Source organism: Coenobita brevimanus, chromosome 38 (assembly GCF_032717465.1).
Source record: "Coenobita brevimanus isolate Jiangsu-jjx chromosome 38, ASM3271746v2, whole genome shotgun sequence".
NCBI lineage: Eukaryota > Metazoa > Arthropoda > Malacostraca > Decapoda > Coenobitidae > Coenobita > Coenobita brevimanus.
The window spans coordinates 47,945,512-48,017,600 of NC_136991.1; the positions used below are offsets into that span (position 1 = coordinate 47,945,512).

Here is a 72,089-nt window from a genome sequence, read left to right on the forward strand (position 1 = left end):
CATTGTATGCTTTCTTCTTTTGTGCCACAGCCTGTCTCACCTCTTCATTCCACCATGCTGTTCCTTGCACCCCCTTCCGTCTTCTCTTCACCCCACACACCACATCACATGCTGCACATATTTCTTCTGTGAATGTCTTGCACTCACCTTCCACGTCCCCCATCTGCTCCAATTCATATCTACCCAATCGTTCCTCCACTTAGCTTGTACAGTATTCTGCCTTTTTCTCATCCTCTTGTAACCTTTCCACTCTCCTTACATCTACTCCTTCCTCCCGTCCTTCCCTTCTTCTATTTCTCCGTCTTACTTGGATCTTGATTCTGGCCACCACCAAGTAGTGGTCAGAAAGTCCACTCCCCCAGCCTCTATAAGTTCTTGCATCCATTACACATCTTCGCATCCTTTCGTATACACACACATAATCAATCACTGTCTTCCTTTCATTCAGTTCACCACCCATGCACCATTCTCATCACTCGCCATGTATACCTGTGGATCATTTTGTGCCTGAAGAGGGTACCGGTATTGGCTATCACCAACCCCCTCCCAGCACAAATGTCCACTAACGCACTGCCATTCTCAAATGTCTCAGCAGGCACATCCCACTCACCAACTATTCCATCCACCTTCACATTCCCTACTTTACCATTCATATCACCGATCAAAAACACTCTCATTCCTTCCAAACTTTTCCATTCACACTTCCACATATGTCCAGAACTCTTCTCTCGCTCTGCTTGCACGATGTTGTGTTGGCGCATAACCTACACGCACACAATCGCCCACATTTGTATTCCAGCTTTCAATCTTACCCACACGATCCTTGAGCCAACTGATCCATACTCTCTTATGTTCTTCTTCCATCTTTTACTCACAACAATACACACTCCTTCTTTTGCCCTCTCCTTCTCACCTACTCTACACTTGTGATGGTAAAATAATTTCAGTACGATACCACTTACAACTAATGATAAGTTACAGTAGCACAATAATCGCAATACAGTAATGTTACAGATCACTTTGCGGACGTGGGTGTGCCGGTGTGTGTGGAAGGAGTGCAAAGGGAGGTGTGTTCACCGCAGATAAGCGCAGAACAACACGTCTCCTTGGTCCCAGGCGGGTCACATTGGGAAGTTGGCCGAAACACATGCCCACGTCCTGTACCCTCTGATCCCCCCCCCTTTCTCTCTCTCTCTCTCTCTCTCTCCAACGCTTACTGCACTCAGCATTAGCACAGTATTTATTGTCTCATGCAGCCCATCGTCAGTTGGCCTCTTCTTCTTCTAATGGACGGAACCAAAATACCACTTCCTTGGAAATATGGAATGGGGAGTAAGAAGATTGCTCATCACATGTGGCCACACCCACGAATGTACTGTACAATCACTAACTGTATGTAACTGTACTGGCCGAAGAAGATGTGGCAAGATCCAACACTTTCTTTTGTTGAATAAGCACGTACTTTTACAACGATAAACATTTCAAAAAATCTTGTAGTGCTCCACCTTCTAGACTTATGACAGACATTTATTTGTCTAATATGCTCATCATACACTGTCCTCTTAAATTCTCAAAACAGGACAGGGGACAGACACTACAGCCTCCTGAAGTCGCCTCAGGTTTTATTGACAGTGGAAGAATTTTATTGACCTCTTCCATAGTCCCCCATTCGGTAGTCATCGTCTCTGTTGGAGTAAAGATTGGTCCTATACATACTAGTACCGTACTTATGAACAAATCCCTGTCGCAACTGTGATGTGTTTTATCTGGAAGGAAAAGGAAAATAGGGTACACAAATTTGGCACTGGCATATATCTTGAACTTGCAAAACAAAACCACACGACAGGGAGTTCGTCATAAGATGAGAGAGAGAGAGAGAGAGAGAGAGAGAGAGAGAGAGAGTGTGTGTGTGTGTGTGTGTGTGTGTAATTCACCGGGTCGGTCATTATCACTTGATGGTCGTGATCGTCAGCTTTTACCCTCCCGGAAGGGAGCTGAGAGCTCATATAGTCCGAGCTAAGGGCAAGGCTGTGACCTTCACACACGCACACACCCGTCCCCTTGCTCAAGGGGGACAGTAACCACCCACTTCGTCAGTGAAACTTTTCGCAACCTGAGCGAGGCGCGAACTCCCGTCTACCAGATGGCAAGCGAGAAAGTTACCACTGCACCAGCGAGCGGTGTGCACCAGCGAGCGGTGTGTGTGTGTGTGTGTGTGTGTGTGTGTGTGTGTGTCGTGTAGGATTTTTTTTTTTTTTTTTTTTGGCCATAATGGACCGACCCCACATGACCCAGTGATGAGGCGGTGCGATGGCATCATTCCAGGCTATGGCAATTACGTGCTGCGATGGTTGCGCCTCTATACTGCTCTAGTGCTAAACCTCCTTCCTGTATGTGATATATCTTATGAATTCCTTTACATTGTATTACCCTTGTCACATGCACCAAGTTCCTGCATGCACAAAACATTTAATCAATTACCATACAGTAGGCTATTCAAGATAGTATAATGTTGTCGATAAGTGAACAGTCGAATACTGAATATCATCATCATCATCATCCGGAACTCCTTTCCCACCCTAGGGCAGAGTGAAGAGTAGCAATGTCAAGATAGCCCAAATTTGCCCAATCCAATGGGACACGTTTCCATTCACTCATTATTCAAGCCCCCGGCATCCTGGCTCTAGCGGATATGCCAAAAACATTCACCACGTTGTGTAGCTTCACATAAACGTATCCGGTAGAGTCAATCCGGACGCTGCCATGTTAAAAAGGGGTGCCAAATCCCTGATCATGCACTTACCACATTCAACCAGCCAGCTCGATCTCTTTTCAATTCCCTAGCCTCACCGACTTCTAAACCTCTCTTCCTCACACGCTCATCCACCATATCCCTCCACCTTCACCTTGGCGTACCTCGCCTCCTCCCTCCTTCAAATTCGCTCAGATATACCTTTTTCATCACTCTATTGTTATCCATTCTCTCCCCATGACCATACCATCTCAGTACGCTCTCTTCGATTCTGGTGTCCACAGACTTCATCACTCCACGTCTTTCACGAATCACATTATTTCGTATTCCATCCACCCTCTGTACTCTACATATACTCCTCAGCAGTCCCATCTCCACTGCTCTTACTCTTGACTCTTCATTTTCATGCCACACCATAGTCTCACATCCATATGTTAAAGTTGGCACTAACGCTCCTTCATGTAAGCCTCGTGCAGCTGAAACACTCAAGTCTCTGTTTCTTATCAAGGCCTTCATTGCACCAACTACTTTTCTTCCCTATGTCACTTTACTTTCAACTTCTTTTGCACATTTTCCTTTCTTTTCTATCATTGTACCCAGGTATTTGAATTCTCTCACCAATTCCAGTCTCTCTCCATTCACTGTAACGTCGCACTGGGAGTCACCTTCTCTCTCAGTAACCATCACTTTTTACTCTTTCTACATTTACTCTCAAGGCACGATGCTTACAGACATCAGCAAAACTCTGCACTTGCCTACCAAGTTCTTGTCCGGTCTTTGCAAGCAATACTGCATCATCAGTATACAACAACTTTGAAATATTCCATCCATCACCAACGCCATCCCCCTCTCCATTACCCGCGTTTTGAGTTCTCTCATCACCCCATTCATGTATATATTGAACAGCCATGGGGACATCACACAACCCTGTCGCACGCCCACACCGATCATGAACCATTTACTTAGATCCCCATTAACCCTTACACATGCATCAGTATCATCATAAAATCTCATGACGGCACCTAGCAGCTTACCATGTACACCGTACATGCGCAAAACTTTCCACAGTCCTTCTCTGTCCACTTTGTCGTATGCTGTTTCCAGATATGATCATCTTTGAATGCCATAAACACCTTATGGTCCTTCTCACAAGCCTTCTCTGCCATCTGTCTCACTGCAAACATTTGATCCACACATCCTCTGCCACTCCTAAAGCCACCCTGTTCATCACTCACTAGTACTTCTGATATCTCTCTAACTTTCTCAATAATAATTCATCCATATACCATCCCTACCACACTCAATAAACGTACGCCACGATAATTCTTGCACTTACTTCGCTCACCTTTATTTTTGTACAGGGGTACAATCACAGCTCTTTTCCACTCTGCTGGCACAGTTTCACTCATCCATGCCTTCTTACATATCTCCAACAAGCACTTCATTCCACTACACTGAAACATCTCCGCATACACCTCATCAATCCCAGCTGCTTTCCCATTTTTCAGCCGCTTCACAGCACTCCTCACCTGTACTTGTGTCACGCACTGAGCACTTCTCCTGGCACCGCATTGCTTCTTTGCACGCCCCCCAAACCAATAATGTTTACAGCCGCTGTGCTCTATCTATTCCCATTCATCAGGTTTTCCCATAAATAAGAATAAAATGGCAGAGCAGCCAAGATATGGGAACGCTACTGAGCAAGACAGCAAATTAAATACAATAGTTGCCCCTGTCACGTTCTCTTTTAGCAGTCGATTGACTGATTGAAATATTTATTGCTATAAGGTATAGAGTGCAAAAAGACTCTTCACAATACCTCGTTAAAAAAAAATCCTATATAATTTTATAATCAATGTCTGATTGATTGAAATGTTTATTGCAAGGGTATAGTAATAAACATTTCAGTCAAACCCAAAGGAAAGAGTGAAATTTATTACAAAAAAAATAAAGTTGCATTAATACCATTACATTTGACCCACCACATCCCTTTTGTGGTATATAATAATAAAGCCGCAGCCAACAGCATCCGAAATTCCGAACAGGCAGTAATCAGTATCCGAACACAATATGTAAACAAAACGTTTGTTTATTTGTTATTTCGATGGGAGTGGCCACCCACTCGAGTTGCAGTAGTAAGTTGTGGTTGCGTGAAATTCAGTGATCAATAGTTATAAGGCAGGGATGAGATCTCATGGTTACTCACTTTATTCGTGCTTTGTTTACTCATAACAATAAACATTTCAGTTCAGTTTAAAAATCACGGCCATTTACTGACCCCGCCTGAGTGTAAAAACTTAGTCGCTTTGTTTTCATCAGTCAGAACAGGGCTGCTTATACAGTATGACTTGAATAGCACGTCGTGGTCACATGAAATGATATTATTCTTGGTTATGATGTAGGAATGAGTCTCCTTGGTTGCTAGACAAATCAACCCTTCAGTCTGAACACACATGGTCATCAACTGAGCTAAAAGGGGTTAGGGATCTTTGTCAGGTAAGCACATTATAACTCAGCAATTTTTTTTTTTTTTTTTTTTTTTACCAGTGACATGGTGCATCACCCTGCATTATACTATACCATGAATGTTAGAAACTGCCTGCAAAAAATTTAAGGCGGCATCACACTAGGCCAAAAGTGGCTAACATGGGAGCAGATTTTGTGAGGCAAAATGGCTAGCAAAGTCAAGTTGCCGTCACGCGTGCGTTTTTGTGAGCCGAAACGACTAGCAGTGTTGTCTGCCTTGGTGCCTCGTGGTCATTTGTAAACAAACCACTATGGCGCACCCACTCCCTTATCCTCAGTTTTTGCAACCGCTTCACGTATTTCAGCAATTCCAGAGCCACAAGGCAGTCTACTAGAGTTTTTGGTCAAACTATAGTATCAGTCCCACAGAAAACTCGTTCTTATTCTACCCATCAGGCTATGCACATCATTTTGCTGTACTCACCAGGATGTGTCGTTGCTCTCGGAAATGAACGGTTTACGAGAATACTGATTTTTTCCTTCAGTACAGAAAGAGCCCATATCGTGCTGCCATACAGCCATGTTTACCAAACAGTAACAGCAGCAGTCCATCTTACATTGTTGTCAGTTTTTTAATACATTTTAAACCATTATGTATGCATTTTATGATGTTTTACACCGATTTGACAGTGTTAGAGTCACGTGACCTATGAAAGCCAATCACAGCTATCCCTCCCTCTTCATCAACCAATCACATGTAATTTTATTCCGCCAATGAGCAAATTTTCCTGCACTCTGCCAGATTCAGAAGTCAGTCCCATCATGTCTCTCCCGTATAGTGGGTGTGCTCTGAAGCCTTGGGAGATTTTCAAGGCTTTTTACCAAGAACCTAAGGTTTCCGTCAATTTTCTGCATAGGCACGGCATCCTTCCAAGTCAGGTGGAGGGTCCTCACTGTCACGTACGACTTCAGTTGCGACAAGAAAAGCATCTCTGGGTGTGCCGCCAGTGGAGTCTGACCCACCATCTCCAGAGTAAGGTAAGTTAGACCTTGTTAGGGGGGTTTATGTTAGGTTAGCTCGGTTAGGTTAGATTGAGTTAGGTTAGGTTAGGATTATTTTACTTCAAATCCTGCCCCATTTCCAGGGCTTCAGTATCGAAACGATATCCAACATGAGTGTTTCCAGTGGTTTTTGGTGTGAGTACTGATGATTTTGACTTAAATTTCTGTCAGAAACCGGTAGAGTAGTTTCTGTGATGACAAAAAATGGGTCACATCTCAGAAACTATTGATTTCTGATAGAAATGAAAGTCAAATTCGAACTACTCACACCAAAAACCATTGGAAACACCCAGGTTGGATGAAAAAATCATCGTGGGACCGATACTATAAATTGACCGAGTATTCCTTGCTGCAGGATCCATATCGAATATTGGTCACAGTCTGATTTCCAATTGTTGTTTGGAAACAAAACAGACAGCCTCCTCTACTGGTCACCCGAGTGTCCGAATATTTAGTTCATGTCACAAGAAGATAATGTAAATGAATAAAAGACACAAGACTTAAATTATATTTACTTAACAATTTTAGTCAAAGTTTCCTTCTGTGAATAACAATATTTTCGCACCAGTTACAAAATTAATATAAGCTCACTTGAGATCTGATCCCACCAACAAGCTGCAAATGAAAATTGTTATCCATTTTGCCTCGCAGGCAAAATCATGCTTACTGTGGGTCAGTTTGGCTAGCGGCTTACAAAGCTGGCCTGCATGTTAGCCACTATTGTCCCAGTGTGATGTCGTGTTTGGGGGAGGCATGGCTGAATCGGTAGAGAGGCGGCCTGCAGTCCTAATGGACCCAGGATCGAATCCCGGCTGGGGCAGGGAACAGTTTAAGGATTTGAATTTCCTAAAAAAGCAGACTTTCCTGATCTACTAGATGACCCGCCGACATGTCGTAAAAACACCCCCGCTAATACCAGTACACTAGTCCTGTATGAGACAGCCCTAGCATGTATTCAATATGGACGGTGGGTGTTAGCGCCGAAGTGGTGACATGTGGAGGTGTAGGAGGACTACTGGGCCTTGGGATGGGCCACTGCCCCCAAGAAATAGGCCTTGAGCCTTTGCCCAGAGTCGGACACGTAAAAAAAAAAAAAAAAAAAAAAAAGATGCCAGTCACTGTTCATTGTAACATTCTGTTAAAGAAAATACAAGCTACTTCTCCCCATAACACCACTAAAAGAGCCCCAGATTATAGCATGGTTTCATAATTTTCCTGGTGCACTTATAGTCATACCTGCTGATTTACTGGTTGCTCTCGTCACACCACATGACCTGCCTGCTGCTCTGATGTCCAGGGGCAATATTTATGGCCAAATTCAAGATGAGTCTTGCAAATTTTTTCTGGCCTCATAACAATAGGAAAATTTATTTCCTTTTAGAGATGATATTAAATAATGTGATGTGATGAATTTTCAGTGGTTTCTTTCTAACACTTCTTTTGCCATGCTAAGGGTCTTGAATACTTCTCACTGCAGAAGAGTATCTGTAACATTGGAAGTCTTGTGTGGTCAACCAGAACACAAATTTATTGGCAGAAGTTGAAAAGCCAGCAGGTCACTTATTGCAGTCATCAGTGTGCAGTGTTCCACTTACAATCTGGCAGTTCCTTTAACAAGGGCCTTTTCTTCTTGTAAAGTAAAGATTCTGACCATTTCCTAATGTGTCTTGCTCTTCCCAGGCATCTTGAGTAACGATTAGGAAAAACCAGGAAGTCACAGAAAAATAATTATAATAATAAAAGAAAAACCTAGTGGACATGGCTGAAAACAGTGCACATGCATGTTTCTGTGATGGGAGCTCCATGAGCACTGAAGGCTTGTGGCAAGCTGGACATGACAGTGAATCTAGGAGCGTCACCAAGTACAGTACAGTCAAACATAGGTGAATTTCAGAGGCAGGGATATGCAAAAACTCATTCATAACTTTGACTGTATCTCAGAAAAATGTGTGTTGCAAGATGTTTTGCAGTGGATATACCAGTATCACTTCCGTATACAGGTATATTGCTGTTGATATTGGTGAAACTTTTTTTTTTTTTTTTTTTTTTTTTTTTTTAATAGCGACCATCTAGCAGCAGTTAACCAAATATGGCATAAAGAATACTGATGATTATTTTAAGTTGTGTTGTATTGCAAGGAAATGTTTAAAGCTAAAACCATAAAAGAAATGGGAGCAGCTCATATGGGAACTGATTTTTTTTTTTTTCTCTCTTGTTTCAGCTTCCAGTTATGTCCAGTGATAAATTTGACCGACCTGCAATCAAGTTACACACAGGAGACGTTTTGACATTGCAGAATATAGGTAATGGATTTTTGTTATGTGCTTATGTATGCTTGTGTTACTGTTTGGCTGTATAAATTGTACAGCACCAAACCACTTTTACATCATCATCATCATTATATCATCACAACCATATTTCCCCTGTACTAGCCTGTGCACATTAGATAGAGAAATGTAGACTTTTTTTTATTTTTTTTTTTATACAATTATAATACTACTTGGCCAGTACATGCCACATCTTTAAAGCAATGCAAGAAGAGGGGTTTTCATCTCCTTGCTCCCATTCTCTTTATTTGCCGTTTAGCCTATAGCACGTAGAAAGTACATGAGTATTCTTAAAATATACATTACTTATGGAAGAAATCAGAAGTACAGTATATGAAGTGTTCTGCTGTCTGTTGTAATATAGTGTATTAACTTCTGAATCCAGCAGTGTAATTTTTAGTTCATTCTTGCATCCTCCAAATAATTATATTCATTTTACAAGATTTCTCAGACTAGAGGGGTTGAACATGACCTTTATTTACCCATTCAGTGCTAGAAGTCTTTACTGGTAGTTCCCCCCCCAAAAAAAAATATATATATATATATATATCATCATCATCATCATCATCATCATCATCATCTGTAGCCTACAGTAGCTGGAATAAAACGAAAATACCGGGACATCAAGGGAGTGAAGTTTTTAATCTACAGCATCCATGTTCTGTACTGTAAATGCTGTGTTGCTTACAGGGGGACAGTGGAAGAAGCATGAGAGTGGACCAGATCTGTCACTGGTTTGGATACAGGGAGAGGTTGTTTCTTGCACGGATGACCTCGATCAGGTAGGCTACACCTAGCACTTTCTCTATGTGATATTTTTAGCCATTTAAATTTGGTGAGAATGGAGAATCAGAGATTGACTAGGAGTGTATGTACAGTAAGTGTAGTGCTCCCTACTTTTCCTTCACCTTTATCATTCGCTTTCTGTGTTTGCCTTCCTATCTTCCTATTTCTTCCATCTTTCCTGTCAATGTTTATTACTCTTCTTTCCTCTTCAGGTGACTTTACATTGATTGACAAGCCTAATGGTTTCCTGTAAGCCAGGAAACCATTTACAGTGCTGGGTGGTAACCATATAACCAAACCACATGTGTTGCCTACTTGTCAACAAGTGAGTTGGCAAAGAGCTAGTGCCTCTCCCCATAAAACAAGTAACTTGAAGTTAAAGGGCCACTCCTTATGGGCTTATGGCATCTGGCTATAGATGGATACTGTAGATAGAAATTTGGTGAGAATGGAGAATGAGAGACTGACTAGACGAGTGTATGTACAGTAAGTGAGGTGCAGGAGGGGAGAGGGAGGGGGTAGACTGAGGATGAAGTGGAGGGTTGGGGTGAAAGGATATATGAGAGAGGAGGGGGTATGAGCTGGAAAGAGGGCAGCCTGATGGCTGAGGATGGGGTGACATGTAAGAGATTCAGTTGTTCCCACTCCTTCTGGGATGAAGATATCTGGATGTTGATAGATAGATGTAACCTGGTGACATGTTATTTTGGTGGAGTCAGGATTCTGGGAGCTTGAGTGGTGAGTGAATGAGTGTGTGGCCCATTTCGCAAAGCATGCTATTAATCAGTTCTCCTTCTGTCATGCCTTTTCTCTTTCTTTGATTTCTAAATCCTGCCTCACCCTATTCTTAGGTGGAAATATAAGAGATTGAGATGATAAATGGGTATAACACCAGTTTTCCGACACCCTTGGTTCCAGAGTCTTGCCAGATGAACAGTTTTGCTAGACAAACCGAGGCCACAAATGTCACATTTGATAAATTCAGCAGGGACCAACAGAGGTCATGTATAATTATTCAACAATACACCTCTGCCCCACTATCCTTCAGCGTAATTACACTCGTGTTCTAACTTAAGTTCTTTATGGAACAACTGAGCCTGGTTCGTTATCAAGCTACCTAACAAGTCCACTTCATCCGACACTATTGAAACCATTATTTTCATCATCACTCAATCATGCTTAGTACTCTTATCAGCTTTCATAGTTTTTCTAATGTTCATATGCTTTCTTGAATTACTGCCTGCATAAAGTTTCAGTGGCCCATTGAATTAAGCAAACTTTGGCTGTCCAGACGTTGATACTCCTCACCCTGCCCTAGGGTGGGAAAGGAGGTCCGGATGATGATGATGTTGATTAATACACCATTGTGACCTGGTGGGTGAGTGAAAATATACATCAAAGTACAAGTGGCCAGTGTGGTAGGTCACTGGGTAACTCTGTAACAGTTACTGTGATACCGAAGTGCCTTGTGGTGACTGGCTTCCATATGCACACAACCCTAAAATGTAATAACTCTTTATACACTGCATACTCACTTACAAAGTGCCAGAGTAGATACCAGTGATGAAAATAACCTTTTGAACTGACTGTGTTAGTAATTAAGAATCAACTGAAGTGGCAATATGTATAGTATTTAGAGTAAATTTGACTAAAACAGCGAGAAATTTGATAAGTGTCGTATTTGCAATAACAGAAATTCGTGGTAAGGAAAACCGGTAGTTAATCTTTAATTTCATATTCACAGACGAAATACATTGGCTATTTGGCTCACAAAGTTAGTCAGGAGAAATATGGGTGAAAAGGGTCTTCAGGTCCACAATCAAGAGCAGCAGAATTGGTGTAAACACTGCTGGTTCAGTCCCTCCAGTCTTTCATGGGTCATTAGTTAGGTCTATCTATCTATCTGTCTGTCTGTCTGTCTGTCTGTCTATCTATTGCCAGATTCCTCAATCCCATATGGGGTGGCCACAAACAAATCGCCTCCATGTCACCCTGTCCCCCGCCATTTCACTGCCCTGCTCCCAACTCACACCCCTCTCTCTCATATACCTCTCCACCCCATCCCTCCATCTCATCCTCAGCCCCCCCCTCCCTCTCCCCCCCTTCACCTCACTCACATACACTCTCCTCGTCAGTCTCTCATCCTCCATCCTCTCCACATGGCCAAACCACTTCAGTGTGTTCCTCCTAACGCTTCCTGTCACATCCACATCACAACGCTACTTTATATCCTCATTTGTCAGCCTGTCTGTCCATGTAACTCCAGAGGCTCCTCTTAAATAACTCATTTCCACTGCTCTCACTCTTGACTTGTGTCCTTCCAACATTGTCCAAGCTTCACTTCCATACGTTAGAGTTGGTATCACAATACTGTCATGTAGTAACTTTTTCACTTTCATGCTCACTTCCCTGTTACTTATCTTTGCTTTCAAGGAACCAGCAACCTTTCTTCCTTGTTGTACCCTTTCAAGCACTTCACCCTCCAAACTTCTATCCTTACTCATCACACTACCCAAGTACTTAAACGTACTCACATTTTCCAATTCCTCACCATCCAGCCTCACTGTACATTCACTGACTTCACCTCTCTCAAAAACCATAACTTTACTCTTCCCTACATTCACCTTTAAATTCCGTTTCTTACACACTCTCCCAAACTCATCCACCAAGCCTTGCAGCTCCCCTTCGTCTTCACTCAACAACACAGTTTCATCTGCAAACAACAGTACAGGGAGTTTCCAAACACTACCCTCTCTCATTAGGGCCACTCCAACATCCACTACCCTACCTTGTACCTCTTTTATTACCCCATCCATGTACAGATTGAACAACCATGGAGACATGACACATCCCTGTTTCAACCCAACCTTCAAAGAGAATAATTCACTCAGTTCACCATCCACACGCACTGCAGCCTTAGCACCATCGTACATACTCTTCACAGCATTCAACAACTTCCCATCTACTCCATATATTCTTAATACTTTCCACAATCCTTGTCTATCCACCCTATCATATCTATCTATCTATCTATCTATAGCCCGATGCCCTAATCCCGCAAAGGGTGGCCGCAGACAAAACGCCTCCAAGTCGCTCTGTCACCCACCATTTGACTACCCTCCCCCTCAACTCACCCCCCCTCCCTCATATACCTCTCAACTCCATCCCTTCACCTCATCCTCGGTCTGCCCCCTCCCTCTCCCTCCCTCCACCTCACCTACATACACCCTTTTAGTCAGTCTTTCATTCTCCATTTTCTCCACATGTCCAAACCACCTCAGTGTATTTCTCCTAATCTTCACAACCACATCCACATCCACCCCACAACGTTCCTTCACTTCTTCATTCATCAACCTGTCCCTCCATGTCACTCCACATGCTCCTCTCAGGTAACTCATTTCCACTGCTCTCACTCTTGACTTGTTCCCCTCTTGCAAGGTCCACGCCTCGCTTCCATACGTCAGGGTAGGGATCACAATACTATCATGCAGTGACTTCTTAACTTCCATACTCACTTCCCTATTTCTCATCGCTGCTTTCAGTGAACCAACAATCTTCCTTCCCTGCTGTATCCTTTCACGCATTTCATCTCCCAAAGTTTCATCCTTATTCATCACACTACCCAAGTACTTGAATGCACTCACACTCTCCATATCCTCACCATCCAACCTCACTGTACATTCTGTGACTTCTATCCTCTCAGACACCATAACTTTACTTTTCTTTACATTAACTTTCAGCGTCCTCCTCCTACACACTGTTCCAAATTCATTCACCAAACCTTGCAACTCCCATTCATCTTCACTCAACAATACTGTATCATCAGCAAACAGCACCAGCGGAATCTTCCAAGTCTCACCCTCATTCATTAGAGCCACCCCCACATCCACTGCCCTACCCTGCATCTCCTTTACAACCCCATCCATGTATGTATTAAGCAGCCATGGAGACATCACACAACCCTGTTTCAGTCCCACATTGAGATAAAAAAACTCACTCAGCTCACCATCCACTCGCACCGTAGCCCTAGCTCCTTCATACATACTCTTCACAGCTTTCATCAATTTCCCATCCACTCCATTTATTCTTAATACCTTCCACATACCTTGCCTGTCTATTCTGTCATAAGCTTTCTCCAAGTCCATGAAGGCAGCATGCACTTTCTTTCCCTTCTCTAGATACTTTTCCACTAAACATCTTAGAACAAATATCTGATCTACACATCCTTTTCCCTTCCTAAATCACCCTTGTTCTTCTCCATCTAGCTCCTCTGTCATATGCCTAACCCTATCAATGAGTATTCTGCCATATATTGTACCAGTCACACTAAGAAGACAAATACCTACCTCTATGGTTACCACATACTTCTCTCTCCCCGTTTCCTTTATATAAAGGAACAGTTATACCTGATTTCCAGTCCTCTGGAACCCTTCCCTCTTCCCAAGCCAATCTACACAACTTCCATATCCACTCCTCAACAATCTCACCCCCATACCTCAGCATTTCACCACAGACTTCATCAATTCCTGGGGCCTTTCCCAACTTGATCTTCGTCATTGCTTCCATTACTTCCGTCCTGCTGATCTCTTCCTCCCTCCTCTCATCTCTTCTTCTTCTTCCAGCCCTTCCCCAACCACTTATACTCGCACTGCTGTCACTCTCTACATTCAACAAATCCTCAAAGTGCTCCTCCAATCAATCATTTCCTGTGGCACCCTCGGGGATGCATAGGGCCTCGATGAACTCACACCACCACATTCTATCTTGTGCTAACTCCTCAAGATCTCCCCAACACTCATCTCCAGCTTCCCGTCTCATTGTCCTCACCCACGTCTCTTTTGGCCTTCCTCTACCTCTCCTACCAAGTGCCACCCACCCTGGTGTACCTCGTACTATTCCCTGTCTCCTATACACATGTCCTAGCCACTTCCATCGTGAGAATCTAACATATTCATCGATCGGCTGCACTCCCGTTATTTCTCTAATTCTACTATTTGGTATCATTTCCCACCACTTAACTCCTAATACTCTTCTAAGTGCTTTATTTTCAAACACCAAGAATTTATTTTCCATAGTCACTGTGCTGTACCAAGACTCATGTCCATAAATTAAGATACTCCTAACCATTACCTTATAAAGTTTGATTTTTGTATGCACAGAAAAATTGTTATTATTCCAAATATTTTTAAGCATTCCCATTGCCTGATTAGCCTTCTTTAACCTTTCCTCGAATTCAAAGTTCAAAGAACCATCCTTGGCTAAATAAGTACCTAAATATTTAAACCTATCAACTTGCTTTACAACCATACCTCCAATTACACATTCCTGCGCATTTTCCGTATGCATATTGATTATTTCAGCTTTTCCACAATTAATAACCAAACCCACCTTGCGACCTTCACTCACCAAACAGTCCAACACTCTCTGCATCTCTTCTGGCCCATCACAAATCAAAACTATATCATCTGCATAATCTAAATCCAAAAGTTTCCTGTTCTCTCCCCAAAGTATACTTGCACCGGTTTCTGTTCCAACGCGTTTCATAATGTAATCAATGACCAATATAAATAGTAAAGGCGATAGAACACCACCTTGAATTACTCCGGACTTGACTTCAAACGAATCACTCAGACAACCATCAACCATCACTTTACAAAATGTGTCCTCATGCATGTTCATAATGACCCTCACAAACTCCTCTGGTATTCCATAATGTCTCATGATCTTCCCCATAGTCTCTCTCGATACACTATCAAAAGCCTTTTCAAAATCAACAAAACAAAGACTTAACAGTACTCTCATTTCATTAACTTGCTGCATCAAATGCCTAACTATAAAGATCTGATCATTGTAACCACGCCCTTTTCTAAAACCAGCCTGTTCATCCCTCAGAATACCCTCAACCACCGGCTCCAACCTATTTAACAACACTCTACTGAAAACTTTCAAAGCTATCGGTGACAAAGAGATTCCCCTCCAATTACCACATTCACTCAGGTCTCCCTTCTTCGGAACTTTAACAATTACACCATTCTTCCAAACTGATGGTAGTAACCCCGTCACCCATATCTTATTGAATAGCTTGGTCAAGATCTGTGTGCTCCTCCCATCTCCTCAATATCTCTCTCTTCTCCACCAATAATCTATTATTCCTATCTTTCACTCCCCCACTATTTCCCCTTTCACACTGCCTTACTTTCTTTACCTCCTTCCAAAACAGTTTCTTACTCTCCTTCCATTTCACACTCAGATTCCTCCCAAACTCCAAATCCATGAAAGCCACTTACAACTTCTTTCCCTTCTCTAGAAACTTTTCCATTAAAGATCTAAGAATGAATATCTGATCTGCACAACCTCTTCCCTTCCTAAAGCTTCCCTGTTCTTTTCCAGTTAATTCCTCTGCTCTTTCCCTAACTCTGTCAATAAGTATTCTACCATGCACTTTTCCTATTACACTAAGAAGTCAAATGCCCCTATGATTACCACACACTTCTTTTTCCCCTTTCCCTTTGTACAAGGGAATAATTATACCTGACTTCCAATCCTCCAGGGCTTTACCTTCCTCCCAGGCCAAACTGCACATCTTCCACATCCATTCTACTACTATCTATCCCCCATGCTTCAGCATTACACCACACACTCCATCAATTCCTGGGGTTTTCCCCAATTTGACTTTTTTCATTGCATCCACAACTTCTATCCTACTGATTTCTTCCTGTCTTCTTACCTCCCTCCTTCTCCCAGCCATTCCCCAGCCACTTATACTCACATTACTTCCATCCTCTATGTTCAACAATTCTTTAAAATGTTCTTTCCATCTGCTCACTTTTTCTCCCTTTTCCACCAGTAATCTACCATTTTTATCTTTCACTCCCCTGCTAACTTCACTGCCACCCTGTCTGACTCTCTTCACCTCTTTCCAGAACATTTTCTTACAGTCCCTCCACTTTACACTCCAATTCCTTCCAAATTCCTCATCCACTCTCTTCTTACTCTCTGTTACTAATCTTTTCACCTCTCTCTTCCTTTCTACATATAACTATCTTCCGTCTCTCAACTTCTTCCATGCCGCTATTTCTCATCCATTCATTGTATGCTTTCTTCTTTTGTGCCACAGCCTGTCTCATGTATTCATTCCACCAACCTGTTCCTTGCACCCTTCTCCATCTTCTCTTCACCCCACACACCACATCACATGCTGCACATATTTCTTCTGTGAGTATCCTGCACACACCTTCCATGTCCCCCATCTGCTCCAATTCATATTTACACAGTCGTTCCTCCACTTCTCTCTTATATTCTGCCTTTTTCTCATCCTCTTGTAACCTTTCCACTCTCCTTACATCTACTCCTTCTTCCCATCCTTCCCTTCTTCTATTTCTTCATCTTACTTGGAACTTGATTCTGGCCACCACCAAGTAGTGGTCGGAAAGTCCACTCCCCCAACCTCTATAAGCTCTTGCATCCATTACACATCTTCGCATCCTTTCATCCACACACACATAATAGATCATTGCCTTCCTTTCATTCATTTCACCACCCACCCTTCTCATCACTCGCCATGTATACCTGTGGATCATTTTGTGCCTGAGGAGTGTATTGGCTGTCACCAACCCCCTCCTGGCACAAATGTCCACTAACGCACTGCCATTCTCATCTGTCTCAGCAGACACACCCCACTCACCAACTACTCCATCCACCTTCACATTCCCTACTTTGCCATTCATATCACCGATCAAAAACACTCTCTTCTTCCTTCTTTTCCTCATTTTCCATGTAGACTTCCACATTTGTCCAGAACTCTTCGCTCACTCTGCTTGCATGATCTTGCGTTGGCGCATACACAAACACAATTGCCCACATTTGTATTCCAACTTTCAATCTTACCCACACAATCCTTGAGCCAACTGATCCATACTCTCTTATGTTCTTCTTCCATCTTTACTCACAATAATACACACGCCTTCTTTTGCCCTCTCATTCGCACCTACTCCTGCATATACTGTATACCCCATCCATACTCCCATTCTCTCACTCTCTCACCTCTCCATTTAGTTTCAGTTACTTCACATACATCCACTTTCACACCCTCAAGCACCTGGACAATCTCTCTCTTTCACCTCATCATTCGCACCCCTTACATTCCATGTTGCGATCTGTACCATGTCCTTTGTCTGGTCCTTGGTCGTCATCTTTTGGTCAGTCCTTGTCCGAGGCTTCTTGTTCGTCCTTTTAGTTTGTTGTTTTCTGGGGAGGGGCATTAACCCTCCGCCAACCCTTTTAGTCGCCTCGTATGACAAGCAGGGATATTGGGGAGTATTCTTGATAAAAAAAACTACCCCTAGGGGATAGGACAAAAATGAGAGTGTAAACTTGTAGGCCCTGAACATTTGGTTATTGAAGGGGTTTTGCCATTGCAAACCACAATTAAGGAAGTTTGACTATTGAACTAAACTGGTGTTTATGCTTGACACCACCACTTACACTTGCATCATTCTTAGAGGCTCTAGCTAGGGTTATACATAAGTAAAACGAGATAAACATAAGACAAAATACAGGGATCACTGCCAAGACAGGCACTGTAAGCAATCCAAGTGATCACTCACTGCACTCAACACCATCTGTGGCCGCCCAGTAAACTAGTCTGGCAGGTACGGGAATTTAAGTGCCCTCTCACTATTTTGTCCAAGCTAAAAGGTGCCGGACCATTTGATGCCGGAAAATTGGTGTTATACCTGTACTTGCTGCAACTAGCCAATTTTATTCATTATAAGGGAGTTCTCTTGTGAATAGGGTAATGAATGCTATACATTCTATGACTCCTCTAGTTTGAAAAGTCTCTCCTGAGCTAAACAGAATTGTCTGGATATACGTTTGTGTGAAGCTGCAGAATGTGGTGAATGTTTTTGGCGTATCCCGTAGAGCCAGGATTCCAGGGGCTTGAATGATGAGTGAATGGAAGCGTGGCCAATTGGATTGGGCAAGTTTTGTACTGTCTGGACATTGCTTCTCCTCACCCTGCCCTTGGGTGGGAAAGGAGGTCCAGATGATGATTATGATCATGATGATGGCTGTATGTTGCTGGGAGTTACAATACTGTATCATAATGTAAACTGCAATAACAGAGATGAAGTAATACTCGTTGTAATATACTTACATTATTTTATTGATTATGATGGGGGTGCCCGTCATCCACACACTTAGTGTAGCGTTACCCCGTTTTTAGGGTAGCTCTACCTTGAGTGACAAGCCAAGTGACTTCCTGTAAACCAGGAAATCATTTACTACGCTGGGTGGTAACCTTATAACCAACCAACACGTGTCTCCTATGTGACAGCAAGTGGGTTGGCGGAGGGTTAGTGCCCCTCCCTGGAAAACGACTAACTGAAACTAAGAACAAGAATCCTCGGACCAGGACTGACGAAAAGATGATGACTAAGGTCCATACAAAGGACATGATACGGATGGCGACCTGGAATGTAAGGGGTGCAAATGATGAGGTGAAAGAGAGAGAGATTGTCCAGGTGCTTGAGGGTGCAAAAGTGGATGTATGTGGATTAACTGAAACTAAATGGAGAGATGAGAATGTGAGAGAATGGGAGTATGGATGGGGGATATGTGCAGGAGTAGGTGAGAATGAGAGGGCAAAAGAAGGAGTGTATATTGTTGTAAGTAACAGATGGAAAGAGAATATAAGAGTGTATGGATCAGTTGGCTCAAGGATTGTGTGGGTAAGACTGAAATTTTAACTACAAATGTGGGCGATTGTGTGCGTGTGTGCGCCAATGAAAGATCGTGCAAGCAGAGTGAGAGAAGAGTTCTGGTCAAATGTGGAAGTGTGCATGGAAAACCTTAAAGGAATGAGAGAGTGTTTTTGATTGGTGTTACGAATGGTAAAGTAGGGAATGTGAAGGTGAATGGAGTAGTTGGTGAGTGGGGTGTGCCTGCTGAGATAGATGAGAATGGCAGTGCTTTAGTGGACATTTGTGCTGGGAGGGGGTTGGTGATAGCCAATACCCTCTTCAGGCACAAGATGATCCACAGGTATACATGGCAAGTGATGACAAAGATGGGTGGTGAACTGAATGAAAGGAAGGCGGTGATTGATTATGTGTGTGTGGATGAAAGGATGCGAAGATGTGTAATGGATGCAAGAGCATACAGAGGTTGGGGGAGTGGACTTTCTGACCACCACCAAGTGGTGGTCAGAATCAAGATCCAAGTAAAATGGAGAAATAGGAGAGGGAAGAACGGGAGGAAGGAGTAGATGTAAGGAGAGTGGAAAGGTTACAAGAGGATGAGAAAAAAAAAAAAAGGCAGAATATAAGAGAGAAGTGGAGGAACGATTGGGTAAATATGAATTGGAGCAGATGGGGGACGTGGAAGGTGTGTGCAGGATATTCACAGAAGGAATATGTGCAGCATGTGATGTGGTGTGTGGGGTGAAGAGAAGATGGAGGGGGGTGCAAGGAACAGCATGGTGGAATGAATACGTGAGACAGGCTGTGGCACAAAAGATGAAAGCATATAATGAATGGATGAGAAATAGGGACGTGGAAGAAGTTGAGAGACGGAAGAGAGAGTTATATGTAGAAAGGAAGAGAGAGGTGAAGAGATTAATGAGAGGGAGTAAGAAGAGAGCAGATGAGGAATTTGGAAGGAATTGGAGTGTAAAGTGGAGGGACTGTAAGAAAATGTTCTGGAAAGAGGTGAAGAGAGTCAGACAGGGTGGCAGTGAAGTTAGTAGGGGAGTGAGAGATAAAAACGGTAGATTACTAGTTGAGAAGGGAGAAAAAGTGAGCAGATGGCGAGAACACTTTAAGGAATTGTTGAACACAGAGAATGAAAGTAATGTGAGTATAAATGGCTGGGGAATGGCTGGGAAAAGGAGGGAGGTGAGAAGACAGGAAGAAATCAGTAGGATGGAAGTTGTGGAATCATTGAAGAAAGTCAAAATGGGGAAAGCCTCAGGAATTGATGGAGTGTGTTGTGAAATGCTGAAGCTTGGGGGAGAGATAGTAGTGGAATGGATATGGAAGATGTGCAAGTTGGCCTGGGAGGAAGGTAAAGTCCTGGATGATTGGAATTCAGGTATAATTATTCCCTTGTACAAAGGGAAAGGGGAAAAAGACGTGTGTGGTAATTATAAGGGCATTTGTCTTCTTAGTGTTATAGGAAAAGTGTATGGTAGGATACTTGTTGACAGAGTTAGGGAGATAACAGAGGAATTAGTTGGAGAAGGACAGGGAGGCTTTAGGAAGGGAAGAGGTTGTGTAGATCCGATATTCATTCTTAGATCTTTAGTGGAAAAGTGTTTAGAGAAGGGAAAGAAGTTGTATGCAGCCTTCATGGATTTAGAGAAAGCATGTGATAGGGTGGATATACAAGGATTGTGGAAAGTATTAAGAATATATGGAGTAGGTGGGAAGTTATTGAATGCTGTGAAGAGTATGTATGATGGTTCTAAGGCTGCAGTGCATGTGGACAGTGAACTGAGTGACTTTTTCTATTTGAAGGTTGGGTTGAAACAGGGATGTGTCATGTCTCCATGGTTGTTCAGTCTGTATATGGATGGGTTTATAAAAGAGGTACAAGGTAGGGCAGTGGATGTTGGAGTGGCTCTAATGAGAGAGGGCAGTGTTTGGAAACTTCCTGTATGTTATTTGCAGACGAAACCGTGTTGTTGAGTGAAGACGGAGGGGAGCTGCAAGGCTTGGTGGATGAGTTTGGGAGGAGTGTGTAAGAAACGGAATCTAAATGTGAATGTAGGGAAGAGTAAAATTATGGTCTTTGAGAGAGGTGAAATCAGTGAATGTACAGTGAGGTTGGATGATGAGGAAATGGAAAATGTGAGTACGTTTAAGTACTTGAGTAGTGTGATGAATAAGGATGGAGGTTTGGAGGGTGAAGTGCTTGAAAGGGTACATCAAGGAAGAAAGGTTGCTGGTTCCTTGAAAGCAGTGATAAGAAATAGGGAAGTGAGCATGGAAGTGAAAAAGTTGTTACATGACAGTATTGTGATACCGACTCTGACGTATTATGGAAGTGAAGCTTGGACGTTGTTGGAGGGACACAAGTCAAGAGTGAGAGCAGTGAAAATGAGTTATTTGAGAGGAGCCTGTGGAGTCACATGGAGAGACAGGCTGACAAATGAGGATGTGAAGGAGTGTTGTGGTGTGGATGTGGATGTGATAGGAAGCATTAGGAGAAACACATTGAGGTGGTTTGGCCATGTTGAGAGGATGGAGAGTGAGAGACTGATGAGAGTGTGTGTGAGTGAGGTGGAAGAGGAGAGAGGGAGGGGGGGGCCAAGGATGAGATGGAGGGATGGAGTGGAGAGGTATATGAGAGAGGGGTGTGTGAATTGAGAGCAGGGCAGTGAAATGGCAGGGAACAGGGTGACTTAGAAGCAATTTGTTTGGGGCTACCCCGTATAAGGGATTAAGGCGTCTGGCAATAGATAGATAGATAGATATTTATTACTGTATTGTCAAGGCACTAAAATATCATAACACACTACAAAACAGTTAGAGACATTAATATGCCCTTAATATGTAATACAGAGGTTTGAGGAATGCCGTGCTCCCTACCCCTGCCTTTTCCACCATGCCTCTTCTCTCTCTCTCTTATTGCATCCCAACCCCTTCTGCCCAGTCTCTCCAGTTTCCCCCATATATGACTGGTTGGTTCATGTGTGTGGGCACATGTATGAGTGTGGTGATTTCCATCAGGTGTGTGGTGTGACTTTCCATGATGTCACATTGTGATGTGTGCAACATTCCTTAGCTAGAATTTCCACTGCTGTTTCCTCCAGCTTTCTCAGATTTAGGCATGACTTTCATCAAACCTCTATATTACATATTAACATTATATTAATGTCTCTAACCGTTGTGTAGTGTTATGATATTTTAGTGCCTTGACAGTATTACTTCGCTCTAACCCTAAATACCTAGACTGAGTAGGCTAGCCCCAGGCCCCTACATTCCTAATGGGGCAGTACTGGACTGGATTATCAGGTACAATTGTTGAAATGTCAAAACTGCTGTATATACTTCCACAGTTTGATTGGTTGTATTTGGTTGTCCTGATGTAGTAATATATGAATGCATTTATGAATTCTGCTTCTGACTTGGTGATATGTACAGTCGTCAGCACAAATTTGCTGCAAGCCTGCTCGTGTGATGTGGGTCGATTTGTCTGGCAACGGTATATGGGAACTAGTTGCCACTCAGGCATTTATACGCTTTAAAGACATGTTTGTAAGAATTAGTACTATAAATCACCCAGAATACAATATTCTTTATATCTGGTTAGCGTAAAAATGTGCAAAAGACGACAGATGAATGTTGTCGCGTGGTGAAACTCCTGTTCTCTCCCTCATATCCATCCCTTGTCCCTCCCCACCCTCCCCTCCTCCTTCCCTCTCCCGCTATCCTTCATCTCCACTCCTCTCTCTCTCCGCCCTGTCTACCTTATACAGTATCACCCACAGCGCTAATCTACGTAATAAACCGCAATCTTCTCCATTTCTTGTCTATTCCTGTAACCTTTTTGCTCCTCAACATTTGAGAGTTTCATGCCATGCAACAGTCTCTTTCTCCCACTCATTACTCCACACATGACGCAGCAGTTCGAACCTTTAGTGTTTCTGATACTGCTTCGTGATTCAGTGAACAGTATGAGGAGATTGGGAACATTTTCCTAGGGAAGAGAGAGGGCGAGAAGTAGGAGGAGTGGACACAAAAGTTTGTTTAATTTTGCCTACTGATATAATAGGCACAGACTTCCAGGCTCACTCAAACAAATACTAACAAGGAATACATCACAAGAACAAGACCTCAATGTTCCTTTATCTCCTGGCTGTTGGTAGTGACAAACAGTGAAGAACAAAAAGACAACTGGAGAGGAATGGGAAGGAGACAAGAGGGTAAGAATGGGACTAGAACAGGAAGGAATATTGATAATAAACCTTGGATATAGTTGGTAGTACTGCAAGCAACTGGGAATAAGGCAGACTGGGTTTAGAAAACAGTCAAGAGAGAATTGCGATGCGCCAGTCTGGTCAGTGCTGTGGATAAATGAATGAAGGTAGAGAGGGTGGGGAGAGGAGACAGTGGAGAGGCATGAAAGTGAGTGGGGGGTAGGAGGGAGAGGGAGGGGTGGGGGGGGACACCAGGAGGAGTAAGGGGGAGAGACAGGAAGGGAGCTAACACACTGTTATAATGAAGAATACCAGAATATTACTCTCATACGTCATTCCATAACATTGTCAACTCTTGCATTTTTTTTATGCTAATCAATTATGGTATACAGAGAATTGTACTCTAGGCAGTCTCTAGTACCATTTTTGAAAAACACATCGTTAAAGTGTATAAAAGTGTATGTGGCAACTCATCCCTTTACACTGGTGCCAGAGAATAGGACTCGCATCACACTAGTAGACTTGCAGCGAATTTATGCTGACGACTGTACATATGTCTGCATTTGTGCCAGTAAATTGATTGTATGATGATAGGTAGAGTACCATCAGCCCAGTAGTGGGAGTGTAGTAGGTTCTGTTGTCTTTTGTTGTACTTCAGCAGTCTTACAGTATAATGTCATGTCATACAGTTTGCCCTCAGGGATAAGGAACTGAATAGAGAAGTTGCTTGAGATCTAGCAGCATGAAGAGCCGCCATTAGGTGACCAAGGCTGATGCATGCATGCATGTTGGACCCTCAAGTAACAAAACAATGAACACTATAAAGGGGTACCCATTTTACTTTTGCCTTTAATTTTTTTTAAATGGGAAGACTTTAATTACTGTACATTACTGTAACTGAGTGTGAAACTTTGCTTCTCTTGTCATTCCTGGGCTTGTCCTTCAACATTTTGCTTTGAATAATTTTTTTTTATCATTTATCATTCATTCATCATCCAATCCTACATTGCTCCATGAGGAGCGTAGGAGCCCAGGGCTAAGCAAGTTGGTCCTGACATTTAAGATGAGAGTGACCAGCCTCACTCATCCCTGAGTGGCATTACATGAGCAATAAACCACAGTCACCCCTTGGATATAAACCTTCACCAGCTCAATCCGATTGGAGTGCCGTAATTACCCACTAAACCACCAGGCACCAAAATTTGGTTATATGGTTACCACCCAGCGTAGTAAATGGTTTCCTGGTGTACAGGAAACCATTTTGAAACCTGGTGTACAGGAAACCATTTGGCTTGTCACTCAGTATAAAGTCACCCACAGGCAGAAGGAAAAGGAAAGAATGAAGGAAAGAAAGATAGAGGGAGTGTAAAGTCACCTATAGGCAGAAGGACAAGGAAAGAATGAAGGAAAGAAAGACAGATGAGGATGGAAAGAAAGAAGGATGGAGCTTAGGAAAGGGCAGACACCCGAGAGCAGCACTTCATTGAATGAGTGGATGGCAAGTGCCCCCACCCGCCAATAATTTTTTTTAACAGATTAATGTAAGGCAGAAACAGTTCATTGCAGGATTCAGTGACTTGAAATATGATATCTGTACCATATTAGGTGTTGACTGTCATGTAAAGTCAGACATTGTTGAAAGTTTTCTGTGTTGATAAACTGTTTCCCACTTTCCCTTTGTTGTGGAGGTTGAGCTGAAGGACCAAGGCTGTTTAGGAACTGTCAGCGGGTGTCAGAGCATCCCTGGGGGAACCACATGGATTTCTGAAGGTATTTTTGGTGTTCTTTTGTTGACAGGGTTAACCTCTTCACTGCAAATTATGGACTTTGTATCTCATTCTTTCTGCTTCTAGTGGATATAATTAAGCTTCATATCACCCACTGATAGTGAAAGGCTTAATGAATGCTGCGTATAACTTCTGCCTTTCTAAAAGTCTGTCCTAAGCTTAAGATGAACAAGAGATAGAAAATAAAAAATTAATCAGATAATAGGGGTTAATTCTGTTGTGTAGATAGTTTCAATAGTCACTCTTGGTAAGGTTTCCTGGCCCCTTAAAGGAAGGGGACATTTCCTCCGTATGCATCACCACAAACGTGCAGTGAGGATGAAAGATTTATCTCAACATATCCATAAAAAGAAGAGGAATGTTGTAACTCCACTCTTCATTGCATCATATCTCTCCTTGAGCTACAGCCATACCGGTATCATGATTAATCCTTCATCCTCATTGGTACTAGGTGTGGAGGCTTGGTCTCCATTTCAGTTGCTTCCATGACTTCCAGATCAAGGATAAAATAAGGTATTGACTTGCAAGAGCCATTTTGTTTATATAAGATCTCTAAAGTCACATAAATACTATGTGAGTGTCATGTGTGAATGACTTACAGGTTGCTCATTCATTCGTGTATAAAGCACCAACATGCTTGCTTGTTTTGGCGTTGGTCACTTAATGGTTTCTGGATATTCTTTTGGTAGGTGGAGATGCCCATCATCCACTCATGCAATATAGTGTTGCCTCATGGTGCCTACACTGAGTGACAAGCCAAATGGTTTCATGTACTCAGGAAACCATTTACTACACTGAGTGGGAACCATATAACTGGGGTTTTTGGCCGGGTTAAATGTCCCCCAGATTCCCCTATCTAAAATCACTAAATCATGGCAGACGTTCGGAGAGCCTCGGAGTGCGCAATATCTGCCCAGGGCCGCAAGCAAATGGGCAGATTCGCATGGCCTTGTGGAATATGGGAAATATGAATGAGGAGAGCAAGAGGATGAGTAGTGAATATGTTCAAGAGTGCGAGATATGCCATGATGGCATTGTGTGAAACAAAGATGAAAGGGTGTGAAGTGGCGGAGTGGGAGGGTGTGAAATGTGTAAGGTTGGGCATGAATTGGTGAAGAAGATGCAAGGAAGGAGTTGCTTTGTTGATGGATGAACTGTGGCAGAGTGGAATGAGAGATTTCAAATGTGGCAGAGGATCAAAGAAGTGGCAGATGAATACAGGGCCAAAGAAGGGGTGGAGTTGGAATCAGTGAATTGGAATGAAATGGATTTGGCCAACTTGTGGTATGCATACAGGGATTGCTTGGGAATGCTAAAGCAGTGTGTGATGTGGTTAGAGTAATAGCAAAGAACAAAGGTATGGCATGGTGGGATGAAGAAGTTAAGAGAGCTGTGTAGGAAAACAGGAAGAAGTGGCTTGAGTGGATACAGGACATGGGTTCAGTTGAAATAAGAACTGAATATATTGAGAGCAAGAAGCACATAAAGAGACTAGTGTAGAGGAAAAAAAGGAGGTAAATGATGATCATGGAAGAAAAATGAATGCAAATTACTCTGAAAATAGGAAGTTATTCTGGAAAAAGGTACAAAAATGTAGAAGTGACAGTTGCATAAAGTATGAAAGTGTGAAGGATGTAAGTGGTAGAAAGGTGAACAAAGCTGTGAAGCGGCTGAAAAATGGGAAGGCACCTGGTGTTGCTGAGGTGTATGCAGAGATGATTAAGTGTAGTGGAGAAAGTGGAATGAAGTGCTTCTTGGAGATATGTAAGAAGGCATGGATGTGTGAAACTGTGACAGTAGAGTGGAAAAAGGCAATGATTACTCCTGTTCAGAAATAAAGGTGAGCAAAGTGAGTGCAAGAATTAACATGGCATAAGTCTATTGAGTGTTGTAGGGAGGCTGTATGGAAGAATTGTTATAGAGGAAGTAACAGAGATATCAGAAATCCTTGTGAGTGACGAACAGGGTGGTTTCAGGAGTGGCAGAGGATGTGTGGATCAAATATTTGCAGTGAGACAAATGGTGGAGAAGGCTTGAGAGAATGACTATAAGGTGTACCATATATGGCATTTATGGATCTGGAAAAAGCTTACAACAAAGTAGACAGAGAAGGATTGTGGAAGGTTTTGTTTATGTATGATGTATGTGGTACCGGTAAGCTGCTAAGTGCCATTAACCCCTTAACCGCGGGGCGTCACTTTCGTGACGCTTGGGAGCAAGGGATCATACCGCTGGGCATTGCTTTTGTGATTCTGTGTTATTTTGAATTCACCTGGGCTTCCAAGTGGGGGCTTGTATCATCTATCAGTACTGCCAATGTCCAACACTAGTCAGCACTCCTAATCTCATCTGTACTCCCATCCATTGTTGACAATTTAGCCATTTCTCCCCGTTCTTGACTCCCCTCCCTACCTCCCCTCCATTACCCTATCCTCTCGCCTGCCCAGCCGTGCTATGCTAAGTAAATCTTCCCTGGAATTTTTCACTGATTTCATCCATTGAAATAAGCCCTATGCCCTATTCTTATACCAAATAATATATACAAGAAAGAAATAAGGTAAGTGAGAGTGCCATACACCTGGAATTGGCTAATTATCACCTGACAACACCTCATGTGCACTCGTTCGCTAATTTTCGCTGTTTATTTCCCCTTGAAATATGTCGTATAATCTATTTTTGTAATAAATATACATATAAGGAGGGAAGGGAGAAGCCTAAGTGATATTTACATTCACCTGGAACTACCTAATTTATAATGTATTGTCTAGATTTCCTGCCAATCATTTCACTGCTATATATAGCTGTTTCAAGAGGCTCACATTGGTAGTAATGAATTTCCCTAGGTAGGCCACCACCCCGGCCCACCCTTATCAGTTCACTCTCATCTTCCGAAGTGGAGGTACGTCTGTTCGCTCTTGCTAGCTTCAGGGGCTTTTCACCCCCATGCAAAGGGCCCTGTGACCTTTACCCCCTACTAAACTTCGTGTGGAAAGAGGTAAAGGGCTGACAATTGATAAAAGAGTGACTACAATCTTTCTGTTGAGTAAAACAGTGCAAGTGGAATTGTAAATAATGTGTAAATAATGTGTAAACAGCAAGTGAAAGTAATGAATGTAAATATACGTGAACAGTGGAAAATAGTTTTATAAGTTACTTCAAGTGACAGTGCATAACACAGTGTAAATAAAATAGAAATGTAAAAAACGTAAATAAGATAGAGAACGTAAATAGAAATGTAAATGAGTAGTATTATAAGAATACGAGTATATACCTTAGGAGTAATGAAAGTGAAAGTTTCACTCTAGCATGTCTGAATACTATGAGTTATGAGAGTGGAGGTGAAAGTGACATTCACTCTCAATGCTAGTATTCAGGACAAGAAAGTGAATGCTACGTATTTTACTGAAAGAAATTGAATCCCTACAGTGACAGTAAACTAATACTACTGAAGGAAACTTATGGATAAAGACTGTAGATATATATAAGTGTTATATAGTAATAGAAATATAAAGTGTGAGGGGTTTTATGAATAATAAATGACAGAGTACCAAGAGCGAACTAGCGCAAGTGCGACGGTCAGACGCGCTCGTAATTTTCATTGCTTTCACAGTGTTTTTTTTTTGGAGTATGGATCCCAAACTACTTGAAAATCATAGAGTAGTGTTTATAGTGTTAATATCTGGCTGTGGTAATCACATTACGGGTTGTCGGGAAGTGTAAAGTGGAGACTTCGTAACCCAACTTCAGAGGTCTCCACAAGTCCTACGGTAACCGACGAAGGCTCAACAAACATTCCAGGAGAAAGCTGAAGGTATGTGCCATAAGCATATGTAATTTTAATATTCTAGGACTAATAACTGATTTTTGGCAAATATTTTTTGAGAGTCTGTCGGAGCCCGAATAACCCCACGGCACACGCAAAACATTGGTAAACATGCCCGCGGTGTAGGGGTTAAGAGTTTTTATGGTGGTGGTGAGGCATGTGTAAGGGTAAATGGGCATCCAAGTGAATGGTTCACGATTGGTGTTGGGGTGCGACAAGGTTGTGTGATGTCCCCATTGTTGTTCAACATTTGGTGTATATGGTAAGCTGCTAGGTGCCATTAAGAGATTTTATGGTGGTGGTGAGGCATGTGTAAGGGTAAATGGACATCTAAGTGATTGGTTCATGATTGGTGTGGGCGTGCGATAAGGTTCTGTGATGTTCCCATGGTTGTTCTTCATATGTATGGAGGGGTGATGAGAGAAGTAAAAGCATGAGTAATGGAGAGAGGGATGGCATTGGTAATGAATGGTGATGGATGGATTATCTCAAATTTGATGTATGCTGATGATGCAGTACTACTTATTTACCAGAAAAGACATGGTAGAGTAGTGCAGAATTTTGTAGATGTCTGTTAGCATCGTGCCTGAGAGTAAAAGCAGCAAAGAGTAAAGTGATGGTTATCAAGAGAGAAGGTGACTCCCAGTGTGATGTTACAGTGAATGGAGAGAGACTGGAATTGGTGAGAGAGTTCAAATACAATACCTGGGTACAATGATAGAAAAGAGAGGAAAATGTGCAAAAGAAGTCGAAAGTAGAGTGACACAAGAAAGTAAAGTAGCTGGTGCTATGAAGGCCTTGGTAAGAAACAGAGGCTTGAGTGTTGCATTTGCATGAAGCTTACCTGAAAGAGTGCTAGTGCCAGCTTTATCATACAGATGTGAGACTATGGTGTGACATGAAAATGAAAAGTCGAGAGTAAGAGCGGTGGGGTTGGGACTGTTTAGGACTGTATGTGGAGTACAGAGAGTGGATAGGATATGAAATGATGTGATTCGTGAAAGATGCGGAGTGAGGAAGTCTGTGGACACCAGAATCGAAGAGAGTGTATGATTTGGTATGGTCATGTGGAGAGAATGGATAACAAGAGTGGTGAAAAAGATATATCAGAGCGAATTTGAAGGAAGGAGGAGGCGAGGTATGCCAGGAAGAAGGTGGAGAGATATGGTGGATGAGTGTGTGAGGCAGATGGGTATGGAAATTGATAAGAGTAAGGAACTGACAAGAGATCAAGCTGGCTGGATGAATTTTGAGTGGAGGAGGCATGACCAGGGATTTGGCACCCCTTTTTAACGTGACAGTGTTTGGACTCTATCGTATAGGTATATGTGAAGCTACAGTACGTGGTGAAACCTTTTGGCCTGTCATATGGTGCCAGGATTCAGTGGGTTTGAATGATGAGTGAATGGAGGCTTGACCCATTGAATTGGGCAGACCTGGGCTGCCTATATGCTGCTACTTCTCACCCTGCTCTAGAGTGGGAAAGGAGGTCTGAATGATGATGATGATGGTAGAGAAGGTAAGAAGTGTGCTGGCCCTTATTTTCAGAAGTAGCTGCCTGTACTGTAGCAGCTTATGCAGGTGTTAAGAGTGGAGCATATTTTCAGGCTCATAATACCTGTGTAAAAATTTTTCTTTTGTCAGTGACTGTAATCTTTTTTTCCCAGGCATGTATGTAATGGTGATTGGAGAGGTAATGGGTGGAGGAAATGTGAAGGCAGTGAAGATCGTAGATCTCTCAGATGACAGTGTTTACAAAACCATGTGGGAGCATGAAGTGGCAGAAGCCAAGGCAGTAATCACTGAGAATCCCGATCTTTTCACTTGACGTGATTCAGGTGGCACTAAATATTTTATACTTATGTCATTATGATAATGAAAAAATAGAGGGATAAGGATAGAGGAGACCAGATGAGAAGACAAAAAAAGGAAAAAGAAAGAGGATATTGCAGGAAAAAAATAGAGGGAGGAGGAAAGAGGAGACAGAAGAAAATAGAGGGAGATGGAAAAAGGAGGGGGCAGAGAGTGGGACTGGGGTTGTGAAGCTGCCCCCCTCTCTGAATTGGTATGGGTATGTGGTGATCCACCTCCTATACCCATTTCACTTTAACTTGGCAAAAATTTGCTGTTGTTCCATTTTAAATTCCGAGTTGTAACATTAGTTTAACACTAGAAAATGATGGTAGTTATGAAGCAGTGCCATGAAAAGGATGTAAAGCAGTAACATTGTCTCTTTCTGCCAGAGCTACATGAAAGTAGCTGAAAAAAGGACAAAAATTTAGGTAAAGTTAAGGTGAAAGAACTTTAGCATATCTGTTGCAAGTAGCCTTATGCATCCTACTCTGTAGGTTGAGAGGGGATTGTAACTGGGGCATCCCAATGGAGTGCTTTCAAAGCTAGTATTCCGGTAGATGTCACCAGTATTGGGACAAACACATTCCCTGCGCTGTTTAAAAAGCATATTTTTCTTTATTAAATATTTATACTGTTGTGTGAAACTGTGAATCATGGTAATGTCATATACCGTAATATATATAATACAAATAGAACACTTATATAAAACGTAGCGTGAATTGTTTATATTTATCATAAACGGAAATTAAAATATCACTGATGGCATGTGATGGCAACCCTCCATTTCAGTGGTCCTATATTATTTAAAATCTGCTACATTTAGTACAAGTTAGGTTCTTATTACATAGTTTGTTCAGACTGTAAATTATGCCTAGTGGGTATCTTGACTCATTCAGTCTCTGTGTGGGCAAAAATTTAATTCTGAGTAAATACTGGGACTCAACATTTTGCTCACTCCCTTCACGCATGTGCTTAAGACAGTCCAATGTTTAAATTTTTTCACAAGAGATTTGTTTTCAAAACAAACGCACGAGGACTAATGCTTAAAATAATACAATTTAGACTACTTGTGGTCTCGTTAGGTTAGATAAAGTAAGGTACTGTAATTGCGTTGGAGGGTGTGAGGGGGCAAGCACCACGGCCTTCTCAAAACGTGGCAACACGGGTCTTGTGGTGTGCATGGGTGAAGGGAGTGAGAAAAATGTTGAGTCCCAGTATTTACTGAACATTAAATTTCTGCCCACATAGAGACTGAATGAGTCAAGATACCCACTAGGTGTAAATTACAGTCTGAACACACTATCTATTAAGAACCTAACTTCCACTAAATGTAGCAGAATTTAAATACAGTAATATAGGACCACTGAAATGGCAGGTTGTTGTCACATGCCATCATTGATATTTTAATTTCCGTTTATGATAAACAATTCACACTACGTTATATGTACGTGTTCTATTTGTATTATTTATATTACGGTATATGACAGTACCATGGTTCACAGTTTCACACAACAGTGTAGATATTTAACAAAGAAAAATATGCTTTTTAAACAGCACGGGGAATGTGTTTGTCCCAGTGCTGGTGACATCTACCGGAATGCTAGGCTTTTCAAAAGCACCCCATTCCTCTGGTACGTGTCCCAAAGGGGATTAGGGAGCTGTATTCTGGACCTCCTCACCCACTGTTTGAAGAGCAATCCCAGGTTGTTATCTTGAATTCATAGGGGCCGGAGGGTAGGCCATCAAGTGTAGAACATGTAAGAATAGGAGACCGACCTGCACCCCTGGTGGCATTTGGAGTATTGCTGGAAATGGACATCTTCAGGTGCTGACAGCAACATAAGCAGGTGGTTCCACTGTTGGGTCACACAGGCATCTCTGATCTCCTCCTTGTCCTCCGAAAGGAAGATAATGAACTGCAGAAGGCCAACTTCAGCTGCAGTCCACCAAGTTCACATCCAGATGGAACCTGGGACGACAACAAGAGACTTGGGGATGTTTTATGTTGCTGCTATCATGAAGGATCATTTGAATGTCGGGTGTTTTGTGGGAGATAGGTATTATTGTATAACTGGAAAAATGAAGGACTATGTTATGGGCAGAAACTGATAAAGTTTATTAGTACACTTTATTGTTTTCCAACCCCAGTTTTAGATACTGGTATCAGCACTTTTTAACCCCTTACACATGTAAAATGTCTGTATCAATGTGTGCACATTCATGTGTATGCCAGAGTGCTTGCATGCATGTTTGTGTGTGTGTGTGTGTGTGTGTGTGTGTGTGTGTTTCAAATTATGGAAGGATTAAAAATAATCCATTAATCCTGTCAGTATGGTTTCTGCATCTTCTTTATTTTATTCTGTTACCATCATATGATTTCATTCACTTTAGAGAAGACATCTTGTGGAAAAATGGTTGATTGTTGATTTTTTACAAATATTAAATCTTGAATTTATCTTGACTAGCACCAGACACTATTTATTCAGGTGAGGTAAATCTGTAGGACCTAGAGGGTTAATGGGTAAATATTTCTTGATTTTTGGTTATGATAATGATGATAAGTTTACATTGGTGAAGATGTTGAAGAGAGACACCATCATATTGTGGCAACAGTATAACCAAATGACTCCACAACCCAGTCATACAAACATCCCTCAGCTCCTTCCTTATCCCTCGAAAGGAGGATGGTGGACTGCAGAAGGGACATTGGCCTTCAATCCAGCACTTTCACATTTCAGATGAACCTGGAGCCACAACACCAGCATATGTCAGATTACTATATTCAGCCGAGGTTAAAGTTCAATTCTCACAGAGCTAAATTTTAAAGGTTTGTTCTGCTCTATTTGCCCTGCAGAAAAAGAAAAAAAAAAGAGAGAAATAAATAAAATGGCCATTACCCTACTACTGTACTGTATATTCTGACTGCCATAACATCAAAACAACAGTGATATCTAAAACCACAATGTTTTGATTGTTTTTAAAACCAGAGGAGAACTGCCACTGATGAATCATCCTTTCCATTTTATATCTGAATAGTAAGTAAGTTGTTTTTATTAAGGTCAGATCACCTCGTTAGAACTGAAAAATCTGTTTCATCTGTATACAGTACACATGTTGATATCAGCTTTTCAGACTGTGTAGTATTTTGAACATATTCTTGGTGTCATCTTTATCAGGTCATAACAGTAGCTCAGGTGAAGGTTTCTGAATATCACTTCATTAATTCTTTGACCAGAAAGATTTCATAATTTGATCATAACAGTAGCTCAGGTGAAGGTTTCTGGACATCACTTCCTTAATCCTTTTACCAATAAGATTTCATAAATTGGGCATAACAGTAGCTCAGGTGAATGTTTCTGGACGTCATTTCCTTAAGCCCTTTACTAATTAGAATGCATTTTACTGAACAATATATAATTTATAGGCATACCAGTAGCAGACGAAGGGTTACTCGTTACAGGTTTTAAGCCTCTGACAGCAAGGCTTTCTCTCAGTTAAACAAAATCTTCAAGTCTTAGCCTTAATAAAATACCTAAGTATACAAGCCACAGTAAAAGGGTTGAACCTACAGTTAACTTTTAGTTATTTAGGAACATTAAGCATCATTATCAGTCATCGTCATTTATTCATATATTACCCCATATAAGCAGGAACATAAGAACCTGGTGGTAGGCTACTCAATCCTGACATTAAGGCAAAGGTGACCAGCCTTATTCATCCCCCAAGTGATATTTCATGAAAAAGAAACCCCAACCACTCTTGTGATGGAAACTCTTGCAGGCATTATCTGATGCCAGACCATCTGATGTGTGGGTTAATGAAACCATTTGGCTCATCACTCAGTGTAGTCACTGGGAGAGAGAGCATTACATCGTGAGTGATGGGAACCCCCACCTGCCAATAGGAATATTAAGGGACTTTGTCAAATTTGTATAGTTTTACAAAGTTACTTCCAGTTACCAGCACTGTAATCTCAACTGTCTTAAGCATGAACTGAAGAGAAGAGTTGTTCACAGACACAGCTGACAATACTAACATCATCAGCATTTCACATTTGGTTGTATTTCCATTTCCATGTACAGTGGCATGTGTCAGATGAGTTCACCTGATATCATTACTCTACCTTTCTGTTTTCTGCATGAGCTCTGTAGTAGCACCTCTGTATATAAAGTCAGCATACACCACCTCATCTTATGTCTTCCAGTTACACATTGGTTTCCAGAGTTTCGGCATCAGATTCGGATATTCCAGAGTATTTCACCGGCACATGGTCATAGATGTTGACGCTGTGGTGACGCCGTAATGTACTGCCTGAAGCTGCCCCTTTTCCCCCACCCCTGTGGCAGACACTCCTCTGGCTCCCACTCTTCTGACTAACATCCCTTTGGCTCCCATTCCTCTGGCTCACATCTCTCTGGCTCCCACCTCTTCCCCGCATGCCATTCCTACCCTTACGCTGTGGCTCTGGGCTGTAGGAGTCCTGGTGGGGCAAAGGAGGGCAGTGTTGTGGCTGGAAGTTCTGTCTTGGCTTCTGGTGAGGCAAAAGGGGGGTACTGAAGGAGTGAATATTCTGCTGGGAGTTCCTGTGAGACAGTTGAGGGTCACACAGCGGTTCAGTAGCCTTTCTTGAGTTGCGGTGCAGGGTATTGGGAATGGAGAAACCCCGGGAGGCAACCTGTTTTGGATGGTAGTTTGGTAAGTAACGTTCCCGGATAAGGTCCCATCCATTTCGTTTGTTGGAAGAATCAACCTGGAGGCTACTGGATGACACACTGACACCACTTTGGTCAGGGTAATAGTTATCAGTGGGCATATCAGTATCACTGTAACTAGCACAGTCACTGCCGTCAAAATAATCCCCTAGTCCTTGCTGCATGCGTCTTACATAATCCTGATTCCGTTTAGAGATGCTGTAGTGCCGCTTGATAGTCCTCCGGGGATTTGAAGGGAGGCCGTTGCTGTTGTGAATGCCCGAATCTGGCGGAGAATAATCATCCTCAGGGTAGTCATCAGCAAACTCTGCATTGGATGGTGGCTGTGCGTTGTTTTGATCTTTTATATCATGTAGGCTGTTTACTGATGTTTCTTCTTGTAATTCTCCATTTGGTGGCTGGGAAATCAAATTTTCCAGTTCCCTCACCACATTTTCTTCTCCAAGTTGCTCTATGATTTCTAGTAAAGATTCTTCCAGTTTTGGGTTTGTTGAGAGGTCAGTGGGTAATGGATGAGGAAGTGAGGGAGGAGGAGAAGGGGAAGAAGACTGAGTTCTAAACAATGGAGGATTATTATTCAAATGATTGTGTTTTGCATCTTCCCCCTCCTCCTCTGATCTTACAGCTGCCTCGTCATCTTCTGCCGTGGAATTCTGTTGCATCAGAAGCTCCCTCTGAAAAGGGAGATACAGCTGTAAAAAGAACTGTAGCTTTTATGTTCATAGAATACTGTATAATACAATGCAGTACAAATGACCATGGTCAAGTAGGGTTACACAAACTTCTTTACCACGATTGTAGGTAGTCTCTTTTTTACATAGACTTATTTTATGGAAAATTTGATTTTTATGTTGTTTCTAAGCATTTCACATGGCTTTTCTTTGTTTCTCTAGACTGTTCTTAGTGTTTCTTGAGATTTTCTAATTAGGGGTTGTTTTATATATATACTGTATAGATATATATATACACATATACATACAATGTACAGTACCCTCGCGTCCAACACGGTAATATTGTCATGCATGGGTCCCGTGTTGGACCAAAAACGTTTTGGACAAACAACAGAGCTTATGGGGAAAAATGAATTATGTCAGCAACCCTGGGAAAAGTCACCCTATATACCTACCATATACGTATACATATATTGGTACTACTGTAATTATAATAAATGATACTGTACTATGAATGATAAGTAACCTTTTAGGATAATGTTGGTGGGCTTGCTGGGAATGGAAGGTGATATCCGAGACTGTAGGTAGTCATACTGGGTCCCTGGAGGATGGCTGCTGGCATCACTAGCGGGTAATGGCTGCTGCTGCTCCTCAACCTCCTTCATAAATCCTTTGAAATTCCTCTCCCCTTTCTTCTGCCTCTCGATGAATTCTAGCTTGGTGGCCTGAGGGAGGTGCCGCCGCTTCTTGGGGTTCTCAGAAGGCTTCCTAGGCTTCGTGAGCAGGGTAAAATGCAGTAGCAAGGGCAGAAAATGCAGCGAGAAAAAAGCACCATCCTAACTGAGTGGCACTGTGACGGGAGAAATTTAAACAAAACATCACGTGAGAGCAGAAGCGTTTTTCGTTGGACGACATCACGATCTCGTCACGATAGTAGGCGGGGGAGGCTACTTGAGAGGAAGTTTTGATTGACTGTCAGCATCACAGGAACGTCCAGTATGACCGTGTTGGACCAGGGGTGATCGTGCTAGAGGCGAACTCTGCGGATTTCGCCGACTTCTCGGAGCTCCGTCAGTGTTATGCTTACGCACCCATTTTACAGTACTGTACTTAAATCACATTAAATCGTACTAATTTTTTGCTCTCCGTGCTGGACGCAAATCGTGCTGGACAAACGCGTGTTGGATGCAAGGGTACTGTATATATATATATACTGTATATATATCTATCTATCTACCTATCTATTTATTGCCAGACGCCATAATCCTGTAAGGGGTGGCCATTTGACTCTGAGTTATTTGTTTTATAGGGAGGGGCACTAACCCTCCACCAACCCATTTCTTGACACGTAGGCAGCACGTATGGCTCGGTTATATGGTTACCACCCAGCTTTGTAAATGGTTTCTTGGCTTACAGGAAACCTTTTGGCTTGTCACTCAATGTAAAGCCACCTGTAATGGAAAGAAAAGCAATAAGAAGTGACAGGAAAGATGGGAGAAATAGGAAGAGAGGAGGGCAGGCACAGAAAAAGAATGATACAGGCTAAGGAAGAAGTAGGCAGCATAGCATCAAGTGAGTGGATGATGGTCACCACCACCTACCACTATATATATATATATATATATATATCATCATCATCATCATCATCAGCCGTTTGAGTATCCACTGCAGGACCGGCCTATCCCGACCGAAGTCGGGACGATACAGCCAATGTATCTCCACCAAGTGGCTTAGGCTGTCTGGTAGAGATTGTATGTAGGTGAGAAGTGTTTGTAAGTGTAATTGTAGTGTTGGAGTGGCTTTGGATGTGTGTGTAGTCTGTGAACCAATTGTAATCGGCCAGCGCAAGCCGACTGGGTGCAAGCATACTTTATAGTAAGCGACACTGGTTCAACCACAGCACCCCTTGTGTCCGCCAATGCAGTACGTGGCCGGGTGAACACTCCCAAAGTTTATTACCCTGGCGGGGCGCGAACCCTGGCTCACCCATGTACGAAACCCACACTCTGCCACTGTACCACAGAGGCTCCATATATATATATATATATACTGTATATTTTTATTTATCTGTTGAGGTCAGAAAGTGGTAGTAAAGCCACATGGTGGCACTGCATAAGACTTAAATCAAAAGATGGCAAATGCCTGGCACAGGTAAGCTAATTTTTGGGTAATTTTTGTTGAATTTAGTCAGCAGCTTAGTTAATGGTGGAAAGCATAAAAGGGAATGGGGCATAGTGCAATCTTTTGGCATAAAAGGGAGTGACATTGGTTGGAGGATTGGTATAGAATTCATTTTTCACTTATATTATATATGCACTTTGTCATCCTTGCAGGTAGATCTTGGAGTAGAAATCCCATGTAAATTGTGACTGTGCTGTACAAGAGTGCCTCCTTAACAAAGTTTGATTGAGGTTACAGAGAATAAAATGGTGTGAAGAAGAAGAATGCATAGAAGCCAAACTAGTGGAAGTATGAGAAGAGAAAACTGAGAATGAAGCAAAAAGATAGAGTAGAAGAACATTTTGAGGAGGCAGGCTTAGAATGGCAGTAAGAAGTGGTACTAGCTTTAGGTTTGGAGGCATTTTTGGTGCAGTGTTAAGGAAGAAATAGACAAATACTTTACAGCACTTACCCTCTTTTTGTTGAGAAATTGTTTCCGAGTGCAGAGGACAATGAGTCTGTAAAGTTGGAGGGACACAACCAGAGTGTTCTTACAGGTAAAGAAGATGTTTAGGTAGCTCACCACATTGTATCCAAAGATCAGTGTCATTCTGCAACAACAACCATGGAGACAGATGGTTATGTTCATCTCTTCCTGGAGTGATGAAAATAATGAGGAAGTCAAGCAATATTCCATCTAAACAGGAAATAAAAAACCTCCATTAGTTCACCACTATATACTCATCCATAATGTACTGAATTAGCATGTACATAAACTGACAGCCTATGTACTTGTCATACAGTATGTATTAGCCCTTGCCCATTAGGGGTGCTTGTAAAAAACTTGTTGTGGCACGTGAGCATCCTGCATCATCGTTCTCCCCTATCCACATGTCATTCAACACATGACTGCTCTTAAATTATATATACAGTATATATATACTATATATATATATATATATATATATATATATATATATATATAGAATACGGTATTTCTTTGGATGATGGCCAAAGCCATCATCCAAATGTCTGTATCTCAGAAGCTGATGACTGCCAAAGCTGTCATCGGTACATGAAAGGGTTAAACTGAATTACACACAAGTATTATATGGGAATAGGATGTAGTACAGGCATACCCCGCTATACAATCAACCGCTATGCGATACCCTGCCATAATGATGTAAAAAAATTAATGCCCATCCCCGTCTATCGATGACCAGTCCCTGGTTATCCGATGTTTTTTTTTGCCGGTGGTTTTGTGGTAAGTGGGGGCGCTTGTGGTAGTAGGGGACACTTACCATCCACTCACTGAATGTAGTGCTTTGAGTGTCTGCCTTTACTTTTCTTGTATCCTGCCACTTATGTCTTTCTTTCCTTAATTCTTTTCTCTTTTTCTGCCTATGGGTGACTTTACACTCCCTCTTCTGTCTTTCCTTCTTCCTTTCCTCTTCCTTTTGCCTGTGGGTGACTCTACACTAAGTAACAAGCCAAATGGTTTCCTGTACACCAGGAAACCATTTACACTGCTGGGTGGTAATCATATAACCAAATTATGGTGCCTGGTGGTTTAGTGGGCAATTAAGGTGCTCCAATTGGATTGAGCCTTTGTAGGTTTATATCCAAGGAGCGGTTGGGGTTTATTGCTCACGTAATGCTGTTCAGGGATGAGTGAGGTTGGTCACTTTCATCTCAAATGTCAGGACCAACTCCCCTAGACCCGGGTTCCTACACTCCTCATGGGGCAACATAGGATTGGATGATGGATGGATGATGGATTCCTTTTTAACTGACTTTTGTTATATTTTAGACTTAAGCTTTGTATTTAGGTTTATTTATAAACTGTTTTTAGACTTAGATTAATGTGTTTTAGTCATAGGTGAGGTGAACACTGTCATTTTAGGGTACAGTTTACTAAGTGATTTTTTCCAGACTTATTTTTGATAATTTTCAGATATTATTGTTGGGTTTATGTGAGTTGTAAGCTGCTTTTAGGCTTAGTTAGGCTTGTTTTAAAGATATTTTGGGGTTTAGGTGAACTAGAAACTTGTTTTTGGACTCATTTGGGTGGGTTTATAGACCTGGTCTGGGGGGGGGGTGTTCCCAAGGCTCTACACCATATCCCTGTACTTTCTGTGTTATAACATCCCAAATTAACAATATCCCAGCTCAACGATGGGTTTTCCGAAATACAGTACATCCCATTGTTATAATGAGAACGGTCTGTATTCTGAAAGAAATACTAATGTGATTTGTTTCAGATGTTCCCTTTCACTGCTTGTATGGAAAGTGTTTTTAAATTAATCAATCATTATTGTTTTAAACATCTATCTATTTATCTATTGCCAGACGCCTCAATCCCGTTTGGGGTGGCCACAAACAAATCGCCTCCACGTCGCCCTGTCCCCCACCATTTCACTGCCTTGCTCCCAACTCACACCCCTCTCTCTCATATACCTCTTCACCCCTTCCCTCCATCTCATCCTCGGCCTCCCCTTCCCTCTTCCCCCCTCTACCTCACTCACATACACTCTCTTCGTCAGTCTTTCACCCTCCATCCTCTCCACATGGCCAAACCACCCCAGTGTGTTCCTCATAACACTTCCTATCACATCCACATCCACACCACAACACTTCTTTATATCCTCATTCGTCAGCCTGTCTCTCCGTGTGACTCCACAGGCTCCTCTTAAATAACTCATTTCCACAGCTCTCACTCTTGACTTGTGTCCTTCCAACAACGTCCAAGCTTCACTTCCATACGTTAGAGTTGGTGTCACAATACTGTCTTGTAGTAACTTTTTCACTTCTATGCTCACTTCCCTGTTTCTTATCACTGTTTTCAAAGAACCAGCAACCTTTCTTCCCTGCTGTACCCTTTCAAGCACTTCACCCTCCAAACCTCCATCCTTACTCATCACACTACCCAAGTACTTAAACGTACTCACATTTTCCAATTCCTCACCATCCAACCTCTCTGTACATTCACTGACTTCACCTCTCTCAAACACCTTCACTTTACTCTTCCCTACATTCACCTTTAGATTCCATTTCTTACACACTCTCCCAAACTCATCCACCAAGCCTTGTAGCTCCCCTTCGTCTTCACTTAATAACACAGTATCATCTGCAAACAACAGTACAGGGAGTTTCCAAACACTATCCTCTCTCACCAGGGCCACTCCAACATCCACTACAATACCTTGTACCTCATTAATTACCCCATCCATATACAGATTGAACAACCATGGAGACATGACACATCCCTGTTTCAACCCAACCTCCAAAGAGAAAAATTCACTTAGTTCACCATCCACACGCACTGCAGCCTTAGCATCATCTTACATACTCTTCACAGCATTCAACAACTTCGCATCTACTCCATATATTCTTAATACTTTCCACAATCTTTGTCTATCCACCCTGTCATATGCTTTCTCCAAATCCATGAAAGCCGCATACAACTTCTTTCCCTTCTCCAGAAACTTTTCCACTAAAGATCTAAGAATGAATATCTGATCTACACAACCTCTTCCCTTCCTAAAGCCTCCCTGTTCTTCTCCAACTAATTCCTCTGTTCTTTCTCTAACTCTGTCAATAAGTATCCTACCATACATGCTATAGGCATATGTGTTAAATGATGAATTTGTGTAATCTATATATTCTTGAGAAGAGGAGGTTAAGAAACAGGTCAGTACATCAGAGAAGGTGAGAGGCATGTAAGGAACATGTGATTGAAATGAAGTGGTGTATATGATGGGAGGACTCACTGTTAGGGGTCAGTAACTAGCAAATGGTGAAGCAAATGGTACAAACCTCAAAGTAATCAGCGGGACCTTCTTGGAATTTTAATTTTGCTTTGGTGTAGGCCATTTTATAACAGCTGAGAGAAGCAGTGTGTGAATGAGACTGTTTTACCATGCTTCTGGGCAATACCCAGCCTTGCTAAAGTGGATATCTGCAAGCCTGTGTTAATAAATAATCTATCTATCTATTGCCAGACGCCTTAATCCCGTAAGGGGTGGCCACAAACACATCACATCCATTTTGCCCTGTCCCCCGCCATTTCACTGCTCTGCTTCCACCTCACACCCCCCTCTCTCATATACCTCTCCACTCCATCCCTCCACCTCATCCTTGGCCTTCCCCTCCCTTTCCCCCCCTCCACCTCACTCACATACACTCTTCTCATCAGTCTCCCAGTCTCCTTCCTCTCCACATGGCCAAACCACCTCAGTGTGTTTCTCCTAACACTTCCTATCACTTCCACATCCATATCACAATGCTCCTTCACATCCTCATTTGTCAGTCTGTTGCTTCATGTGACTCTACATGCGACTCCACATGCTCCTCTCAAATAATTCACCTCACTCTTGACTTCTGTCCCTTCAAAAAAGTCCAAGCTTCACTTCCATACGATAGAGTCGGTATCACAATACTCTCATGTAGTAGCTTTTTCACTTCCATGCTCACTTTCCTGTTTCATATCACTGCTTTCAAGGAACCAGCAGCCTTTCTTCCTTGTTGTACCCTTTCAAGCACTTCATCCTCTAAACTTCCATCCTTACTCATCACACTTCCCAAGTATTTAAAGGCACTCACATTTTCCATTTCCTCCTCATCCAACCTGACTGTACATTCACTGACTTCACTTCTCTTGAAGACGATAATTTTACTCTTCCTTACATTCACCTTTAGATTCCGTTTCTTACACACTACCAAACTCATCCACGAAACCTTGCAGCTCCCTCTGGAGGATTTTAAAATGACATTATTTAAGTCATTGCTATACCGTGTTGTCATATTTTTCCGTCATTCATAGAATATTAACAATACTGGACGTAGTGTGTTGGTTGTCTCCATTATATCTGATTATAGCACAGGAAGTATTTAGCCATGTGACAGATCCTATTAACTGTATTCCTATCCCATACAAGTATGCAAAGAGAGTTCTCTAACCTGAGGAGAAAGAAGGGTCCATCTTGCATGAAAATAGTAGTAAGGATAGCTATTATGTCCATATCCAGGTAGATATTGATGCTTTTGGCACAAGTGATGTTAGTGCCTGTCCGTCTGGTAAGCTCACGACGGGTAATCAGGTCAACATCATCCAGTGTGATCTCTTCGGGTGGGGGGTAGTTGATGGAGGGACGTGGCTTGGGTGCATGGGTGGCACTTAGAACCAGGGTGAACTGCAACAGTGACCATGACCAAATACCTGGAACACAGTGTAGTGTAAAATAACAGATAAGAGTGTTAGTGAACAGTATTAGAGTTGTCTTAATTTCAGGGTTGTTTGCTAGTGTGGAGCTAATATTGTGAATGTTGAATGAAACGTAATGCCTCGGCTTTTGTAAGGTGAAACTGCATGATTATACTGCAGCACATAAAAATGAATTATATCTGTACTATGTGTCTTTTTATTCTGTGGCATTTATTTACCATGTAATCACCCAAGAAAATGACAACCCCATAGATAAGCAGGCTTTATGAAGCCAACATAAAATGTACAGTACTTGGTTTTTTCAGTCAGGTCATGATAGCTGTTTCCACTTCATTGAATGCATAGTTATGTCCGCAAAGATCATCTATCAGCTTAGGATGAAAGATGAAGTTACGTGGAACTAAAATTGGACTGTGCAGTGAGTGTGGCAATATGGCAGGACTGCTACATTTCTAGATGTCATTGGAGGTTTTGTAGCACCCAGTCCTTGGTGATATATGATACACATTATGCCTTGATATTCTGTGTTATATATATTTTAATATCAACATAATTTGCAAAATAAACCACTAAGGAAGTGGTGTTATGAAATCTCCATAACCTCATAGAATATGTCACTTAAGTTTTATTCTGGTCTCATTTTGCTTGATAAATGTGGGGCCTTGCATTATACTGTGGTGATGAAACAAACACGATTTGTGCCTGCATACCATTCTTATTCATATTTTTATCACAAGATTCACATTTCATGAGCTAGGACAGGAGCAGTTCAGAGGTTTGATATCGTTATTTTGCCACACCCACCATAGACTCTAGACTCTCTAGATCAGTGCCAAATAACTTTCAGCTTTTTCTGAAACTTTTGCATATACCTCAGAAATTTCATGTAATCTCATTACTTTTCATTTAACATTTGTATAATACCACATTGTATAATAAACTAGAAGGTGGTGCTTTATGTAGTTCCATTATTGTGCCATATGTGAATTGTTGCCTTTATATTTTCTACTGTTTAACATCTGCACCTCATTTGTAGATGTAGGTGAACCTTGGACCACAACAGCAGTTCATACCCAATGTTGCATAGACAAGTTCAATGTTGTTTGTGACCTTTTCCTCCTTGAAGCACTCAAACAGTTCAATGATGTCAGCTGCCATAGCCATGTATGCAAGTAGGAGTTGTGACAGCTGCTCTCTCGTCAGTTTCCCTGGAAAAGAGAAATGGGGGGGAAGTGTAAAGTATTTTTTTAATTTATAAGGAAAGAAACTAAGATAATCAGTAACAAATCAGAAGAGGCAGAGTGAAGAGTAAGCAGAAGGAAGGGGCCCAGATGGAAATTCAGAAAGTGAGACATTAGACTGCAAGAGACAGCATAGAAGTCATGGGAGAGAAAAGACAATGGCGTTAAAGGAAAATTAATACAGTAATAAGAATATAATATGTAGACATGGATGGGTGAACATGGTTGAGATTTAGAAGCTTGTTGAAAAAATGAGTAGTAATGGGAGATGAGTGTTGGGAGTCTTGGGAGGTGGGGATGGGAAGTACAGTAACAGTGGATGTGGAGGTGGAGAGTAACAGAGAAGGGGATGGGTACGAGTGGGAAGATGGGGATTAGGAGTTGGGGAGGGGGAGGCAAGGGAGGGGAGGAATAACTTTAGTGGTCACAGCTCCTTTGAACTGTCCGCTTGCATCCCTGCACCACTACGGCGGGCGCATTGCACCTATCCAGCAACAAACTCTCATCCCATTTCTGGCCAACTCTCAAATGCAAGACTTAACCACTACTCCCAGTCCTTCAAGTATGGAACAGATCATCTCTGGAACTGTCTTCCTCTGTCAGTATTTCTTACAGCCTATGATCCCTAGTCTTTCAAATGCAGTGTGTCCAGGCATCTCGAAATGAACAGATCTTGAATTTGGTTCTTTGTTATCTTGTTTTTGTTTTTTCTTGGAAGGAACAGTTTGTGGGCTCCAGCATTTGGTTCCTTCTTCCTTGCAAAAAAAAAAAAAAAATGAAGGCAGGGAACTGGGAGTAACAAGTAGGAAGACAGAGTAATAAGAGTAGGAAGATAAGAAATAATGGGGTAGAGAGATTGATAGTGATAGGGTAGGGATATTGGGAGTAATAGGGTAGGGAAGCAATAGGGTAATTGGGTAGGGAAGTAACAAAGCAGGGAAATGAGGTGTAACAAAGTGGAGAGATAGGGGGTGACAAAATGAGGTGAGAAAGGAGTAACAAAGCAGTGAGATGGGATTAGTACGGTAGGGATATAGGGAGTGACAAAATAGGGAGGCATAGGAGTAACAAGGCAGGAAGATGGGGAGCAACAAAGCAGTGAGATGGAGTTAACAAAGTACAGAAACAGGGAGTAACAAAATAGGGAGATAAAGGAGACAAATCAGTGAGCTGAGAAACAACACAGTAGGGAGATGTAGATAACAATGTAGGAAGATAAAAAAGCAACAAAACAAGGAAACAATGAGCAATGAAGAAGGGAGATAAGGAATAAAAAGTAGGAAGAAGGGTAGTAACAAAATAGGGAGGTGGGGTGTAACAATTTGGAGTGACAGTATGAGGATGAGTTTGGAAATTAAGAGGGGAGGGAGATTGGGAGTAACAGGAGACGTAGGAAATAACAGGAGATGGGAAACTTGGGGATTAACTGATGAGTGGGAGGGAGATAGGTAGTAAAGGGGGAGAGGTACGAGATGTTGACTAATCTTCAGTCCCCTTTAAGCAACATGGCTAGTAACGTAGGAGGGAGATTGGGAGCAAGAGGGGAATGTGAGGGAATAACAGCAGGTGGAGTGAGTACCAGAAAAGTATGAGAGAGATATGGAGTAACAGGAGAGAGGTGTAAGAGCTCTCAGCTAACCTTTAGGCAGCAGCCATCGTCCCATTAGCAGCATGACAAGTAACACCTGCTCCAGAACCCGCACCCACTGCTCGTTGGACAGGAAGTCGAGTTTCTGATCGGAGATAATGTATGACAGTATTTGATCATTTATTTTCTCGGAGAGTAATAACCTGCTTTAAAATGAGCAGCAATGCTATTCAAATGTTCTTTTATAGGCACGTCCATCTATTTGTCTGTACATTATCAGTTTTTCTGCCGTTATCTGTCAATCTGTATACCGGTATGTATCCAGCTGTCTGTATATGTCTATCAATCTATCATCATCTAACCTTTCATCCCTCAAACTTTCTGTTTTTCAGTCTACCTCCCAGTCTCTCTCACACCACCCACCAAGCCAGCCTTATCCAGGAACTTCTCGGATGCGTCCTGTGCATTGATAGTGAAGATGGTGGAGTTGAAGGTCAGGAGGTGAGGCGTGGGCAGCTTGTGCAGGGCAAGTTCCATGAGCCAGATGGGTGGAACGACGGACACCAGGTACAGGAATACTGATGGGCAGAACCTGGGGAAGGTACAGCAATGAGTAGTAACAGTAGTTGTAGCAGTGGTAGTGGGAGGGGGGGGAAAAGTAGTAAGTAGTAGTAGCAATAGTAGTTGGAGCAGCAGTAGTAGTCGTTGACGTAGTAGTAGTAGTAGTTGTTGTTGTTGTAGGTTCAGTTGAAATGCAAGCGGAAGTTGGTCTTCAACAGTTCATCATCCATCTTTCGTGGGATGAGGGGCGTTTGTATAATCATGCAGCAAACCTGCCCATATCGGTGCCACCGCATGAAGGCCTCTCTTTCCAGTACTGTATCCAGCAGTGAGAAACCACATCAACGCCTCTGTTCTATCGAACATGAGAGTGTTAAGGCCTTACTCTTTGGATGTATAACTATAGCTAAACGAATATTATTCATCAAGAATTTTAATAACTAAAACAGTATAATACGGAAAAATTCATTTTCCATATTTAGAGAAGCAGGAAAGCTTCATTGATACATTGTTAACAGACAAAAGTAAATAGCAGACTTAAACAGGGAATTCAAGATAGGCAAGCAAATAGGTACATAGACAGATAGACAACAAATAAGAGTTACGATTAGGAAATCTCATTCTTTCCAAGCTAGACCTTGATTTTTTTTATCGTGTATCTAAACCAGTAACTTTGTACCAATGTCACTCCTTCAGTATACTGTAAATGTTTGGTCTTTGCGACCGTGGCCAAATCCGATTTCCTACCCCCCCCCCTTCTCTCTCTCTCTCTCTCTCACACACACACACACACACACACACACACACACACACACACACACACACACACGATTGTATATTTCTAACACCTCTTCCCTAGTGAGTTATCCTGTGCATTATATCTCGCTGTCTGCCTTTCATCTCGTAGAATTTTTTACCTGTACCCGCCCCGCAGGGGCTCGGGGACGGGTATTGTTTTCACTCGGCTTGTCTGTTTGTTTGTCTGTCTGTTAAGAACTTTACTCGAAAACTACTGGTGCGAGTTTGACTAAAATTACAAGGATGATGGGCTATGACCTTCTGATCGCCTGATTAAATATGGGGACAAACTGGGCCAAGGCCCAGGCTGTAGGCCCTTTAACTTTTCAAATTCGTCTTATCGACATGAAACCAAAACATAAATGTGCATATTTCAAATTTGCATCCTATAATATGCCTCATTACATCAGGGGGGTCACCTCCCCTGTCAGCGGTAGGGTGGTCAGTGTCAGGTGGGTCGGGCTTAATATTTCAAATGGGCGTAAAATCGTCAATTTTTACCCGATTTATTCCTTATTTGATATGTGACGTCTGTGACTAGATATCCTGTTGTGTTTATACGCCGGCACAAAAATGACTGCCGGGGACGGCTTTTCTGTACCTTGGCACCGCTTCTTGTTTTTTTTTTTTTTTTTTTTTTTTTTTAAGATTTCGCAGCACCCCTTCTTTAGTGAGTTATTCTGGACTTTATATCCCAGTGTCTTTCTTTTGTAGGGTCATATTCTAATGGAGTTTTGAATATTTCGTAACACTTCTTCCTAAGCGAATTATTTTGAACATTACACTTCAGTATATCATCTTGTAGCCTAAGATATTGGTGCGAACTATGTCGATTAAAACTATATAAATAAGTGCAAGAGAATATTAAGGTGTAATATACAAAATAAGTCACCGAGAAAGAGGTGCTACGAAGCCTCCTATTCCACTTTAGGACGGTGACTACTCTGGTTTTTGTAATCCAACCAGCGGCTTTCGAGAAATATTCGCGATGAAATTACACCTTTTAGCGATATAGAATGGGGTACACGCGCGCACGCACGCAAGGGAGAGGTCATAGGCATCAGGTGCAAAACATACAGTGGGAACCTGGTGGGAAAGTATGTAAACACCTACTACAAACTGTATACACATCCACGTTCAGACAGTATCAGTGTTTTTAGTTGCGTAATCCTGTACCGGTATGTCTGTATCTATCTGTTGACTTATTTGTCGTGTTTATCACCTCGTATCTGTTTATCTTTCTGCCCGCTTACCTGTTCTGTCAACTCGTGTCTGCTTACCTCTCTTTTCTGTTTAACCTGCCCTGTCTGTCACCTCTTATGTCATCAAACAAAATACACCTGATTCTGTTTTGGCAGCTCTTCGTTTCATCCATTCATCCGTTTCTTCACATTTCAGTCCGTTTACCTCTGTCACCTGTTTAAACATTCTTATGTAACTGCCTCCGTTACATCACTGACCCGAAGCTTTTTATATATTTCTGTTCTGTACCCAGCTTTATCTGTTCATCAGTCTCTCGGAAATATAAGCTTATAATATATTGCTTCCCTAGATGAACCATTCTTGCAATGTTTTGTTGCATGTTCCACTCTCGATTATTGATTTCCTCATAAGTGAGATATTGGAAGGGTAGGTAGAGTGGTGTGGTGTTTATGCTACACAATGGACTGAGAAGGTGGACGAAAAACTAGTGATTCAATATGCAGAGACTTACTATTGGAGTAGGCCTATTAGCAGACCGTGACGTTCAGCAGGATTAGGCCTAATCTTGTTTTCCTGAAAATGAGTTTGAAGGATGGAGAACGGGAGAAAGGAAACACAAACGTAAAAATGATCACCAGAGCTCCATGTGAGACGGAACATACTGTATCATACTACCATTCACTACTAGGTCAGAAATTTGGAAAAGGGCGGCTGAGAGGGCATCCGACCCCTACGCCCACCAATTTGATTTTTCGTAATCTAGTGGTTATAATAAAAGAACAGTGTCATTTGCCAAAATGTTTGCGGTACCTTACATAAATGTTATATAATAATTCAGTGAAAAGGTGGACTTGGTAACATTATGAGAAATTTAGTAATGAGCCTTCATGAATTCGGCGATGAATCACCTCTCTCCTTTCCATCGTCCTAGACCTGACCGTATTGAATTCAACATTCTTTGCTAGTACACACGTATTTCAGTCAGCTCTTTAAACATCACTACATTTTTCAATATTTCTGTCTGCACATACGAGTCAACAGCATCTCCCATGATCCATTCATTTATCACCAAATCCAGACTGTAACCAGCCAGTCCCCAACTCTTTTTGCTAAACCTGTGACATAGCAGCAGTAGCAACATCTGTATGGGAACCCGGTGGACTGAAAACTGAAGCTGCCCTATTCCCGCAGTCCGCTAACTTCCTTTCGGTGGATGGGGAGGAAGCTGAGGGACGTTTATATAACCGGGAAGTGGAGCCATCCAGCCATTCCAGTGCCACTACGTTAGGGCGTCTCTCCAGCGCCACCCCATGACAAAGAGGTCCTCTAAGGTATGCTGTAGTTCATTAATTCAAACGTAGATATTTTTGTCCTTCTGCAGCTCCCATAGCTCAGTGACGGAATAAAACAGTGTGATGGCTCTGTATCCTTCACATTGAACTTCTTTGTGACTAGCAGTTTAGCACCATGTTTCTTGTTATAGTACAGTGTTCAAGATGAAGAAATGGCCATTTTTCGCCTGGTTAAAGTGAACAGGGTATAGATACTAAAAGCATGTTCGTTACATAGCCATTTTTTATACTATCAAACCTGCTCTTTTCTTTTGCGCTGAAAGTTTGTATCAATCCATCTCTCTCTCTCTCTCTCTCTCTCTCTCTCTCTCTCTCTCTCTCTCTCTCTCTCTCTCTCTCTCTCTCGCTCCATTTCATCTGCTTCTCGTTCCTGGTGCAGAGACAATGCCCTCAAACCCCTCAGAAAATAAGCAAGAAGGAACTCACCAAGCACGTCTTTCTCTCTTATTCCCTCAGGCTCTCTCAGTCTAAATTTCTCTTGAACTCTCTAAATCTGACTTTCTCTCTCTCCATCTCTGACTTTCTGAAGGTCTCTCTAATTACCCATAAATCTAAATTTCTCTTTCTCTCAAGGTCTCCCCAACTCACTTCATTTCCTCCTCGTTCCTTGCGCAGAGACAATAGACCTCAAAACTCTGAAGCATTAATAAAGCAAGGGGATATCAGAACACCTCTCTCTTCACTTTCTCTCTATTTCTCTCACTTACCATTTCATCTCCTCCCCGTTCCTTGCGCAGATAGAGACGATGCCCTCAAAGCCCTGGAACATCAAGGGGGCGAGCAAATACCAGTACATGTCCCCTCTCATGTCGACCAGTTTCCAGACGGTGATAAGGGCGTGGGTGGCGAAGAGGAGGCGCGTGACTATAGCCTTAACCAGGGTGATGAAGGCTTGCATTGTGGTTGTGGGGAAGGGGGGAAGGTAGATAGAGGGGATGGTCGATAGGCCTAGATAGATAGATAGACAGGTAGGTAAGTGAGTAGGTAGGATTGCTGTTATTATTATTATTATTATTATTATTGTTGTTATTATTATTTTGTTCTAAAGCCTACCAGTAATTACAGCAAAATACGCCATTTGGATTTTCATTGCTATCTATGCAGCGAATTTTCCAGTTTTCCTCAGTTTACATCATCCAGTTACAGTAAAAAATGTCATATATTGGGAAAAAAAAAAAAAAAACTGACAGATGGAAATCTACATTTAGTTTGTTTTCATCTGAGGGAACTGGGCCACTCCCACAACTAGATGACCCTTAGATATGCGGTAGGGATGAGTCTCCTTGGTCACTAGTCAAATCCAGCCTCCAGTCTGACTACACTTAGCCTTCAGCTAAGTAGAAAGGGGTTAGGGATCTTCGTCAGGGTAGGAAAAGAGGAAATTGTGTTTCCTTTATGTACCGAGAGAGAGAGAGAGAGAGAGAGAGAGAGAGAGACTAGAGTGAAGAGAATGGCACGGAAATGCCTCGTTTGTGATGCCTGGAAAATGAAATGTTGATTATTTGAAAATTCAGGTGTGGGAAGGGGGGGAGAGAGAAATCGTGGAGATGAAAATTGAATGCAGGTAAAAAGAGAACGATAGAGACCGATTAAAAAAAAAAAATCGGACTGGGGGAGGAGGGAATCGTGTAGGTGAAAATTGAAAACTGGGAGTGAGAGGAAGGGGTAGACAGAGAACCCGAGATGAGTTTTGAAGATTTGCTGGGATTGGATGGAACAGGGTAACAACTAATAGGTCAGAGTGGAGAAAGATGAGAGGTATCTGTGTTCTGCTGTGGGCTTACCGAGACTGATGATGATGATGTGTATGTGGTTGGTGTGTAATGAGTTTGTGTGTGTGTGTGTGTGTGTGTGTGTGTGTACCTAGAAAAGGGAGGTTAGTGAAGGCGGATATTGAAGGCAGTGTTTGTGAGTGTGTGATGACAAGGGGAAGAGAGGGTGGTTGGTGTGTGTGTGTGTGTGTGTGTGTGTGTGTGTCCGGCGAGAAATGAGACAAGAGAATAGGAGTGCTGAAGAAAGGAGAAAAATAGGAAAAAAGAGAGAAGAAGAGTGATTCGGGAAGAGTTAATATAAAAAGGAAAAGAATGCCAATAAAGGGGAAAGGGATGCTAAAAAAAAAAAAAAGAGCAGATGATAATAATAATAGAGAAAAAGAATGATAAAGAGGGCGAAAATGGTGCTAAAGAAAGAAAGGAAAATAGAAGTTGGGAAAGAGACAGAAGCGTGGGAAGTTTTCAGTATGACGGAGTTGTTGGACGATTTTCTTCTTAGGTCAGCCCTGGGGAGGAGGGGAAATATTTCTTCCCCAGTACTCCTGCTTGTCGTAAGAGGCGACGAAATGGGGCCTTTTTGTCTCCAGTTTTCTCCTTATTATCCTCTTCTGCTCTTCTGTCCAACCTGTCTCTCGATATTTCCGTGTTTCTTCCAGCTTTATTTTCCCTCTACTCCTACAGCGCCATAGAGCGATAATGTGGCTTGGTGCTAATTCTTCATTATTCCTTATTCCTTCCACTCTGCTTTCTTCTTGAGTGTTCAGTGATTTACTGATGAATTTCCAATAGTTTTTCACAGCATTTAGAACTTATTAATATTTTTTTCTTCATTTCTTGTTACCATATTTCTTATTTCTCATTACTGCTTCAGTTCATAGACTTATTTTCTTTTTTTACTGTCTCCATTTCATTCGAATTTAGTTTTCGAAATGGAGGGGTTAGATGCGGGATTCAGTAACTTTTTCAAGTCGATCACTTTTGTTTTCTTAGTTTAATTTGGCTGTTTTCAGTCAAAACTACTCAGTTTCTAAGAGCACAATAGCAGTGATGGGGTTGAGCACAGCACTTAAAATGTATATATATGTATATCACAGTTCACTAATGACTACAGAATTAATTTGTGTGGATTAACAAGCACCAAGGGCAGATCTCATCACTGAGGCGGCTGAAGTGGCCACGACTCGAGTGAGATATTTTCTGATCCGTTGGCACAGAAGTCAAAGATCAACACCGGATTATTTACAGATCGCTCCCTCGCAGTCGTTCTCCCACCTCAAACTGCATTATTTTTGCATCTCTTTTCTCTGTTTTTCTGGAAATTAGTTATCATGGATCACAGTCAGTTTACACAATAACGAAGTCTCCATAACAGCTAAGAAATATTAAGATTTTATTTTTTGAATCTCCAGAACAATGAACTTTTACAACAGATTGGTTTGCTTATTTTTCGTCTTTTGTCACTTTGTTATGCATTTTTTTTTTTTTTACTGAAGTATTGGTAATTGTGTGAGTGAGGACGGACGTATATACAGCCTTATAGCCCACATAAGTTTAGGATGATTTATATAAACACGCCTGGAGATTCAGATTTAAGTATAGGGCCTCTAAGTTTCAAGTATATATATAGGGCATCTGAAGTTCCAGTTTTATATATATGCTGTAGGACCTCTGAAGTTCCAAATTTATATAAGGGTCCCTCAAGTTCCCAGTTTAAATATAGGACCTATGAAATTCAAACTGGTGTTTTGGCACAGAGGTGGTGACCACAGGCGCCAAGGAGGAGGACTGAGTGTGTATCAAGGTGCACTAGGGGAGAAGGAGGTGGTGTGTTTTGAGGTAGCGGAATGAGGCATGGAGGGGGGTGAGGTGGGGAAGAAGGTAAGAGAGGCGGTGAGGTGGAGGAAGGAGGTAAGAAAGGCGGTGAGGTATGGGAAGGAGGTGTGTGGTGAGGATGGGCAGGTGTTGCGAGGTGGGAAAGACACTGTGAGTATACCGGTGCCAGAGGAAAGGTGGAGGGGAAGGAGGTATGTGCGCCGGAAGAGACAGGCAATAAGCATGCAGTGAGGGAGGTGGGGGAGAGGGAACGGAAGGGAGTTACTAAGCTTCAGGAGGAACACTCCTTTATATCTATCTATCTATCTATATATATATATATATATATATATATATATATATATATATATATATATTCTGTGTGTGTGTGTACAGTATTGCGAGTAAAACCGGTGTCAGTATCTCATTCCGCTTTAGGGAAGTACCCAGGTGTAGGGGGGGGTCGCTCAAAGCAGGGCTTGGTGGTTGGAGCAGAAGAGGACAGGGCAAGACACGGCAAAGTAAGCAGGGTAGCGCAGGGCAAGACAAGACGGATTAGTGCAGGCCAGGTCAGGGTAGGGTAAACCAGGGCAAGACAGGATAAGGAAAGGCAGGCTGGATAGGGTAAAGCAGGGCAGGGGTAGGGTAAGAGGGGAAAGAGAGGGCAGGATAGGTAGGGCAAGACGGGTTAGGGCAGAGTGGGGCAGTGGCACTCGGCACACAAACACACAGGCCATCTGGTCTCTCTCTCTCTCTCTCTCTCTCTCTCTCTCTCTCTCTCTCTCCCCATTCGAAAAGCCCCACAGTTCAGTTCACCCTCCATATTCGAACATTTAACTCGGAAATACCTAATTTTCTTGCTTAGACAATTGTATATCGCGCGGGAGAAGCCTAGACCGCCAAAAATGTTCTAAAGACTATCAGGATTAAATTTCTGGCCTAGAATACATAATTTCCTGATACAACGCAGCCTAAACTACAACGGAATTTTTTGTTTGCTTACAGAATCTATCTTCAACAAAAGGATCAGTAATATTACGGGCAGACGTGTGAAGTCGTTCGAAATCTTCACTGCCAAGTTCACCCTCCTCGAAGCGTATGAATCCCTGAATCCCGAAGCAGTCCTTGACTCCTCTCAGTTACCAGGTGGGCTTGAGGGGTGGAGGACGTGCTTGCCGACGGCGGAGATGAGGTAAGTATGATTTTATTTATTCATGTTAACACCAACTCAATATTTTTGTTATATGTGAGTCACTTTCATCATTGATATTAATATGGTTCTTTTAAAATCGTTGTTTAGTAAATTGTGACATGTTACTGTGCCGTCATATGAGAACCATTGTTCGATAGTTCATCCCCATCAGGACGACATCCTGACCACTATCATGGGTTACTTAATTGTTTCGTGCGTGCGTGTATGTGTGTGTGTGTGTGTGTGTGTGTGTGTTCACATTTGTGTGTGTGTGTGCGTGTGTGTGTGCGTGCGTGCATGCATGCATGCGTGTGTGTGTGTGTGTGTGTGTGTGTGTATGTTTGTTCGCATTTGTGTGTTCGTGCATGTGTGTTTGTGTGGGTGAGTGTGTGTTCGTGCGTGCTTGCGTGTGTGTGTGTGTGTGTGCACGTGCGCGTGTATGTGTGTGCGCACGTGCGTGCGTGTGTGTGTGTGTGTGTGTGTGTGTGTGTGCTTGCGTGCGTACGTGTGTGTGTGTGTGTGTGTGTGAGTGCCTGCGTGTGTGTCTTCGTACGTGGTTGCGTGCGTGTGTGTGTGTGTGTGTGTGTGTGAGCGCCTGCGTGTGTCTTCGTACGTGGTTGCGTGCGTGTTTGTGTGTATGTGCACGCGCGCGCGTGTGTGTATGTATGTGTTCGTGTTTGCGTGTGTGTCTGTGTGCTCGTGCCTGTGTGTTTATGAATTCCTCAAGGTATAGCCCATGTTTTAAGTGATTCTTATTGAGAGAGAGAGAGAGAGAGAGAGACGAAACAAGGAGGATCTTTGTGATGAAACAGGCAGAACATGGTGGCGAAATGGGTGAGATCGGGGTGACGAACATGGGTAAAAATGTGGTGACGAAATGAGCTGTATCCAGTTGATGGCCAAGTGCGATCAGACTGAAGGGTTGATTTGTCTAGTAACCAAGGAGACTTCATTCCAATCACGTAACCAAGACTTGAATGTATCGAATTTCATTCAGTCACGACTCTGGGTTGTATTCTCGTGCGATTAGGGAGCATACTAACACCTCTTCTTTACCGATTTATATTGGTATACGACTGACTAATATCATTTTGTACGCTGATTATGCAGTGTGTGGCGATTTTTGAGTGATGTAAGTAACGCACAAGAGGACGGCACAGTGTAATAAGCACAAAGAAAAAAAAAATCGATAAGGAAGAGGAAGGGACGAGAATACGGGCTTTAGTAATAATGTTAAGGAAGTGACACAGTTATATCAGGGGACACCAAACCAACCATATTAAGGATAAACTAAAAATGGCATCACTGGGTTAAAGGGTAAAGCTCAGTCTAGGACAAATTTCAGTCATTTTATTCATGACGCCACCAGACGATTTTCTTCAGCTCGGAGTGTCCTTTCGACAAAATAGACCCGTATTTGTAGCACCTCTTACTAGGTGATTTATTTAGCTTATTACCGATACACTTGGCATACTGTTGTATGTTAATATGTATCATATTGATATCATAGTTTGCATCGAGAATGACATTAAAATACCGATAGCTTTTCAGCAGAACATCCCAGGTTGTGAAATACTTTTGCGTAACTGTGATGTTAAGTGAAAGAATGAAAACTAAACTCGTATTAAAATATTTTTCAGCTATATTGATACTAGCCAAACTGGGGGGCCCTGTGCAGTTGACCGATTTGCCCATCCCAAAAGCCACCACTACTGCAGTCTCTTTATCAGAAATTCAGTGCTGAGATACCGCGAGAGACTGACTAGAAAAGCGGTTCTCAAACTTTTTAGTGGGTGACCCTATTTGGAATATTTCAAGATTTCGCGACCCACAGGGTAAAAAAATCCGAGAGAGAGAGAGAGAGAGAAACCGGTATTTTGCCTATCGTAGTTATTATGAATATGCTAATAGTGTAATAAGGATAATTACAATTTCAATATAATAGGTCTACACTGAAAGCATTAGGCTTATTCTATGTCCCTGCGACCCATCAAAATTCCTCTCGCGACCCACCTTTGGGTCGCGACCCATACTTTGAGAATCACTAGGTCACTAGAATATAACTCTAGTCACGATGGGATGCTACGGAAAAATGTAGATCCATTCTATTGGATTATGACACTGAGCTACAAGAAATAAGCCGGAAAAAGACCAAAATTTCCATCAAGTCAAGGTGAATATACTGTACTGTAGGCCCTATATGTAAATTAGTGACTAGAGTAAGGAGCAGTGGGATAGGAACACTTTTTGTCTGATCCCTAACAGTGGACCCGCTTAGTATGGTTGCGCCTGACTATAGTTCCACTGTATCACTGGGATGCATGAGCTTCATCGCCACGGCAAGAGAGCGTTCTGTCGAAGAAGGTAGGGTGGTTGGTGGTACTGTTGTGGTGAGTAATGTGGTGGTAGTCAGCAGAATGAGATCCGTAAATTCTGCGCGCCGAAGTACGAGCTGCAGTGCAAACATTGTTACTATTTTACTGTTGTGGTGGATGGTGGCAGTGGGCGACAGTTTATTAAAACATCATTGCAATTCAGCAGTGGAGAGAGGCAAATCAGTTATTGGTACCTGGACTTGGTTTTCTGGCTGTTCGGGGGGGGGGGGGCGATGAGGTTATGGAATTGGAGGGGGGGGGGGTATCGTTACGCTCCCATTCCGACAAAATCTGCTCCCGCTGTTTGGGTTGATCTTTTTCATACGGTTTTGTTTTGCACGTTCCTGCCATTTTGATGTGGTTAAGCTTTGCAAAAATTCAGGAACACATTTTGACAAGTTGGGCCGGGCTAATGTATGGCCCGGTTCCCTCTATAGGAGAGATAAATCTTAGAAAGACAACTTGGGACCTTTAGCTTTTTGAAAATGAATGTATCGCAAGAGAAACTGCGAGCACACCAATGACTCAAGGGTTATTGGTGAAATGGAGCTATATGGGAGTTGCAGTGGTTTTTATAGCTCTCTTCTCCAAGTATGAAATTAGTTGTTCTTATGGGAACTGTCAAAGTAAAGTCGATTCCCTAATCATCCATTCATCCAGCGTGTTTTCCTTATTTGATAACATTCATGATCCAGATTTAAGTAATATGATTTTCTCAGTGCACATTTAAGTAATCTGATTTTCTCAGTGCACGTACTGGAGTCGTTTGTAAAAATGAAGAAATAAATAGTAACAAAGTTGCACAGTGGCAAGGCCGTTAGAAAATTTGACCCCTGACAACACAGTAAAATAGTATTCCTCTGCCTTTTTGCAACACTGCCTAAACTGGTGCAGATTATATTTGTGAAAAAAATATATATATATTATTGCTTCAGAAATCACAAAAGTTATGTGGTAAAATTTCTTATCAAAATAAACTCAGTCATAACAAACAGTGTTTGATGATTTTTTTTTTTAACTCGAGAGTCAGCTGTAGTATGATAAAATTTCACAGGTTTTTAATTTTTTTTTATAGTATGTAATGTACTTTATTATTATAACAGAAATATGAGGACAGTCTGCAATCCTGCATCAGAGGTCTTGAATTCGAAGCGTCCTATGAGACGTGTCAACCAGCGCTCTCACTTTTAGGGATTTTGTCCCTAGATTGGAACTTTTCAGTACATTTAGTGACAAATTTAGGGATTTTGTATTTTTAGGGATTTTTTGGTGATTTTTGGTCATATTTAGTGATTATTTGGGGATTTTTGCTTATTATGTGTTATAACTGACATAGAATGCCCTCAGTAATGGGTGAAAAGGGTAAATAGCTTGTAAATATTGCCAAAATAGTATTTTCTTTGTGGTCAGCTGTTTGTGAACATTTCTCTATTTTGGAAGTTTTAATTGGTCAGACGTATTACAGTTTCAACCAATCACGAGCTAGCATTTCAAGTTTGTTTATAGGCCGCCATGTTGCAAGCTTTTTCACACACCCTGAGTAAGTACTGAAAAATTATTTGAGTTTTTAGCCCTAACATTAAATGTTACTTCTTAGCAGACCCCCATACATATAAATAAGGGTTGTATATGAAGTTTATGACAACAGAATGTCATGACATAACGTGGAAAACGTGTAATACGTTCCTGGGTTGTACCTGATTTATCTGAGAAACTGTGATTCTTTTAGTCATATGGAGTGAAAGTAAACCAGCCTTTTTCAACTTGTTCTCCATAACTGATCCCCTTCCTTCAATCATTCCTCTCTCTCTCTCTCTCTCTCTTTATATCTTTATTCCCTCTCCCTTATCTTTCTCGCCCATTCAGTTAGCCATAATTTCCTCTCATTTACATTCCTGCCTTGTGTGAAGCAATTGGTCTTCTCCAGCTTCCTTATTTCTTCTGTTCTTACACTATGATGATAATAGTCTGTATACTTACTTCTCGCCTTCATTCCCCCCTTTCTTCTCTTCATTAATTTATATCTATGCAGCCCATTTATTAGTGTTTTCTTCCTTCATATCTCCTTCAGCTATTTATATCTATGTCTTTCTTTTTACTCTGTTCCCTTACTCTTTTTCTTCTCTTACTCCTATCTTCCTACTTTTTTGTATCCATCTTTCTTCTTCACCTCTCCATTCATTCTTTACTTCTGCTGCCTTTATTTTAACTCTCATGCTTTTCTTCATTTTTATCTTTCAGCCGTCTAGTCAGAAATAGGATTTAATTTCATTTTAGTAGGCCTATTCTGCAAGTTCCTAGACCCAGAGGTTTCACTTTGGTAAAACAATACTGAGTGAGGGCTTTTTGAATTTATTTTTATCAATTTGCAGACTGTCTCCTGTAACCAAAGCAGAGCTATAATTTATACTCTTCATTGGTTCATTGATTAAATTTACGTAACTGATGCTTGATACTGAAAAAAATATACCTCATGTGTATTAAAAAAATTGTTTTATTATTTCATAAAATAGTATTTTTCTATGTGTAAGTACATTTATATTGGTATTTTATATTTGGGGATTTTTTGTCCAATCTGGGGATTTTTTGCACCAAACCTAGGGATTTTCATATCAACTGTTGTGAGAGCCCTGGTGTCAACACGGAGGACGGGAGGATTCGGTGGTGGTGGTGTGTGTTTGCATCAGCTTGTGACGTGCTTAATGTGAGTATGACCTCTGTTAAACTAGAGCAAACACAACCCATGTATATTAACACCTGTTTATGATAAAGTAAAGCAAACATCTTTGAGTATAATGTATAGCTAAAAGTATTATTTTTTTCGTGATTCATGTGATTCTTTGAACCCCTATGAAGGACCTTAGGTATTATTGCAGTTTTGAACAGTCACACCCGTCATTTAGGCAGGTTAGGTTAGTTAGGTTATCTGTTAGGGTAGTTAGGTTTGATCAGTTTGGTTAGTTTAATTAGGTTATCGTAGTTGGGTAAGGTTACCGGTAGATTAGGTTTGAAATATCAGAAAAACTTGACTGTCCAAAAATGCAAATTTACCGGACCCTAATTTTATACTATATATGTAAGCTATCTTGCCCATATCAGTGGAGAGAACATTGGAGGGGATTCCAAGATTTGCCCATGGTGTGGATGCTTTACTTTATGCCCCTTACAATCACTGAATATGGGGATTTCCTTTTACTAATCTTAGTTGACATCATGCCGCATTGTACTAACTTGTATTATCAATGAGCATTGCTCACATATGAGTACTACGGTAAATATTCTGTCTGTCATCAAATCCACCGTACTCCTATTACCCCTTAAGGAGCATAGGGACCCATGGCTAGTCGAGTTAATCCCATCATGCAAGGCAAGAAACTTGTCACTGGCAGCTGAGAAGCATTACCGGTTTATGAGTACAGTAGTCAACTCGGTAGTATACACTTTAAGCAGTGGAAACACCCCACAGTACCAAATCAGTTCTTTTTCCTGAGAGTCTGATATAATTTTCTGATTATTGCTGGGGTGGTAAATAAACGTTTCTTGTTAAATCTGTTATCGGTACCCTGTTGTTTTTACAGTAGCTGTGTTCTGGTTTGTTAACTCTTATTTGATTCTTCAGCAAAATGGCAGAAGGGGCAATCCTAACCAAACAGTTTTAACCAAGTGTAACTGTACCTAATAATTTAACCTAACCAAACCCAACCTGCAGTTGGGAAATGGGTAATGAAATCCACCATTGAGTACATTTTAGTAAGTTTCTTCCATTATCCAGGAAACAGTCGTAGGTATGACGTAATGAAGAGATAACAGGAAGAAATTTTACAGGAAAAGGTCATTTACCACCCCGATAATAGAAAAATACTGAAGACAAACTGGAGGAATGTGAATTGAATTGGTAAAGTCTTTATGCTGCTTAAAGCGTACATTAACTGTAAACTGTAACCATATCCCAGATGAAAACCCTTCAGAGCCATGTTCAGGAGGCACTTTCTTTTTCTTAGGGTACACGTAGTTATCCAGTCATGTAGATACCGTCAGAGCGAGTTTAGCGAGAAATGATTCAGCAGTGTTGCACTTTTGCTTGGTAGTAGGTGGAAGAATTTGGCTAATCACACCGTAATACAGTATAATCAGAAAAGCCATGTTTTGCACTAACCCCACCCATACCTAACAAACTTGGGCCTAATCTAATGTTAACCCCTACACCGCGGGCTTGTTTACCAATAACTTGCGTGTGCCGCGGGGTTATTTGGGCTCCGACAGACTCTCAAAAAATATTTGCCAAAAATCAGTTATTAGTCCTAGAATAATAAAATTACATATGCTTATGGCACATACCTTCAGCTTTCTCCTGGAATGATTGTTGAGCCTTCGTCGGTTACCGTAGGACTTGTGGAGACCTCTGAAGTAGGGTAACGAAGTCTCCACTTTACACTTCCCGTCAACCCGTAATATGATTACCACAGCCAGATACAAACACTATAAACACTATTCTACAATTTTCAAGTAGTTTGGGATCCATACTAAAAAAAAAAAAAACACTGTGAAAGCAATGGAAATTACGAGCGCGTCTGATCGTCGCACTGGCACTAGTTCGCTCATGGTAGCCTGTCATTTATTATTCATAAAACCCCTCACACTTTATATTTCTATTACTATATAACACTTATATATATCTACAGTCTTTATCCATAAGTTTCCTTCAGTAGTATTAGTTTATTGTCACTGTAGGGATTCAATTTCTTTCAGTAAAATACGTAGCATTCACTTTCTCGTCCTGTATACTGGCATTGAGAGTGAATGTCACTTTCATCTTCACTCTCATAACTCATAGCATTCAGACATGCTAGAGTGAAACTTTCACTTTCATTACTCCTAGGGTATATACTCGTAATCTTATAATACTACTCATTTACATTTCTATTTACGTTCTCTATTTTATTTACGTTATTTACATTTCTATTTTATTTACACTGTGTTGTGCACTGTCACTTGAAATAACTTATAAAACTATTTTCCATTGTTCACGTATATTTACATTCATTACTTTCACTTGCTGTTTACACATTATTTACACATTATTTACAATTCCACTTGCACTGTTTTACTCAATAGAAAGATCATAGTCACTCTTTTATCAATTGTCAGCCCTTTACCTCTTTCCACACGAGGTTTAGTAGGGGGTAAAGGTCACAGAGCCATTTGCATGGGGGTGAAAAAAAGGCCTTGAAGTCAGCAAGATGAAACGTACATCCTCTCACTTCGGAAGATGAGAGTACACTGATAACGCAGGGGCAGCCTAGAGGCCTGCTTTAGGGGTTATTCAGAGTTACCAATATTACTTCTTGAAACAGCTAAGTCTAGCACTGATATGATTGGCAGGAAATCTAGACAATACATTATAAATCTGGTAGTTCCAGGTGAATGTAAATATTCTCCCTTCCCTCCTTACATGTATATTTATTACGAAAATAGATTAGAGGCCTACTTAGGAGATATATAATCAGAGCTACCAATGTTAAATCTTGAAACAGCTTTGTGTAGCACTGATATGATTGGCAGGAAATCTAGACAATACATTATAAATTAGGTAGTTCCAGGTGAATGTAAATATCATTTAGGCTTCTCCCTTCTCTCCTTACATGTATATTTATTACGAAAATAGATTATACGGCATATTTCAAGGGGAAAAAAACAGCGAAAATTAGCGAACGAGTGCACGTGAGGTGTTGTCAGGTGATAATTAGCCAATTCCAGGTGTATGGCACTCTCACTTACCTGATTTCTTACTTGTATATATTATTTGGTATAAGAATACGACATAGGGCTTATTTCAATGGATGAAATCAGTGAAAAATTCCAGGGAAGATTTACTTAGCGTAGCATGGCCGGGCAGGCGAGAGCATAGGGTAATGGAGGGGGGGTAGGGAGGGGAGTCAAGAACGGGGAGAAATGGCTAAATTGTCAACAATGGATGGGAGTACAGATGAGATTAGGAGTGCTGACTAGTGTTGGACATTGTCAGTACTGATAGATGATACAAGCCCCCACTGGAAAGCCCGGGTGAATTCAAAATAACACAGAATCACAAAAGCGACGCCCCGCGGTATGATCCCTTGCTCCCAAGCGTCACGAAAGTGACGCCCCGCGGTTAAGGGGTTAACCTACCATAATACCTTATTTTGCTTGGGAGGATGAGGATGGTGCGATGTTGCCGGGTCTTTTCTCTAGGCACTCGATCAGATGTTGCCAGTATGATTGGATGACTGAGTGTACCTGAAGAAAAAAAAATGCAACCAGGAGTGGGTTAACTACGTGAACATCGAGGCATCTACAGTACAGGGGGCCCTTCCCTAACGCGGGTATTTTCTTCCACACCGACATCGCGTTAGAGGGACCCTTAAAACCCCTATTTCCTTCCGCACCCTTGCCCAAAGTCCACTTTTTACCCCCTTCCGGTGCAAATTTTTTTTATTCCCCCCAATTTAAACCTCCTAAAAGCATTTATATGGTTATAAAAAATACATTAGATCAATACAGGACCTCTTTATGTATTGTACTGTACCTTATGTGAGGAGAAGAGCAGACACACGTCACAGCTGATGTGGTAGAGGGGGAGAACACACACTAAAATCCATCCAAGTCTATTTCACTACCAACACTCCAAACATCACTTTATAACTTAGGTCCTCCATCTTCTTCATCCTGCAGTCACTGGATATCCTCTTGCTGTAGACCACTGTCACAGCCCGCTCGGTTCAAATTACCGCATTATGCTAACAGTGCCTGTGTTAGAATGTTTATTTCCTTCCGCAAAATCTTGCCGCGTTAGAGCAATATCGTACAAGAGCAAACCGTGTTAGGGGAGGACCACTAGTATTTGGTTATGTCGTTACAAGAAACCATTCGGCCTGTCACACATTGTATGCTCACCTGAAGATAGTTGTACTTTGTGTGAGTGGATGATGAACACCAACTTTAATATTAACAGCAGTAAAATTACAGATATATTACCTGAGATGATGTTTAGTTCAGGATATGTAGGATGCCATATTCTTTTGCTTGAAGTAATGTGACATACATATATATTAGTCTGTCACATAATTGGATATTACAAATTTACACCACAATACTTCACTTTGTGTTTGAACGTGGTGTCATGTCACATTGCGTGAACCAGAACAGTACCTATAGCCAACTCTCTCAGGTAATATTTTATTGGACATTATGTTATTTTGAAACCATACTGTATAGAGAGTAAATGTGCAGTGTGAGATACATGTATGGTATGTCAGTAGGCAAAACAAAGTACCTGGTACCGTACCCAGACTTGTTGGTTGTATGTAAGGACAGTTAATTTTCCCATTCTTTTACCTAACCCAAGGCGAAAACCAGCCTTACATTAAATATAATTAGTAGCCTCCTGAAACACCACATACTGCCATTATAAATATAGGACATAAAACATAAAGAAAAAGACATTCAGGGGGGAACACTTCAGATACTGTAATAATAAATAACCTAACCAAACTGCTCCCACATTTATCCCCTCTTTTGCCGATTTTTTTTTTTTTTTTTTTTTTTTTTTTTTTTTTTTTTAATACATTATCACTTGCTTATATTCACCTCATATCTAAGAAATTACTGCCTTTAATTATGTTTTTGCCCATGAGCTAATGATAAAGCAAAATATTGATATTGTTGACTGGACAAGGGTATAAAGAAAAAAAATGGAATCATTAAAGTGAAATACAGTAGTGTTGATTGGATACCATCACTGTTGTTTGTCCACATATTCAGGCACATTTTTGTTGCCATACCACACTTGTTGGTCTGGTGATAGAGCTGTCAGGCTGGAATGGGTTGTTGCTGTTGCATATTATGTTTGAAGGTAGACAAATCGTCTTCTATGATTAACCATTAAATGATCATTTGCTTTTACTGTACAGTCTTAGATGTTAGGTCTTTTTTTTTTTTTTTTTTTTAATGTAGCTATGGGGCTATTTTCACCTTTAATGATTGCTACGATCACGTGAAGAGATTTTAGCTTTTTATTTTTTTATGTACAGTCACCATTTTTCCTTATATGATTGCCATGATCAACGAAGCCTCAGCGGTCACCAACATGCAAGCCTACTGTCATTTACATATTCCTAGATGGCCTTTAAATAGTCACTGCAAAGTTTGTCAATATCATTGATTGAACAGGAGTGTAATGGGGTCTATAAATGCCTATTCTGCCCTTAAAGAAGAAGAGATCCTTTGTTTGATGCAGTGGTAACTTGCGTGCACTTGGAGCGCATTGGCCAGGGATCAAATCTCGGCCAGCCTAGTGATTAATTTGCTAAGTTTCATTTCATTTATTACATTGGTTGGTAGCAACTGGGATGTGGGGCGAGGCTTGGTTGGCAATTTGGTGGTGTTCCTTGGTTAGCTGATTGTGTCCTTGTCCTTACATCCTGGGGATGAGCAGTTCAGTGTGGTCTGCAGCATCGCTAGTGGTTGCCTCTGATGCTACACTACTATGTGTGTTCAAAACTCACCAAGTTAATCGCCAAGTGGAGAAAAGAGGAATGTAATGGGGTCTATAAATGCCTGAATTGCCCGTAGACAAGGGGGGATCCTCTGTTCGGCTCAGTGGTAACATGCGCTCACTTGGAGCGCGTTGGCCAGGGATCAGATCCCGGCCAGACAAGTGATTAATGTGTTAAGTTTCATTTCAGTTATTACAGTAGTATGGTGTTGGAGTAAAGTCCAGTGAAGTAAAATAATTACCAGTTTAGGCGAGTTGGAAACCTTTGATTCTTATGCTGTATGGTTGATTATTTCCAACAGCCTACCTCCACTGAACCATTGACTTAGTGTGCTCAGTTAACGATCAGTCGTTATCCAGTTTGTTTTCCTGCAATGCATCCCAGTCATAAAACAAGGTTTGCATGTAACTGGTGGTTTGACTACCATGTTCAGTGCTATCATGGGCGTATTGGTTTCCTGCTCTTGAATGTTTTGGTCTGTGGTAGCTTTGCCTTGGACCTTGATGCTCTGAAGGGAGTGATTTTTTTTTTTTTTTTTTTTTTTACATACCAGAAGACTGTCTAGGCACAAACATAGGAAAAAATCTTAGATTTGGTCACCAATTAAGAACAAAAAAGTTGAATAAGGTACTTTAATTAATCACGGATCTTAAGTACTTGGTGGCAGTAAGCACTTGGAAGTATGTTGAAATTCTGACCCCAAATTGTTAAATCAGTAGTGAGCTATGCATGTTTTGTTCTGCAAAACTGTACAGATTCCATTCAAAAGTGATGCCTTTTTAAATGTTTTTGATTTCATCAGTAACTAGATGTTTCCATATCATAATGTGATTTAATCATGTTGGCTACCGGTATAGTTTCTTGTGCAATTTGTGTGCCAGTTAGGATGCTGTGATGCTGTACTGTATATATTCCTGTTTCATACTCTGTAGTATTAGTTGGTTATGGTAATTATAAGCTGGCCAAGTGATAGAGCTCTTGAGTTGGAATACTTTGTGGCCTACACTCGACCTTTTTTTTTTTTTTTTTTTTTTTTTTTTTTTTTTTTTAAATAATGCTGCCAGGGGCTTGGTTTGGTTTTGTACCCTTAACGTTCTGGACTAGTTGCATAGCCTCAAACCCCCGTGCTTCAAAGGGGATGTAATGGGATTGACAGTGACCATTTTACTTCCATGCAGTGCTGTTTTAGTGTACCATATTTCTTTTTAGCCATGCCCTCCATGTGATAGCCTATTCTGGGAAGGTACAGTACTATTTTATTTTTCAGTGTTGTGGTACTCCATAGTGTCCAGTTTCAGGTTCCTCATTATTATTATTATTTATTTATTGTGTTGTTTATTTATTTATTTTTAAGGTGAGGATGAAGCACCACAAACCCCAATTGTCTGAATATTCTTAAACCCATGGAAAAGTGGGTAATGCTAAGATCAGGAAAACTGTAAGGGTAATAACACTCCAGAATTAGGAGAGTGTGGAGGGCTTTGAAGATACAGGAAAATATGAGAGGAACATTTTTAAACAAAATTGTGGAGAGCTTTACAGCTTAGGGAAAATGTGAGGTTCGTGAAATCTAGACAAGGGAAATCATTACTACCCACAGATTGACACCCCTTTTATTGGTTTCAGGTTAAAAGCAAAGGGTTGTACTGCTAAAACTGCAGCACTTTCAACAAGCAAGCTCCATTATGGTGTGCAGAAACCTCCTCAGTGTCATCAAATGTGTTACGGTCAGGAGCTCCCGCACGTAGAAGTCAGGGCATGCTTCCTTGGAACGCATAGTGCATACCGGTACCCGAAAAGCCCTTCAGCTGTCAGAATACAGGTACTGTAATCTTAACATGTCTGCCTAACTTGTCTGGCTAGGCATATTATATGGATGGAGAACAGAAGAAACTTGAAGGAAAAGGGGGGACAAAAGATGGGAGGGAAGGAGAAAAAAAAAAAGAAAAGAGGGAGAGAAGCGATTAAGTTTGGGAAAAGAGAAGAGAGCTGGAGAGAAAAAGAGGAGGAACAGAAAAATGATAGAAAGCCTTACATACTGTGAAAAAATTATTACAGGCAAGGATAATTGACAGTATGGTGCAAGGATAATAATGGGGTTCTAGATTTAATCTGTATTAAGCTGATCATGCCTTGGTTTCATTACAGCTGTTTAGTTTCTGCATCTCTGCCTGTCAAGAATAGCTAGCAGTTGGTAATATGATGGTCACAGCAGTAAGAAAAATATTAATAAGTAAATAAAAAATGAGAGCTAATTGCCATCATTGTACATAGCCCCACATGTAAAAACACTATAAGTATTTCAGTGTTGTTCAGATGTTGAACAGTGTTGTGCACAGAAATACAGTAGCCTAGTTTTGACTTTTTATCCACCACACTTGACTTGGCCCTAGTATTCTAGCTAGCCATGGTGTTCAGTTGAGAGAATTCATGTGGTACTAGAGGGCAAAAAGCCATCTTTTAATCCTTGCATTTCATAGTTATAGTTTGACCACCAGCAAACTATTATATCAAGCCAAAAGGAATCTCTATGCAGCTAAAGGATAAGTTGAAATGAGCCTCTTTCCTTGTGGTGTGGCAGATGTTGCAAAGTCTACCCCTGCTACAAAGAAGGAAAATTAGCCTGCAGGTGACAAGCAACTGGAATGGCATCTGGGGTGGCATCACCATTAGAGACACAAGTGGGTGTTCATACTGCTTAAATGTGGCATGATGTGGAGGAAGTATAGCACCCCACCCTGTCAGTCATGCCTTAATTCACAGTCACGAGCACCATTCCTTCAGGACTGCATCAAGATCTGGAAGCATAAATCATTCAGTGAGTGATCCCTGGATGTCCCTCACTAGCTTTGATTTTATATCAGATAGACATAATAGTGTCTACCAGGAAGTGCTTGATCGTGCCGCTACCCCCCTTGCTAATCCATCAGGTACACAAAATTTGACATGACCACCTAGATATCCTTATGCAATTGTACACAGAGGTTTGGCTAACAGCAGTGGACCTGAAGGATGCTTCTTGGCATGTTTTAGTCAACACCCAGGCTTCAGAAGTAGCTTACAGGGAGTTAACAGTGGGGAGTGACAAATACCAGTTCATTTTAATGCTATTTGGCCCCATCACGTATTCACAAAACACTCAGCCAGTAGGGGATAGAACTGCTTATGTACCATAATGACTGGCTGGTCGTTGCATTCACAAGACAGCTGCAACTAATTAATGCAAGAAACTTCAGTGAGTGGGGTGCAATGGCCTCCTTGCAAATCCCATAAACTCTCTTCTCAGCTACACCCAGAACACAGAATGGCATAGCATCTCTACATCAGCTTGACTATTTAAGACAAAAGGTTTATGAGTGGATATGAGGCAGAGTTGGTGGGGTTGAGGCTTAGTCATATTCTGAGTGACCTTGGAGATTTCATACGGTATGTCTCTTCCTCAGTGATTTATTCTGCACATTACACCTACCAGTAATATCCTCTTGTATGATTTTGACAGTAAGTTAATAGTAATGGTACTGGTAGTAATTTATTAATGGTAGTAGTAGTTGTTGATCAGACCTGGTCTGTCTGGCTGAGCAGACTCATCAGTCATAGGCGAGCAGCCACCCTTGCATGGTTGTCCCATGCAGTGAACTGATGTTTCCTTGCAGTTGACAGCACCCTGCAATAGTGAGGTGCAGGGAAAAGTATGATGGTTTTGTTTCCAAATGGACACCGCATATGTGTCTCTCCACCCAGTTGGCAGGGGCATCAGAACAGGCTCCACGTCACCCCATTATTTGGTTAAGTGGTCACCACCAAGCATTGTAAATGGTTTCCTGGGTTGCAGGAAAACATTAGGCTTGTCACCTGATGTAGAACCACCTGAAGTGGAAAGAAGAGTAATAAAATGTGACCAGAAGGAAAGGAAGAAATAGGAAGAGAGGTGGTCAGACACAGCTGCACAGTGACCCTTCCAGTTAAGCAGCTAGTGTATCATTGAATTTTTCGGCAGGTCAAATTTATGCTAATTTACCATAGAAACCTGTGTTAAATGGCTAATTGGTATGGTGAAATTCAAATTTTTTTCCCAAAGTCCCTCTTTTGGCCTTGAAAATTTTTGACACCTCCCCCCCCCCTCCAGATCATACCTAATAATATTTACTGTAGTAAAACTTACAACCAACATCACTGAGCATTAAAAAGGGTTAATTAGAGTGTACTAAGTGGTAAATAACTGGAGGTCAGTTACCTTGATGGGATGGAGCAATGCTTGAGTGTCGGGGATGGGTGTTTCCAAGGCTGAGGAGCCTCCCTCCCCTTATACAGAGGGAGAGAGGGAAAAGGATGCAGAGTGTGCCAGAGTTCTTGGTGGCCATGTTGCTACGTCACTTCCTTGGACTTTTGACTGTCAATGCCCAACAGACTTCTTTTTTTTGGGGGGGGGGGGCATTTTCTGAGATTTACCCGTGTAAACCAGATTCTTTGCCGCAAAACAGGGATCAGGGCAGGGTTTATATTTTGGTGTAATGGCGAAAATCACAAACGGAACCCTCATAATTGGAAGGGTCTATGTAATAGTAGTAGTAGCTTAGTTACAATCCCAGGATTATCTGAATGTGAACACAGTGAACTGAAGGTAGAAATTACCTTTTTCCTGCAGTCCACTTGGCTGCTTTTTGGGTAATGAGGGGATTAAGGGATGTTTATATAACGAGGCACTGGAGCCACCTGATCATACCAGTGCTACCACATGAAAATGAAGGCGTCCCTCAGCTGCAACATGTCAATATTAAAATGATATTAATGACATACACAGTAATACTAAGGTTTAATATGCAAATAAAAAGCACTAAGTTAAAGGTGCCATGAAGCCTTCCATGCCACCTAAAATGCTAGTCTTAGCTGGCTTTTGGAAGGGCAGTAGGGTACCGTAACTCTCCCAACCTGGGAGCACACTGGACTGCCAGCCACCATTATGTAGGCTTATACTTTGCGGTCTGTGATGTATTTTGTACTTCATAATTGCCACTACCAGACAGTTTCATTCAGTTTATAGGTGACTTTCAAATAGTTAGACAGCCTTCTTTAGCTTCTTCAGTACTAGTGGTCTGACCGATGTTGAGTAAAATAATCCGGTAGTAGCAAGGTTGAAATGTAAATTATGTCATCAGACTAAAGGGGTTTGTGTGTTGAAGGCCGGTTTTTGTTTATAGCCAGGTGCATTATGAATTTATTTGAGATATTGTCAGGTCCTTCAAAGCACTACAAAGATTCCTGTGCCACCTTGAGTATTGCCGCTTGTTTTGCCAGACATCTAATCCTTGAGCATATCTAGATTAGGTAAAACAAAACCTGGTAATATTGTGGTATAGACGCTGAAAATGGAAGCCTTTAAGATTTGTTTGGATTTTGTATTTTCATATAAGTTCAAGCAACTGTGCTAGAAAGTTTTCACCCCTTCCAACCCTCCCCAACAGGCTAAACTTTAGATGTTGATGGCGGGCTTGGAATTGTTGGCTGAAGTCAATAGAGGAGAAGAAGGCGTCAAAGGAAACTTTGGAGTAAACACCATCCAACGAAAGACATCAGCACTCTTCTGTCACATGCTGATAATGTACTTCTGTAAATACAGCCAACCAAAAAAGTATCAAGTCATCTTACCACACATATCATTCTGAAACACGAATGAAGATTTATAATATACGGGGCACCCTGTAATTAGAAGTGCAAATGTTGTCTTTGGTAATTATTACAACTCAGAATCACATAAATTGTCACATATTGGATGGTATATCTTTTGAGGCTGTACGTTAATAGATTCATGTACACGCTCAAAAAAGTATTGTTACACCGTTTCCACGACACAAACTGACACCATGAATGAAACGTTTGATAACAGCCTTCCTCCAACCCTACCGAGACAGCTGGATTGTTCAGTATGAAACTCATTGGACCCCCCTGTAACGATACTTTTTTGAGTGTGTGTACATTTGCAAAACTTGCTCATTTCACAGTCATCGATCCCCAGGTGTGCGATACTTTTTGATTGACTGTACGACACAAATAATAAGGGAATTTTGTAAACTACTTAATGTTCTGAGGTTTAGCCCTTTTATAAATTTTCTTTGGCT

The 72,089-nt window shown here is 41.6% G+C and overlaps 3 protein-coding genes across 3 annotated transcripts; 2 read left to right on the forward strand and 1 right to left on the reverse strand.

Annotated features, from left to right (window-relative positions):
- The first annotated feature begins 4,811 nt into the window (after window positions 1–4,811).
- Window positions 4,812–31,247, forward strand: LOC145396452 (recQ-mediated genome instability protein 2-like). Its single transcript, XM_080269827.1, has 6 exons — window positions 4,812–4,887; window positions 6,136–6,256; window positions 8,502–8,583; window positions 9,298–9,389; window positions 25,003–25,084; window positions 30,592–31,247. The coding sequence occupies exons 3-6, from the start codon at window positions 8,511–8,513 to the stop codon at window positions 30,750–30,752; spliced, it is 408 nt and encodes a 135-aa protein (XP_080125953.1). The 5' UTR covers window positions 4,812–4,887; window positions 6,136–6,256; window positions 8,502–8,510; the 3' UTR covers window positions 30,753–31,247.
- Window positions 31,248–34,982: 3,735 nt separating this feature from the next.
- LOC145396580 (uncharacterized) lies at window positions 34,983–51,186 on the reverse strand. Its single transcript, XM_080269955.1, has 7 exons — window positions 50,996–51,186; window positions 46,840–46,966; window positions 46,426–46,561; window positions 44,619–44,753; window positions 43,281–43,539; window positions 38,794–38,932; window positions 34,983–36,164 (listed from the first exon to the last, which is right to left on the reverse strand). The coding sequence occupies exons 1-7, from the start codon at window positions 51,184–51,186 to the stop codon at window positions 34,983–34,985; spliced, it is 2,169 nt and encodes a 722-aa protein (XP_080126081.1).
- A 2,202-nt stretch (window positions 51,187–53,388) lies between these two features.
- LOC145396581 (uncharacterized) lies at window positions 53,389–71,460 on the forward strand. Its single transcript, XM_080269956.1, has 5 exons — window positions 53,389–53,398; window positions 54,878–55,064; window positions 60,066–60,143; window positions 67,600–67,795; window positions 71,436–71,460. The coding sequence occupies exons 1-5, from the start codon at window positions 53,389–53,391 to the stop codon at window positions 71,445–71,447; spliced, it is 483 nt and encodes a 160-aa protein (XP_080126082.1). The 3' UTR covers window positions 71,448–71,460.
- Window positions 71,461–72,089: the final 629 nt, after the last annotated feature.

Excerpts from the sequence above, each read along its gene's own strand:
- LOC145396452 (XM_080269827.1), top strand. The coding sequence starts at position 8,511 with ATGTCCAGTGATAAATTTGACCGACCTGCAATCAAGTTACACACAGGA. Across the intron at positions 9,390-25,002 it reads GCACGGATGACCTCGATCAG|GTTGAGCTGAAGGACCAAGG; the intron begins GTAGGCTACACC and ends TTTGTTGTGGAG. Across the intron at positions 25,085-30,591 it reads AACCACATGGATTTCTGAAG|GCATGTATGTAATGGTGATT; the intron begins GTATTTTTGGTG and ends TTTTTTTCCCAG.
- LOC145396580 (XM_080269955.1), bottom strand. The coding sequence starts at position 51,186 with ATGCAAGCCTTCATCACCCTGGTTAAGGCTATAGTCACGCGCCTCCTC. Across the intron at positions 46,967-50,995 it reads AACGGGGAGGAGATGAAATG|GTTCTGCCCATCAGTATTCC; the intron begins GTAAGTGAGAGA and ends TACCTTCCCCAG. Across the intron at positions 46,562-46,839 it reads CCACCATCTTCACTATCAAT|AAAATAAATGATCAAATACT; the intron begins GCACAGGACGCA and ends TTACTCTCCGAG.
- LOC145396581 (XM_080269956.1), top strand. Across the intron at positions 55,065-60,065 it reads TTGCCGACGGCGGAGATGAG|AGCCCTGGTGTCAACACGGA; the intron begins GTAAGTATGATT and ends AACTGTTGTGAG. Across the intron at positions 60,144-67,599 it reads CAGCTTGTGACGTGCTTAAT|GTTAAAAGCAAAGGGTTGTA; the intron begins GTGAGTATGACC and ends TATTGGTTTCAG.